This window comes from Apium graveolens, chromosome 11 (genome assembly GCF_009905375.1).
Source record: "Apium graveolens cultivar Ventura chromosome 11, ASM990537v1, whole genome shotgun sequence".
Classification (NCBI taxonomy): Eukaryota; Viridiplantae; Streptophyta; class Magnoliopsida; order Apiales; family Apiaceae; genus Apium; species Apium graveolens.
In genome coordinates, this window is record NC_133657.1 from 153,444,855 (window position 1) to 153,516,943 (window position 72,089).

Here is a 72,089-nt window from a genome sequence, read left to right on the forward strand (position 1 = left end):
CTAGAAGATGCATTACCAATTATGAACTCAAAAGGGTGATCTTTAGTCCATTTTCTCTATTGTGGTAGATTAGCTCTAGATGAAGAGGCCTCATTGTTGTCTTGATGATTAGTAGATTTTTGATGATCCGAAACTCCCCTAGAGTTTATGGATCTTTGATTTGAAGAAGGAGTTCTTTCTATAAGTGATCTGTTTTGACTCTCAACTTCTCTCATTGTTCCGATGGATGATGCACTTTGTATCTCGACAGTTGAAGCTGATTGTCTACCAACGGATGTTGCATTATGTAACTCGACTGATGCTAAATTTTGCGCATCATTGGAGATAGCCTTTTCTGTATTATCCTTAGCCATTGTTTCTTGATCACTATCATCATCACGGTCTTCACAAATCATCTCCACATTGTCAAATTTGAGGCTCTCGTGGAAATCTCCATCTTGCAGTCCTTCAATCTTTTTATCATCAAACACAACATGTACAAATTACATAACAATGTTGGTTCTTAGATTGTAGACTCTATATGTTTTTACAACAGCATATCCAATAAAAATTCCTTCATCTTCTTTGGCATCAAACATTCCATGTTGATCAGTTTGATTCCTTAGGATATAGCATTTACAGCCAAAGACATGTCGAAAGTTTAGAGTTGGCTTCCTATTCTTGAACAATTGGTAGGGTGTCATGCATTTTTCTTGATTGACCAAAGAACTATTTTAAGTATAGCATGCAGTATTCACAGCTTCAGCCCAAAAATATGTTGGTAACTTTGATTCTTCTAGCATTGTTCTTGCAGCTTCAATAAGAGATCTATTTTTTCTTTCCACCACTCCATTTTGTTATGAAGTTCTTGCTGCAAAAAACTCATGCATAATTTCACTCTCTTCACAAAATAGTCTCATCACGGAATTCTTGAACTCAGTTCCATTGTCACTCCTGATTCTTTTTACTTTGAAGTCAGAATGATTGTTGACTTGCCTTATGTGATTGATGATGATTTCACTAGCTTCATCTTTGGATTTTAGAAATATGTCCAAGAGAACTTTGAGAAATCATCTAGAATTACTAGGCAATATCTTTTCCTGGGGATGGACAACATATTGACTGGTCCAAACAAATCCATGTGTAACAGTTGTAAAGGTTCTTCAATTGTTGAATCAAGCTTCTTTTTGAATGATGCTTTAATCTGCTTTCCTTTCTAGCAGGCATCACATAATCCATCCCTTATAAACTCCACTTGAGGAATACCTTTAACCAATTCTTTCTTGACTAGCTCATTCATGGTCTTAAAGTTTAGATGGGACAGCTTCTTGTGACATAGCCAACTTTCATCTTGACTTGCTTTACTGAGAAGACAAGTTATAGAATCTGCATTTGTTGAGTTGAAGTCAACCACATACACATTGCCTTTTCTCACTCCAGTGAGAATTACTTTGTTGCTCTTCTTGTTAGTCACAACACAGGCTTCTGAATTGAAAGTGACTGGGTTGCCCTTATCACAAAGCTGGCTGATACTCAACAGATTATGCTTGAGTCCATCCACTAGGGCAACCTCTTCTATGATGACGTTATCCTTTGAAATCAAGCCATATCCCACAATATAACCCTTGCTGTCATCTCTAAAAGTGATACTTGGGCCAGCTCTTTCCTAGAACTCAAAGAGCAGGGTAGAATCTCTAGTCATGTGTCTTGAGCAACCACTATCCAAATACCAAAGATTCTTTATGTTTCCCTACACACATCAAAATCAAATCAAGTTGATTTTGGTACCCAAGTTTCCTTGGGTCCTGCCTTGTTAGCCTTTTTCTTTGGTTTCTTAGGTTTGATCTCATTTGACTTGGGTATCTCAGATTCATCCTTTGTCATTTGAGTTGGACCTTTGAAACCATTCATTGAAGCAGAATTATCATGCACATTTTAATTAACATAAAAAGGCATGTTATGTGCAAACATGTTATGCCAATAAGGCATGCTAAATGGAATTTGAGGCATACTAAATGCAGTATAATAAGGATTATGTGCAAATAGCATGTTAGCATATTGTGCATGAATAACATTGACAGGAATTGTAGGCATGCTGGGATATGAAGGAGGTGTAGACATTGGAGTAGGCATAGGAAGTTTGTAATTAACAGACAGATGATTAATACTACCACACTTAACACAGATTTTTCTTGGAGCATATTTATCAGGTGTGTAGTTTTTATGTTTGTTAATTCATACCTTCCCATTTCTGTTGTTTTTCCTTTTTGATTCTATTTTAACCTCAATCTTATCTAATCTATCATTCAATTGCTTGATAACAGATGACCAACATTAACTCTCTTTTCTTTTCTCACTTGACTTGATTCTCCTGGAACAAAGTTTTTAGAAACTGATCCATATTTATCATTCAACTTAGCTAGCTTAGCTTTGCTGGCTTACTTACATTCGACGGATGTGGCTCATTATCTTTCGACGGATAATCCTTTTGATTATTCAACCAGATTAGAATCAAGCTTCTCCTTGTTTTTTTCTAGGCTACATCACAAAAAGGCTCTATACCTTGAACTTTAGTAATTTGAGCATGGACATCTCTAGATGACTTCCATGCCTTAATTACTTCACGTTCCCATTCAAGTTGCTTTCTTAAAATCTCTTCTTTCTTTAAAGATTCAATTAATTCATCCTTGGCAGTTTTACATTAAATTCTCAATTTTTCAAACTCAATGAATTGATACTCTAGCACATTATTCCTCTCACTTAAAAACAAATTGTTTTCTTTAATTTTAGCATTTTCCTTAGTGAGAGACTTAAGATTTACGCGCAAATGATACAGCTCAGTAGACATGTCATTGATGGCATCGTTGCACTCAGACTTAGTTAAATGTGCTAGGTTAGTGGTGATTACCTTATTACTAGATGAATTAACTTCTGTTTCATCTGATTTGGCCATTAGGGCTAGGTTGACATAGTTTGTTTCTTCCTCTTCATCCAATCCATCTGCAGCCTAGTCATTTTCTTGTGTAATTAAAGCCCTTTCTTTTTGCTTGAGCAACTTAAACTATTTTTTCTTGTAATCAACAGACTTAAACTTCTTTTTACCAGAATCAGGCTTCCTGCACTCACTTGCAAAACGACCTGCCAAGCCACACTTGAAACATTTGAATTTAGACTTATCAACCATGTTTCCGTTTGACTTGGCTGCTCCAAAATTCTTCTTGAATTTGAGCTTGGCAAATCTCCTAGATAGGAAAGCAAGATGCTCATCTATGTCATCCATGTCATCTTGGCTCAATTGTTCTTCATTTTCAGCTACCAGCCCTTTACCCTTACTTTCACAAACCCTTGAGTTTGATACAGATTCCACAACTTCAACCTTCATCTCTTTTTCCTTTTCTTGCTCAGCAACTAGTGCAATGGATCCTTATTTCTTCCTTCCTTTCTCCATCTTTTCATCTTGCTCTATTTCAAGCTTATAGGTTTTCAGAATTCCATACAGTCTTTCCAAGGTGAATTCCTTGTAATCTTGAGAATTTCTTAAAGAGATTGTCATGGGCTACCATTCCTTTGGTAGAGATCTCAGGAATTTAAGGTTTGAGTCTTTTGTTTGATAGACCCTTCCATGCAACTTGAGGGCATTCAGTAGCTTTTGAAATCTACTAAATATATCAGTGAGTGACTCACTTTCTTCACAGTGAAAATGCTCATATTGTTGAATCAAGAGCTGCATTTTGTTCTCTCTTACTTGCTCAATTCCATCACAAATAATTTGAATTATGTCCCAAACCTCCTTTGCTGTTTTGCAGTTTATGATGTTGTCAAACATATCACCATCAACACTATTAAACAGTATGTTCATGACCTTTTTATCTTTCCTGACTTGTTCATTTTCTGGATCAGACAATTCATGTTTGGGCTTTGGAACTGATGGCTCATTTCCTGTAGCAGCTCTCATAGGAACATGAGGAACTCTCTCAATGCAGTCCACATATGCTTCATCTTGAGAAAGAAGATGTAGGTGCATCTTCACCTTCCAATGGTGATAGTTGTCTTTTTCCAGAAATGGAATTTTCACTCCAACATCTTTTCTCATCATCTTGCAGATTGTGGTGATCTTTACACTCTTTGTACTTCAAGAGCTTGCTTTGATACCAATTATTATTCCCAAATAATGCAACAAGAATTACAGAAGGGGGTTGAATATAATTATGGTTTCTTTTTCTGATTTTGAGAATGTTCTTACTTAATATATAACTGTGTTTGATTTTGCTAGAAGTGCGGAATGAGAATAAAGTAGAAATCAAAACATAAAGAAGTAAAACACAAAGCTTTAAAACTTTCTGGTGGATTTAAACTTATCCACCATAGATATATATAAAGATGAGAACTTTGTGATGCTTGAATAACACACAGCTGCTTACAAGTGAACTTACAAAATTACAGAAAAATGCTTAACAGATACAACTTTATCTATCTCTCTGAAAATTATGCTTACTCGGTTAAGTTGTTCTACTTGCTACACTTGGTTTATATATCACCAAGTTACATGATAGTAAGACAAGAAAATAAGACAAACTGAATCTAGTCTAACTTCATGCTGCTACATTACTCTATCCAGCATCTTTGAATATCTTCATAATTGCATTGATATGGTAATGCTTCTTTGTTCTCTAAATCCTGCAATTAGGCTGTCACATTCCATTTGTAAACACCCGACACATGTAACTGTGTTGTCACTATTAACTGCTATTGTGGTGCCCTCCAAACCCGGGTCAGAAGTTTGGGGTCCACACACATACACACCTTATTTATAACTTGCTTATAATAATAAAGATAAAAAAATATGTTGTGACCCTACTTACCAACTACCACAGACCGCAACAGGTTAAAGTATGTACACAAGCCACACATACACTTTATAATACAAACGTCCAAATCCCAACTATTCAAACTCGGAACTGAATATTAAATATTATTACAAAATTTTACAAACTTAAACTATCTCAAAAGCTGTCAGCTAGCTTAACTCGATCAACCTGGACCCCTAGCTCTCGCACTGAATTGGGGATCCTCGCTACCAACTGGTTCCTTCTTAACTGAAAAAGAACATAAACAATATCGCACAAATGAGCTAACTAGCTCAGCAAGTCACAATGACAAGACTGAGAATAATGATCATCAAGTGAAAAGAGTTAAGGTATCAAGTGAACAATGATTAATTATTTAGAATTGGATATTATGTTTTCATTTTAAAAAAAATAAGGTTAGGTTGTTGATCAGTCACGCACTAACCTCGAGCAAGGCACACAACTCTGCTCTAATTACTGGATCCAAGGCACACATTGGCCTAACTTGACCACCAATCTGGTCTGACCATGAATCTGGTCCACAATTTTATAAAATATTCCAATTCTAACATAATAACAGAATAAACAATGTAAAGCAATAAACAAAATCATAAGCAACATTGGATGGTCAATAATGAAATGGTTTCAATCTTCACAAAGGATCAATATGGCAATTTCAAAGAATGGCTGTTAGGTAATGAAAGAATTGGATAACAAAGGAATCAAAGTTTAAAGGTTGCAAGGATTTGGTCTTTCAAAGCATAAGGTACAAAGGTTTGAATATGTAAGCAATTTGATTCAGTATTTGGCATTTAGTTTGTATGTATATGTGGAGTAGTATCGTATATATGTGGTTCGTATTCGGGTATACAACAATCAATGGTTTGGAAAGAATAAGGTTTATGGCTCAAAGATCAACAACTTCTATCTACCCTCCTACTCCTCGACTATGTATTTCCCTTTCCTATGCCTTGCCTCTTCTGCTCACATATCATAAACATCTATCAATACTCAACTTATACGATTTTATTTGATATACACTTCTATCTACCCTTCGTTTTACCCAAATCCGATTAACGGATTGAAAGTTATACTATAAACAAGTTAACACCGAACATATAGACCGACCGTCATTCAAACAAGTCACATATAGCACATAGAACGTCAAACAATCAATGACATTCCATTTATAGAGAAGTCTCGGGTCATAAACAGGCTTTCGGGTATTTAGTATGATTTTTAAAATATTTTTCGGAATTAAAACGGGTCGTTGGATCAATTTTAAAGCAATAAACAAGGTTCGGTTGGCCACATCTGGCTTCAAAATAATTTTCTAATAATTGTCGAGCCTTGAAAACAATTTAAAATAATATTTTAAAGCTCGATACTATTTTTCGGAATTTTTAAATCATTAATAAATAATTAAATCTAATTAAATAATTAATTAAAATTAATTGATAATTAATTACAGGTCACCAAACTGTCCAGAATTAAATTACAGGCTACCAGCAACTTGTATATGCAATCAAAACTCACAACCCTTCCCAGAATTGGCCAGAAAAAGCTCAAGAAACTCGCCGGTTTCCGGTTACCCGACGTAAACTTCAAAACACAACTCCGTTCAAACTATAAATCGTCTGTTAACGAGCTATACACCAATCAATTGCAAATTTCATGAGGAACAAAACCCACTATATTTCAACATCTAATAATCCCTAGAACAAAATGCCCTAAATTTCAATTAAGAACATTCATAGGGGTTATAAACCCTAATTTTAAAATTCGAAAATTAAACTCAATTTTGAACATGTTATTGAACTCCAAATCAGTCATATGACATATCAAAATAATCAAGAAAACAAGCTCTACAACATGCAAGCATTAAATCATTCAAACAATTATTCGAACAAAAATTCATATTTTTAATCAAAATAATTCAAAAATAAATAAAATTACAGAAAATAAACCTTTAATTCTGCAGTGAAACAAGTTCTGGAATCTGAAAGTACACTCCAAATCCTTCGTTTTGGTTACCAGAGCTTTCCAAACGGATTTCAATAACACCTTCAAACTGTAGTTTGATTCTCACAAGGTTTTATGAAATTAGGGTTTTTCTCTGGAAAATTCTATAATTACTGTTTGCAAATGATTTTCAGTACGAAATAAAATACGGTAAATGCTATTTATAATTACGGAAAATTAGTATCCCGTTGGATCATTCCGGATATATAATAGTACATTTATTTATAAAAACAGATCCAAACGGTACCGGTTTTCGGGATAATTATCCAAATCGATACAATTTGTACTGTGGTCTTGGTCTCAGCGTCTGGTTACAAGTATTACAAGGTGATAATTATAATAGTTTAATAAAAAGATCCCGTTTATCGAAAATACGAGTTTTATTGATTTACCGAAACGAATAATGTATCGAAAATATTGCGTTGGGACCCGCGCAGGACAAACAGTACGCCGGATCTAAAAAGTCAAAACTTGGAAAATGCTCGGAATATTGCAATTAGGTTAGGAAGGAGTTCTCGGAAGAGTTTCGGGTTATAAAAACGTAAAAACGGGTGACGTCGGTTGGTTCTCGATTATATAAAATAATTTATAAATACTAGGAAAAAGAATTTATAAAATCCATATATTTCATATAAAATCATAAATCAACATAAAAATAAATAGGAAGATATGATAATTATCTATATTTTATTTTGGACATATAAAAATTAAAATATTCAATTGATATTATTTTTAAACATCCTAACACATATACCACTTAACAAATACTTCATAGAATAAATACGGAACATGCATAATATTTATTTATTTGCAAAATAATTACACGATATATCCCAGATATCACAGCTATTTTGAATATTATCATCCGTCGGGACTCTGTTGATCATCCGCCAGGAGCCTTGTTGATTATCTGTCGGGAACCTTTGTAAATCATCCGTCGGGAGTCTTTTTGTCACTTGATTCTATTTCATTTATGCGGAATTACATGACATCTACTATTTACAATTAGCCAACCTATTATGCATATGAATCTAGTAGTCAACATGACTCAAAGAATCCTATAGTATCTACTCAACAAAAACATTGTTGTTTGCAAAAATGTGTTACATTACTTATTATTAGATAAGCTACACTCTCGATGGATGTTCAATTATCATCCGTCGGGACTATAAAGTTCATCCGTCGGGACTATATTAGAACATCCGTCGAGAGCTACAAAAACACTAAGTTAAATCTACTAAGATGTTTTGTTCAACTTATCATCAAGTTCACAATATATTCCTAACACTTTTGATGAACCACTGACTCCAACTAGCTCTTCTGCTCTTCTCCTTTCACTATCCTTCTGTCCCTCCTTATTACCTCCATCGGGATTTATTATGCTCTCATGGAAAATGCTAATGCTTAGGATGATAATGTTGAATTAAAGGTACCTTAGACTGTTCTTGCTTTTGATACTGATGATATATATGAATTAAGATTATTTCTTAAGACTCTGAATGTTAGTTATAGGGATCAAACCTTAGAAAATAATAGAATCAAGAGTGAAAACTCTGAGTTAAAGAAAAGGAATGATCACCTAGAAATTGAGTTACTTTCCATGCGAGAATACCTTGGTCTTCATTAGCAGCAGTTGTGACTTGTAAAGATTGTTCCATTGTTATAGTCACAGTAAATTCTTTAACTCTTCTTTTATTTCTCTTACTCTCTCCACCTTGTCTAGATTGAGATCTAGTGATTGCTTTTGATGAACCACTAACTCCAACTAGCTCTTCTCCTCTTCTCCTTTCACTATCCTTATGTCCCCCTTATTACCTCCATCAGGATTTCATCATCATTATTTGTCAGTGTCAACTATTTGCATTTAGATTTAACAATTTTCTCCCCCTTTTTGTCATCATCACCAAGTAGTAGCGAAAGAATCAACTCCATTGAATTCTGTACTTCTGTAAGTTGTTCATACATTTGACCTTATTTAGTTTTCAATCTAGCTTGACTCACTTCAATTGCATTATGTTTAACAATGATTGGTGCAATTTGTTTCTGAATTTCCTAATGAGTAGTCAGCTTTAAAGCAATCAATGATTCTTTGATTTGATTAATTTGAGAAGTGGTTGCTTCTTGAGCTGTATGTAAGGATCTAACAACCAAATTTAATACTTTCAGATGATTCAGCATATCAGGATTCTTAATCTTCTATTCTGCTATTTCCAGATGTGCAACAACTTTGTTCTGGAAATAAGATATGTATCATCTTTCCATTTAACATTCCAGAGATTATCAAAATAATCATATTCCTTCTTAGCATCTAACTCTTTCATTTCCTGTTGTCTCATATGTATAGGCATATCTTCAGGGAAGAAAAGATCATCCTCAGGATCTATAATAGCATTAGAAATATTAGCTTATTCACCATCATTAGATTCTTCAATAGCAACTGGATTTTGCACTAATTGCTCAACTTCATCATCAGCTTCATCATGTAGGATAGAATTAGAAATTGGTGCAGTATGTGATCTAGCAGCTTCAGAAGCTTCCATACCATCAGCAGTTAACTCCACATCTTCAAAAATTATAAATAAATGAACTGGAGCTTCAAAATTTACTTCCAGGACCTCAGTTCCTGTAGAATGCTAAGGTGACCCTGAAATGGATGAAACTTTATGAATGGACTGGTGTGCTACTTCATCTTCAGTAATAATAGGGATTTCTTCAGGTGATGGAATAGTAGAGTAAATGGACTATTTTTCAGCAAAAACAGGGATTGTCTCAAGTGGTGGAATAGTAGAATGTATGGACTGCAAGAAAGTATCAGTACTTAGACTTGCAGGGAGATTAACAACACTTGATACATCAGAGTTTATTTGAGGTTCAACAGACTGTTGTTCATCATCTATTTCTTTAGTACTCTGTGCACCTGCAAACATATAACAAGTAAAACTTAATATCTCTATTCTTTAAAAGTAGTCTCACTACTCCTCATATCACACGCCTCATGACTTTTAATAGTCAGAGCTTCCTCACAAGGATTACTAAATCCTATTTCTCATCTATCTCTCCTTTTTTCAGGAAGGATCCTGCCTCTCTATAATTCTATTTTTTTCTCTATCTTTTCACACATCTCACAGAAAAAGTTCAGAACGAGTGTCCTACATAAATAAGAAGTGGTTAAAGAAGGGTGATATGTTGTCATACAACTAGAGGTAGTCCTTAAATAAGGTCTAGAAATAATCATACCAACAGGATTTATATCATAAAAAATAAATGCTGAAAAGAACAAATCAGTATTTAGAATAAATATTGATAAAGTAATAACAGTATTTATACCTGGTGAATCTGAAGTCATAATTAAACTCACAGTTAATATTATGGTTATGACATTTGTTGTTCACCAATTATGGGAACCTCCATTTGAATTGGAGATATTTTGATCAGGTTACTGTCATGTACCATGATCTCAAACATTGTTCTTCTTGCAAAGAACTAACACTTGAATGTGTTTAATGAAAGCTTTCACAGAGTCTTCAGTAAAAACTGATGAAACCTCTATGTCTCTATTAGTATCATTAAGAGCTACCTCAGCAAGTAGTCTCTAACTAACTAAATGTTATTTCTGAGTGGTGAGCAAAATTCAAGAATTATGTCACTTGATTTTTACCAATATTTAAAAAATGGGTTCAAGTGTTTCAGTTATAAGAAAAAATTTAAGATCTATGATATTTGAGATTGAGTGTGAATAACTTTCTTGGTGAGAAAAAGAAAGTTTCAAGAATCTGAATCGAACATAACACTCAAAGATTATAATTCTCATTGGTTAAGAATTAAATCTTTCATAAATTTCTTCTTCAACATCAGTTAATTCATGTAGTGTGCTCAATCTGTACTGAAGTGAACATATGAACTTAAATAGATATTAGTTTTTCATATGCACTTTTAAAAATATCTGAAATTAAGCATGCAGTACTGATTTGAATATGAACAGTCAAAAATATTCAAGCATAAACAAGACAGTAAAGATTCATTCACTTAAAGAGTCAAATAAGGCAGAAATATTTTCATTTATAATTAAGAAGCAAAGTACAAGATTTTATAGAATTTTAAATATAAAACCCGAAAATAATCTAACTACTCGGATTTCGTCTGCCTCTTTGCAGCCTGCTCTTCCCTCATCACCCTGCGATGATTAATCATACTCATTGTCTCTGCAAGAGAAATGGTATTCTCTTGCAACTCAAGAGTTGCTTGCCGAAAACATTCCGCCAGTTCAGCACGAAGTTCTTCTTTAAGAAGAACTTCTCCGGTGAAGAAATGCAGTTCCAACTGATCATCCCAAGAGAGACGATCATATACTAAGTTTGGAACTTCAGTTGGGTGATAGATTTCACCACCAGTACGAAACCTAAGTCCGGATTGATCAAAGTACATATTTTCATTACTTCGATTGAATATTGGCATACAACATCCACCGTTGCAATTATAGAATTGGGGTTGAGCCATTTTTGATGAGTGTTTGTGAAGTTTTGGAAAAAATATTTGGGAAGATAAGGAGTTGTGTATGAAAATGCAGTGAGAGGTTTTGGAAGTGGAGGGTATGTATTTATAGCAGAGGAGATGGAAACTGAAAAGACTCTTTGATTTATCATGTAATAATTAATCATATACGTATACACGATTACGCGTATCTAGGTAAACAAAAAGTAATCTCTCTCTTCAGATTCCTATTCATAATGTAAGTACTCAAGTGTTATTAGATACTTACATCAGTAGCTAACCCATTTAAGCAGTTAAAAGATATTCCACTAACTCACTGTTAATTAAAAATATTGTGTAACCACTTATTTTGAATAGATTCAAAATAATCAATGAAATATCAGTTAGTCATGGTTTGTCTATTATCAATATTTTAATTACGACTATCAGGATTTATTAGTCAAAACTAGTTTGACCAATATCAGAATTTAACAACTACTGACAGAATCTATTAGTCAAAACAAGTTTAACTAATAACAGAACATGTACGCATAATCAGTAGTTCACCATGCAGTTTTCAGATAGGATTCACAGAAGATAATTACATGTTGTCATTATAATGCCCCCAAATCCGGGGTCAGAGGATTTGGTCGTCACTATAAAATCTCAATCCAAATTAACATGTTAAATCAATAAATAAATGCCAACAGTTGAATATTTAACATCTATGACCCCAAACTAATCCAAGATCTTTTAAGGTTACAGTTTTAGAAACAAGAATTCCAAATTCCATAAATAGTTTTTCACTTTCTTTTCAAACTCTTTTCACAAATTCCCAAACTCAAAACTTACCCCACTAGTATAACTTCGACAAAAAGTATACTAGACCAACGATTTGATAATATAACCAATACATATATATATATATACACAACTTTATACAACATACTTACTCTAGTTCCGCAAAGCCTGGACCAACCATCTTCCAAAAGCTTCTTCTTTGCTTTCTTGAATTATGCCGCTAAACAGTGCAAACTAATCCTCACTGGAGGTTAAATTTAAAAACAGGCAAGCATGAGCGAAAGAACTGCTCAGCAAGTTCATTATAACATATATATGGTCGTTTTGATATAAAACCGACATCTGCATTAGAGCAGTACATTTAAAATTATAATTGCTGAATCAGAAAATTTATTAAAATATCCAATAATTGTTGCTCACTATATTCAAAACCCTTTTGATAATTTTGAGTGAAATGCTTCAGTAATACTTTGAATCTTGACGAGAATAAAACTCGTAAAATAGTGTTTACGGAAATATCGTAAACAACAATAACGTGAAACAACGATTATGGACTGAATCATAAACTTTATTCAAAACCGAACTCTTGATATGAATACTCATTTTGTTGTCATATCAAATTAGATATCAATACGAACTTTGATGCTCACAACATCCCATACTGAAGTCAACATCAATCATCTATACCTTTGATATTTAACAACAACCTAAATATCCACATCAAGCAGAAACTGAATCAAAACTGCATTTCACCTTTTATTCAAAACCAAAACACTTGTTAAATCACTCCTTATAAGATTATTAAAAGCAATATAATAATTTAGATTGGAATCCTCGAACAACGGTGTGTTGCCGCCGGTGATCAGCCGCGGAGCAACATCGATATGCCAAAGCATATCCAACTAAACAAATGGGGTACCCAAGGAACATATCGGCCTAAAGGTATCATATCCTGTATAATACCTAAATCTCCGCTGGACCACCGCCATGGCCTCTTACGCAATTTATGATCATCCAATCTTAAAACATTTTATTGAGAGGGGTCATAATACTCGACACCCTTATAAATTTTATTCGCCCATTTACTTGGGCTGAAAACCCAAAACAACGTCATCTTTCTCAAAATCCAAAAACTTTATAAATACGATAATTGGATAAGTAAAACACTTGACTATTCTGAACATAGAATAGCAGATAAGTACTTGCATAAACGGAATCATTTATTTCAGCGATATGCAAAACATTTATCTATTCAGAACTGAGAATAGGGAAAGCAATACTTGCATAATAGGATTCATAATATATATCACTTGAATAATAATTGATGATAGGGATACTTGCCTTTGGTGTTTAACAGTTAGTCACACTCGCAGTAACATAAACATCTCAATCTGATATCTCAAAACATCACCGTCTTTCTATTTCAACAATTCACTGACATACTGCTCCTGCGATTGCTAAAAGCTTGATAACCCTCACCATTCAATTTCACTCTTTATCTAACATCTTGTCCTGATCAACTCGAATGATCCGCATCTATAATTAAAAAATATAACTTTAATCATCCAAACGATAATTGCTCGATAAATTGCGCGTCAAAACCCTATCGTCTACCCATACGATAGCCCACGCATAAAGAAGACAGTCAAATACAAGACTCTTAACTCACATACGCACGTAATTCACATAACATATAAACACATAATCCATATATCACATAATTAATATAACACATGCCTCGGTTTGTTAAAAGGTTCGACTCGGTAAGTTTAAAACTGAAATCGGGTCAAAAATATGATTTATCGATCAATAATCGACTCAGAATGACTCGTAAAACAAGTGACCTTTCCAAAACAAATTGGGGTCTCGAAAGTAGTTTTAATGAAAGAAAAATATTTTTCTGAGGGTAGATGCTTTCGCTTCGTATTAAATAGATAAATGGTCTATTTATTACGAATCAAATAAGAATAAATCAAAACAAATTATAAATAATTGAATAAAATTATGATTTTCGAAAAAAATAAAAGATAATAATTTGAAATTGAAATAAATATTTTAGAAAAACTTTCGAAATAACGTCTTTGTAAAACGGACTTTTCCCGGGGTCATACCCCTCAAAATCAATCCCAAACAACACAATCCAACTGTACTCTAATAAAATAAATAAATTTAAAACACACAATAATTTATATTTGCACATATAAACACGCCAGAAATGAAAAAATACGGCCAAAAGCGACTTCTACAACAACTTCTGAAATTTATGAAATAAATATATAAACACTAACATGCTATTATATACACAAGTACGAAGGCGGAATTTCGGAATCGTTACTCAAAATAAATTTTGATCACCCCGAAGAGAATATCTGATGTTCGGAAAATATCTCCAAAAAAATCCGAAATTAATAGCCATAGACATATACACGCTGAGATGCCATGTGAAGTAATCAACATCGTCAAACTCCTTTTCTATGCCCGAATATAAATTAATACGGGAATATGCTACGTAAATTATCTCCTCAAAACCTTGCAACATATGTACCTTTGCGTAGGTATCGAAGTGCTGATCGTTTATATAAATAACAACTGAAATTTGGACGGACAGTTTAGAAGATATGAATTTTTAAAAATTAAAAGAAATAAAACAGGGAGAGACAGAAGGGAGAGAGGAGTATTCTAAGGGAAGAAAGGAAAACAAATAAGGGGAAAAGGGGGTAGGTCGTGGGTGGGGAGGGGTGTAGGAGGGGGGGGGGGTTTACGTGGCAGGGGCATGTGACACGTTTTTTTGTTTTTGTTTTTTGTTTGTTTTTTTAACTAAAACTGATACAACAGAATTAATATTAGCCTAAAATTAATAAATAGTGGAGAATAATATTTAATCTAAAAAATATAAACTTTATATCAAAATTCCTTAAAAACTATGAATATTCTAAAAATATAAAAATATAATATATTTGAAAGTCCTACGGTTTTATAAAAATCATACAATTTTTGTGGGGTTTGACGTCCCAGTAGGGGCCTGGTTCGATAATTTTTATGAAACCGAAATATTTCTAAAATTCTCGAAATATTTAAAAAACTAATAAAATAAAATTTTCATAATTTTTAAAACATTTATAAATCGCGCATCATATCCGTATTTTACGATTTAACGAACAAACGTGCAGATAAATATAATCCAAAAATTTTCCGAAATAATTTGAAAATTCTCAAAATATTCAAAACTTAAGAAAATGTAAATTTCATGATTTTTGAAACATTCTAGAATTTAGTACGGAATTTATACTTATATATCGGATCCAAAAATAGATTACTTAGCCGCTAAGTAACTATAAAAATGATACAATTTAATACCAGATTTTGATAATGATCAAAACCGAGCTTCTTATAAAACACCCTATGAGAAAATATGTAAAAAATATCCCATTTATCGAGAATACGGATTTTATTGATCTACCGAAATGATTATCGTATCGAAAATTTTGCGTCGGGACTCGTATAGGTCAAACATACTCCGGAACGAAAAAGTCAAAACACAGAAAATGCTCAGAATAATCAAATTAGGTTAGGAAGGTGTTTTACAAAGAGTTCCGGGTTGTAAAAACGCCAAAACGGTTGAAGTTGGATGATTCCCTACTTTATAAAATAATTTTATAATTACTCAGAAAATAATTATTAAATCTATAAATACTTATAAAATCATATAACAATCCAAAAATTACCAGAAAAATACCATAATTATCTATACTTTATTATGGACATATAAAAATCAAAATACTGACACTTTATCACATATAAATACCCAAATATAAATATCAATCATCAGATAATTCACCAAAATCCATATACTACTCACATAATAATTATTTATTGATAAAAATAATTACACAATATTTCCTGGATATTACAAAACAATTTCAATTTATAGATATCATTAAGATCGTCTTTCAAATAACTTTTGAAAATAATACATTTAAATAAATATTTTTTGAAATTAATAAGGATCGATACAACGCTTAACAATTAGCACATAACCATTTAATAACAACAACTCGTTAAACATGAATAAAATATTCACCATTTTATTCCTTCTAAATTATAAAAGCACACACGCATATATATATGTATTCAAATAATAATTATAATAATTCTAAAAATACGGGATATTACAATCATGGCATCAATATTTAGCACAGTAATCAGTATCTAACAAGTACTGACACATAATAAGATACCATGCTTCAAATATCAGCAGTCTTATTTATCATAGTTTGAGAATTGTCCTGATATCATTCCCAATTCATTCACCAATCTTGTGAAAGTAGCTTCATAGAGAGGGTTGGTGAATATATCTACTACTTGCTGATCTGTTGGAATAAAGACCAATTCCACTATACCTGCTTCCACATGTTCCCTTATGAAATGGTACCTGATGCTAATGTGTTTAGTCATTGGATGCTACACTGGATTTCCTGTCATTTCAATAGCACTTTGATTATCACAATATATAGGAATACTAGAATAATCTAACCCATAATCCAGTAACTGATTCTCCATTCATAGAATCTGAGCACAATAGCTTCCTACAGCAATATATTCTGCTTCTGCAGTTGATGTGGAAATTGACCTTTGTTTCTTGCTATACCAAGAAACCAATCTGCCACCAAGAAATTGGCAGCTTCCAGAAGTGGTTTTCCTGTCTATTTTGCATCCTACAAAATTAGCATCTGAATATCCAATTAGCTTAAAACCTGAATTTCCAGGATACCATAATCCCAAATTCATGGTGCCTTTGAGATACTTAAAAATTCTTTTCACAGCTAATAGATGAGGTTCTCTAGGATCAGATTGGAACCTTGCACGGAGACATGTAGCATACATGATATCAGGTCTACTAGCAGTCACATATAGGAGTGATCCAATCATACCTCTTTGGTTAGTTATATTTACTGAAGAACCAGTATTTAAAACTAACTTGGTTGCAGTGGCCATGGGAGTTGATACAGTTGAGCAGTCTTACATTCCAAATCTTTTGAGTAAATTTCTAGTGAATTTGGTATGATTTATGAAGATCCCTTCATCAGTATGTTAAACCTGTAACCCTAGAAAGTAACTTAATTCTCCCATCATACTCATTTGATACTAGGACTGCATTAGCTTTGCAAATCTCTCACAGAGTTTATCATTAGTAGATCCAAAAATGATATCATCAGCATATATATGTACTAATAACAAGTCATTACCATGGTATTTATAAAAGTGGGTTTTGTCAATTGTAACTCTTGTGAAACCACTTTCTAGCAGAAATAGAGCAAGTGTTTCATGCCAGGCCATTGGAGCTTGCTTCAGTCTATAGAGTGCTTTATCCAGTAAGTAGACATGATCTGGATATTTTGGATCAATGAACCCTGGAGGTTGTTCAACATAAACTTCCTCTTCAAGTTCTCCATTTAGAAATACACTATTTACATTCATTTGGAACACCTTAAACTTCTTGTGAGCAGCACAGGCAAGAAAGATTCTAATTGCCTCAAGCCTTGCAACTGGAGCAAATTTCTCATCATAATCAATGCATTCTTGTTGTGAATAACCCTTTACAACCAGTCTTGCTTTATTCCTTGTGATAATGCCCTCACTATCAGTTTTGTTTCTGAACACCCACTTTATGCCAACTACAGATCTGTTCTTTGGTCTTGGCACAAGAGTCCAGACTTTGTTCCTTTCAAATTGTTGTAACCCAGTCAGCATCTTGCAGAGCTTCTTCAACCTTCTTGGGTTCAGTTTGAGATAGAGAAGAATGGTAGAGACATTCATTCTGAGTGGCTTTTCTAGTTCTTACACCACTGTCAGGGTTTCAAATGATTAAGTCAGGTGTGTATGACTTAGACCATTTTCTTGCAGATGGAAGTTGACTCCTTGAAGACGAACCTCCCCTTGATTTATGAACTCTCTATTAATTATTTGATTAGTACCAATGTTATTTCCTGATGCTCCCCCTGAATCAGTGTTCCCGTTGTTATTAGCATTTGACTCATTAGAGTTTGAGGAATATGAGTCTGATGATCATTCTACTGATTTTTATTTAGTTGAATCACTTGTAATAGTCTATGTATTTGAATCATGTTTCTCCCCTTCAACATATGCTTCAGTGTTAGAAGAATTTCCACTGTTATGTGGAAAATCAGAGCTTTGAGTGATATCAAGATTTACTGTATCAGGATCAGGATTCAAAAGTTCTGCATAAGGTACTTAATTTTTAAATCTCAATTTATCATGTTCATATGAATCTTCTAGACCTGTTATCTTCTTGTCATTAAAAGATACATGTATAGATTCCATGACTGTTCTTGTTCTCAGATTATAAACTCTGAAGGCTTTTGTGGACAATGGATATCCCATAAAAATTCCTTCATCAGTTTTTAGATCAAACTTGGTCAGCTGCTCTGGATGAGTTTTGAGAACAAAACACTTACAACCAAAAATGTGAAAGTACTTCAAATTTGGCTTATTTCCCTTCACCATCTTAAATGGTGTTTTTCCATGCCTGTTGATCAATGTTGAATTTTTTGTAAAGCAAACAGTTTGCACAGCCTCAGCCCAGAATTAGGTAAGCAATCTTGCTTCTTCTAGCATGGTTCTTGCAGCTTCTATAAGAGTTCTATTCTTTCTTTCAACAACTCCATTTTATTATGGATTTCCAGGAGCAAAAAACTCTTGTTTTATCCCCTTGAGTTTGCAGAACTCTTCCATAGAGCTATTCTTGAATTCAGTTCCATTATCACTTCTGATGATGTTCACTTTGTATGTTGATCCTTTTTCTAGCTCCCTCACATGATCAAGAAAAATGGATGGAGATTTATCCTTGGTGTGCAGAAAATACACCCACGTATATCTTGTATATTCATCAACAGTTATGAGTGCATACCTCTTCATGGAAATTGACATAACATTCACTGGATCAAAAAGATCAATATGAAGTAGATGATAAGGAGGATTCAGTTTTACTATTGAAAGATGTTTTCTTTTGCTTGACTTTCTGGCATGAGTCACATAAGCCATCAGGAGTAAACACTGCATTGGGCATCAGGTGAGAAAGTCTTTTATGCCAGTTCCAGCTGTCTTCCACAGATGCTCTACTTAGTAGACAAACTTCTGATTCATCAGTACTTATGGAGACCCTGGATTCATATAAACTATCATGTCTTACACCATTCATTGCAATCTTGTCATCAGACTTATTGACAACTTCACAATGCTCCTCATAGAAGTTGACATAGTAACCTATGTCATAGATTTGACTCACAATGATCAGATTATGCTTAAGTCCTGCAATTAGAGCTACATTTTTAATGATGACATTTCTAATTTTGATTTTTCCATATCCCAAGATTTTTCCTAAGTTGTCATCTCCACTTGGGCCAGCTTTCTCCTCAAATTCTGATAGCAGGGATTTATAACCTTTCATGTGTCTAGAGCATCCATTGTCCAAGACTAGAGTGTTCCTCTTGTTACCCTACAATCAGTATTTGGAATCCGTTAGTGTTTTTAAGGACCCAGACTTGCTTGGATTCTTTGGCCTTTTTAAGTTTGTTAACATATGCAACAGAAGACTTTTTATCAGGGTTTATGTTAACATCCTTACTATCAGTATTTATACACGCAGAAACAAATTTTGCTTTAATTAAAGAGGGTTTAGTTTAATAGTCATAATACAAACTGTTATACCCTTTACATGTATAAATAGAGTGATAAACACTACCACAGTGAAAAAAAGGACTCTGTGGTTTATATATAACTGTTCTATTCCAAAACTCTGATTTAGAAGGAATACTATTTATCTCTTTATTCTTCCTGTAAGAATAATAAGATGATTAGTGCTACCACAGTTCAAACAGGCCTTTCTAGGTGCATTAGGAGGAGTTACATAATTTACATTCTTATTAACACCTACCTTGTCATTTCTATTTTTCCTAGGCCTTCTCTTCTTGTCTTTTGTGTGTAAATCCTTCAGCTTTTGCTTATGCTGTTTCTGAGTCATTGAACCAATATTTACTAATTTTATGTGAACCTGTTCACTCTTATCAGTAATTAAGTTTGATCTAGGTGCTTAGATTGTATCTTCTTCATGGATTGACTTGATAGTTTTAGCACTGAGATTAAACTTAATGGTCTTTATTTGAACCTTGTTCAGTTTGACCTTGCTATCAGTTTTTATTGGTTATGTTTTCTCAGTTTCTTTTCCAATTTTCTTATCAGAATTAGATCTAGCAGAATATCCTAATCTTGATCCTCAACAACCATTCTCTAAAATTTTCTGAGTTGTTTTTCCTGAGTTAGTCCAAAGTTTAATAACTTCTTATTCTTTAGCTAACTCCTTTTCTAGATAAGCTTGTTTTTTCTAACAATTTTTCTTTAACATAAACAGCAGTATCTCCTTCTTTTTGAATTTCTAGCATGGAAAGCAACTCAATTTCTAGGTGATCATTCCTTTTCTTTAACTCAGAGTTTTCACTCTTGATTCTATTATTTTCTAAGGTTTGATCCATATAACTAACATGCAGAGTCTTAAGAAATAATCTTAATTCATAGATATCATCAGTATCAAAAGCAAGAACAGTCTGAGGTACCTTTAATTCAGCCTTATCAGCCTCAACATCAGCATTTTCCATGAGAGCATAATTGACTCCATCATCTGAATCTGATGAATCATCTCAGTTTCTCTTCTTTGAGATCAAGGCTTGCTTCTTCTCAGCTTTGGGTATTCTACAGTCAGCTGCAAAGTGTCCAATTCCATCACAGTTGAAACGTCTCTCTTTTGAATTGTCAAGTTTTCCAAAACTTGATTCCTTCCAATCAGTATTTTTTCTGTTGTTTGTCTTATCAGAGTTTGAAGAACTGGAACCTTTTCTGGAAAATCTTCTCCCTTTCTTGAAGTTCTTGTAGACCATCTTCTTGAAGCTTTTAACCGATAGGGCAACCATTTAATCCATGTCTTCATTGTTGTTATGATCACTGTCAGTATCTGATTCATTATTAGTATTTGAGTCATCATCAGAATTTGATGATTCAGTATTTGACTTTGTAATCATGGCTTTTCCTTTGGGGTAGATTTTTCTTCTAGCTTTCTCCTTTGGCTTCTCTTCAACTTTGAGTGCTACTGGTCTTGATTTAGATCCTTTCCTCTTGCTTCTTTGTTCCATCTCTAGTTCATGAGTTTTCAGAACTCCATAGATCTCATCTAGAGGTGTGTTATCAAGTTGATAGTTATCCCTTATTAATGTGACTTTAAAGTCCCACTTTTCAGGGAGAGCAAGTGAGAACTTCAAGTTTGAGTCCTCCTAATCATATTCTTTGTTTACAAGGGATAAGTCATCAGCAGCTTCTGAAATCTGTCATAGATCTCAGTTAAGGACTCATTGTCTCTTGAGTTAAAGTGCTCATATTCTTGAGTAAGTACCGTCCTCATGTTCTTCTTGATAGCAGTTGTACCTTGACACTTTACCTCTAAAGCATCCCATATCTCTTTTTCTATCTTACATCCAATAACTCTATTGGACATAACACTATCAAGACTATTGTGCAAGATGCGTCTGACCTTATTATCCTTCATAATAGATGAGAGATCTTCAGGAGTATAGTCCTTCCTGTCTTTGTCTATCATCTTCTCTGGTTCTCCTGCAACAGAAACAACTACCTTCATTGGTTTATGAGGACCATCATAAATCCTATTTAGATATTCAGGATCTGTTACTTCCAAACACATGGCCATTCTGAATTTCCAGATTGGATATTCATGTATCTTCAGGATTGGCACCTTGATTGCTTCATACCTACTCATGTTGCTGCTAATCTGTGATGTGGCTGGGGTTGGTGGTTTTGGATTCCGTGATTCTTCTTCTTTGTCTGACATTGTAGATTGATTTACAGATCTTAAACTATTTATATATTAACAGCAAGCTCTCATACCAATTGTTAGGCCCATAATCAACTATAGAGGGGGGGTGAATACAGTTAATGCAATCAATTCGACAAAGCTTCAACAAAATCAATAGTTTTTATATTGATAGATAAAAATTGATTACAAACGTACTCTATCGAAAGGATGAACAATTATCCTTAAGAGCTTCTAGGTTATACGAATGATATAATAATGTTCGCAATGCATATAGCATCAACCTAATCTGTGCTTTATATAGAGCACAGCTACACAATATATATATATAGAATCCTATTCAATTAACAACTAGGAAACCAAATACAATGTTTCTGAGATAAAGTCCTTTACCGCCTTGAATTCCTGTTTTCCTTCTTCTCTTCAAATATCTACTGAAGTGACAAGTTCTAATGACATCTTGTGCTGATCATCAAATACTGATATAAGTACTGATGATGTCACACTTTAGTAAATGCTGGTATAAGTCCTGATATGAACTTCTGATAGTTTTTGCTGATATAGTCAATTATATCTAACAAAATTTATACCTCGAACATTTCTTATGTATGCCACATATATGGCAGGAGAGCTTCCCTGCCTCGATCCTTCATATAGAACGTAACTTACCATCCTTAATGCCAATGAACATTCAAAAGGGGAGCTTGAACCTTGCTATCAAGGTGCCTTCGAGTCTTTAGTTCCTCCTCAGAATTTGCATGAACCTCCTTGCGCCCAATTTCCGGGGTACTCACATGTACCTGAACCTGTGATGAGGTTCCACCAACGAATTTTCCAAGAGAAGGCTTCCTTCCTGATCTGGTAAAAAATTTGAATTAACGGCCTTTAGAGGTTCGCAAATGTCCGTGAACAATAACCTCATTCATTTTCCTATTTTTTTGGAGGTGAGGTTCCTTCAAAAACCTTTATAAGTGAAGTTGTTAACGACATGTCCTCGGGGGCAACTACCTCTTGAATAACGGTAACACCTTCAAAAATGAGGTGAACACGTTCCTCTGGATTTTCTTCCATTGACTCAGCATACGTGAATTAAAATTCATTACATCTAAGGTTTCATTATTAGCCTCCTCGTCTCCTTCATAGCTGCCAGTGCAAGACATGTTTTTGTAATCCTTTGGTTCAGGTGACCATCCATCGTCGAACCTCCATATATGATAACCTCATTCAATGATTTTAGTAGATGAAGCTTCTTGACCTTGGGGTTCTTTTCCATGAACCTTGGGGTTTTTAGGTCCTTTTGTGCCTTATTTCCCATGAGGTTCTCCTTTTCACATGAACCTCTTTGCTAGCATTCAAGTTTACATGCTACTAATTAACCATGAGGTTCATATCCTCGACTTCAGCTACGTTCGCCAATTGAAAATTTCACATCCCCTTATTTTCTAGGTCCTCATGTGTCTCAAAACCTAGAAGATTCAAATCCCTGACTTCAACTGCATTTACCAATCAGGGGGTTCGCACCTTCAACTTCAGCTTTTTACTCCCCATATGAACTAAAGCATTGTCCAAGTCAGAAAATTGTTCCACATTTCCACTATAAGTACTTTTGTAGTCCTTAAACTTTTATTAGTTGAAAATTGAAGATGAGGTTCTCCCTTGGGCTTCGAGAACCTTCTGTTATGGGGTACCCTTCAGATTGAGGTTCTTCTTGTCACGGGCTCTTGCACCTCTCTCTTGGAAACTCTCCAAATGGCCTTTATTTTATCAGCAACTGAGGGTAAGGCTTTGCACCTGAAGCCCCTATTGACCAATCTAGAGGTATTTACATCCATCAGTAGGTGAGGGTATGGATTCGCACCTGAGACCCATATTGACCTATCTATATGGCATTTTCTTCCCCCAGCAGGTGATGGTGAGGCTTCGCAGCTAAATCCCAAATTGACCTATCAAGATGGTCTCCACATTCATCAGCATGTGAGGGTACGGCTTTGCACCTGAACCCCATATTGACCTATCCATATGGCATTTTCTTCCCTTTGCAAGTGAGGGTACGTCTTCGCACCTGAAGTCCATATTGACCTCTTTTCTGGATGTTTCAGGTCAAAATCAACATAAACAACCCTCCTTTCCGGCCATTTTCCTTAGTTCTTTTTCAACAAGACTGTAATTCATGCACACCGAAGTTATATCTTCACTTTTATACCTTTTTAACTATTTTTCCGATGAGCCATGATATCTCCTTCATTTCATCACTTTTCTGGACATACTTTCTTGAGAGATTGATTCTCCTTCCAATATACCGGCTCAATTTACAAAATCCTTATTTGAAACATCATTTTTGGGCTCATTTTCAAGATTACCACAATTTTTCTTTGATGTACGACCATCATCGGGCCTCTCTAAAGATGATGATGATCCCCTTATTTTAGCGCCAAAAATGTGGTGATAGAAATTTGGTTACAATACCCCATGAATATCATGCTGAAATAACTGAATAGACCTTCGTTCTCGGGTCAGAAATTGCTGCTACAACGGTGACTGTGACGGTGCAGCTACGGTAGTGTAGCTGAAAGTGTATTATTTTTTGGAGCTAAATTAGAAAATATATTATGTACTAATGACTAAGAAATTCCTTTCAATCCGACCAAATATACTCGAAAAATGATGATTGTGGTTACACGTGCCAATTCTCGTATAGTGAAAATCCGAACCACTTGCCAACTGCCTACATACCTTATATATAGAAATCAAGCTCGATGTAGTTCTTTCAGGATTGGAGTCCTATCCTTGAGCAACAAGCCATTTTCTTGATAAGCCAATACCAGATTCCATTATCGATCCAATTGCTTTACAGATTGGCTTCTTGTGTCCGTACGCAATAGAATTCCTCAAATCTGAATAATCCATTAATTATAATCATTATCGATGATTCCATGTATTTATTCAGTAAATATAAATAATTATTACTATGAGAGGAATATGGTTACAACAACTCGTGATTGTCATGCCAGAATTACTGAATAGCCCTTGGTTCTCGGGCTTAGAGCTACTGCCACAACCGTGACTGCGATGGTGCGGCTGCGGTAGCGTGGCTGGGAATGCAAAGTATTTGAGCTAAATTAGCAAAGGTAAGACATACAAAGGGCTGAGAAAGTGTTATCAGGATGGCCAGTTGTAATTGGAAAAGTGTTTACTTTTATTACACGTGTTGCCCGCGTCGACAGTAAAAATATGAATCCTTTGCCAACTGCCTACATACCTTTTATATAGAGATCAAGCCCAATGTATTTCTCTATGGTTGGAGTCATGTCCTTGAGCAACAAGACACATTATTGATAAGCTAAAGAAGTGTTTGTATTGATCCCATTGTGTCCCAGGTGGGCTTCCAGTGTCCATACGTAGCAAGACTCATGAGATTGGAGAAATCCATAATTTATGATAATTATTCATGAATTGACGTGTTTATCATGTAATTGTATATTATTATTACGGTTAGGGTGATATAATTTGATTAGGAAGTCATTCTTTGATTTCCAATCCGTTCTCCTAAATTGGAGGAGGTACAGTCCATATCCAACACTAACACCGTGACAAGACTACGCAAGAGCACATGTACCTGTACTTGATCAGTATAGTTAATTATAAAGGTACTTCCAGCCCCCCCCCATGCAAGCCAAGGGCTTCTTCTGGTGTGTAGCTGAACCCATCGTGACCATATTTGTTGTTAACTGGACCCCCAAAGGGGAGCTCCAGTTCTATGTAAGCATCGCGAGGTTCGTAAAGTCAGCAGAACCCCGGTTAAAGGACCCTAGGTTCGTACCGGAACCTGAGCATATTCCAACTACCCATTTTCATGAGCCCAATTTGTACCAAAATTATTTCCAATCGATGCTAAACAAGCCCAAACTCCCTATGGGCCTTAAATTGAGCCCATGTGAGATTTTGGGCACAACAACTGCCCCCGATTCCTTGTTACATATAATGCAAGAGGAACCAAAGGATCCATGTAGCCTATCAAAACCTCACTCCAAATATTGAGAGCTCTAGCTTCACATGTGAACCCCTACACCCACTCCGGGGTGAGGTTCAACCATCTTATGTAGACATTTTTCCTAGGAGTAAGGTCCAACTTTCTTGAAAACATATTTTTCTTCCCTTATCCTTCCCAGAGAAAGTCATAACTTTCACATCATGCTTCCAAGATTACTTGAGCTAACCTGATGTAAAAAACAGAAAACACAATGCTTCCAATGTTTTGAAGATATCTCTCTCCAAAACCCTAACTACCAAAATAACTAGAAGACGTGATTAGAAATATGAGGTAAGTAGCTCACACAATATAATAAGTGTAGATTAAACATATTTAATGTGTAGATAAAAGAATTAATATGCAAATAATTTTGCGTGTATGTATACATATTAAACACCATTTCCGCGTTAATAATCAAGTTAAATCTTGGCGAACACACTCTTCAATATGTAATTCCACAACTGAGAAATTTCTAACTATCCATCCGATGGACCTCTAAAGATGTTACATAAATTTTTTTAGATTTTTTAAATGATGCCCATAGACCATGGATTTACCAAACCATGCCCATATATTATGGGGCTTTTTCAAACTGTGCTCGTATCTCATGGGGTTTTTTCAAACCGTTCTCATACATCAAGGGGATTTTTCAAGCCGTGCCCATATATCATGGGGATTTTTCAAATTTGCAAGAGAGACCATATGAAAGTTATGACCTTCTGAAGTTGCTAATATGCCTTTTCGAGTGGTCACATTTATGGGGCATATAGCGTGTCTAGGTACCTACTAACAGCTTCAGGCAGCAAGTTTGAAAATATATCTTTAGAACTCATGCATAAGATAAGTAAAAATTTATGATATAATGATTTCTTGTATGGAAATCCATGTAAGTTTTATTCCTTGAAATCATATGATATGCACATTTAGATAAATATGAGTGCATATAAGGTAAAAGATAATAAACCATTTGAAAAGGCATGGTTCGCACTGAGAACCCCTTATAAAAATAATATAAAATTTTAAAATATATATATTAAACATGTATAATAATAAATATATGAAATGTGAGAACATAACTTATCTCTATTTTACTACATTACTTTATGTTGAGGTTCAGGTAGATCACCGAACCTCCATGTTAGAAGCTCCTTTTGCGGAAGCTGATGCATTATATTACGTCTAATGTACTTATGTACCTGTTTATCCCTATTTTTCTTTAGGATTAATGCTCTTGTTTGAACCTGTCATGTTAGTGGTCATTACACGTAGCTAATTCCATAGGTTGGGTAGCTCGGCAAATAGTAAAACATATAACATGCTTAATAACCGAGCAAATGATAGTATACCATATTCCATAAATATCATGTTAGATATCACAAATTCACATTCATAAACAATCACCTAGTATAAATAGATCACATTGTAGCTATAATATTGAAATATGCACATATAAGTCACTATCACACATATAGACATGTTTGACATTTAATTTATAGGAGACTTTAAAAAATCATATTTTAAGGGAAAAATCTAATTCTCGTCATAAAGCAATTTAAGTCATTCTATCCAGTCTATAATCCACTTGACATGTATAACCTTTTTTTAACTAATGCCTTGGAACATATTTAAATCTGTACTTCTAGTTACCTTAGCATACCTGAACCCTTGGGTTCCTGAGCGTACCCGAACCTGTGATACCCGCTCTTAAACTATTCTTCATAATTTTCACTCTGTATTTTATCCTCTACCTTAAGAATTTTTAATTACTTAACTATTATTTTCTTACAAACCTATATCCTTAAACTTCATCAATTAACATCACTCTCGTGGTACGTCATCTGTAACCCCAAAGTGACTTTAATACTTATTTATTTTAGGTTTTACTCTCAGTCACCTTATATGCATCTAGAAAACTAAATCTCATCTTTGAGCCTAACTTATAGATTTATCACTATTCATTTTTAACATACATGCTCAAGAACTTTCCCCGTGCAATTAATTTTAACATTCATTAATTTTTTAACTCTCATATCCATAATTTTTATGTTTCACAATTTTTATCATTCATTAATTTTAACATTCATAACTTTTATCTTTCTTACTTAACAATTTTTAATCAATCTTACTAAGGCGTAAACGATACTCTCTTATACTATATCTTAATCATGTTATGGCTTTCTCTTAATGATTGTTTGAGCACAACACGTTCTTTAGGTACCTCAACTCTAAGTTAAATTTCCCATATGGGGTACTAGCTTAAGCCCATAACCCTAGCAGTTAACACAAAGTATCTTATTATAATATGAAACCTAAGCCATCTTACTCATCATCACTTGAAAAGGCTATTTATTTTTATCTATCAATATTAATTATCATAATTTAAAATATAAGTTATTTTTACACATACCTAACATGCAAGCAAGAAAAATCCAAAAAATAGACAAGTTATAAAGGTACATATACACTTGTAGCTTGCCTTTATAAACTTATTCATTCCTACCGGTTAGTCCCATGACCCACATCCGAACTCGAATCTACATCCCTATAGATTTGTGTTTTAGGGTTCGCTCTAGAACTCGAGCCTATGTTCCCATAAGTTCAGTATTTATGGGTGCGCTCCAAACACAGGGCTCGCTCCGAAATATGAACCTATGTCTTTTTAGGTTCTATATGTAGGGTTACGCCCCGGACCCAGGGTTCACCTTACTATACTATATAAGTAAGGATGCGTAGTAGCGTTCAAAGATCGCTCTCTCCGGAACCTGAACCTATGTCTCTGTAGGTTTAATATGTAGGGGTACGCTCCAGACCCAATGTTCGCTCCGAAACCCAAATATATATCTCTTGAGGTTCAATATGTACTTATGAAAGATTTTTTAGGAACTACTCTCACTCAGATTTCCCTGAGGTCGACATACACTTGTGAAAGAAAAGAGATCCACACTTTCATGTGGACCCAGCTAAGAGGGTTCATATGAGTACACGAACCTATATGAAGAGTAGTATGTTCATGCAGACTCAATTAAATTATTGATAGAATTTCTTGCATAAGTTATACCTTACCACCAAAATTTAATCACATAGATTAAATAAGAGCCTCGCCATCGTTGAAGGTTTATATGGGCTAAATGAGAGCATTACTACCGTTGAGTATTTAGGTGGGCAGAATGAGAACCTCACCACCGTAGAGGGTTTATGTGGGCAGAATCTCAAATTCATGTACAGTCTATTCATGTGTATATCTATGTAATCCATATGCAATTTGTATGAACTTCATGACATCTCATTTGTGTAACATCTTCTGGGGTACGGTTATCCATGCGTACCTCCAGAAAGTTAAGTTATTTTAAGGTACATGTTCATACTCACCCTTTATATTCAATCATAAATATATATTTCCTTAATTCATTATCAATTTTCCAAGTTCCATATACTCACTACCCCCTTGTTCTTTATCATTAACACATTATGGTGAAGAACTAAAGTAGTACCTCATATGCAAATAAATTCATACATTCATACATTTCCAAGTCAAAACCAAGCCAAATATAAAACTAAGCATGTGAAGTAAACATTTTATTTATTCCAAATAAAAAATCATATCGGTGGGGGTGTGCGTTCACTACCCCCCGAGTCTACGAACATACTAGCTACGCATAAGAACCTGAACATATCATGGCAATCACGGGTAATAATCTAATCTTCTCATTACTAAGATTTCCTTGAATGAACAAAAATCAATATAGTAAATAGTATGTGAAAGCATGAAAGTGTGACTTATCTTTGCTTTTATCGTGATAGTTAAGGTTCATGTTCTGCTATTGAGATCCCAAGGCTGAAGCTCTCTCTTTTTTGAGCTTCAGATGAGGACCTTCTTCCCATGACTCAAACTCCTCAATGACCGAGTATTAGGAAACCAAGTTGCCCTCCGAGCCATTCGACTTTCCTTTGATGGAATGCGTAAACCTCCTTCACCCTAAACCTTAAGCGTAATAAGAAGCCTAAATATTGTTGACTGTCAGCTTCAGGTTCATCTTTAGCTAATCATCAATGAACCTACAAACTTGAAGCTGGAAGACACTTAAGAATATAGATGAACCTGGGGGATATTATCTCCATATAAATAGCCATGAACCTGCAATTTTTGAGTTACATGCAAGTAATATGAAACTATTTCAATAAATATAACCATGAAACCTGTTAGCATTAGGTTATCGGGGTACTTGCAAGATGTTAGTTATAGATATATATTATGGATCAAGTGTTGAGGTGGATGAATCTGCATTCATCAATATACGTTATTGAACTTGTTAAGCGCATGTGAGCTCTTGTCAAACATGTGAAGCTTAGGTGAGCTTCAGCTATACATCTGTGAAGTTCAGGTGCTCTTCGGCTGAAACTTTTTCTATAGAATACCTCATAGAGTAAACGTAAAGCACCATAATCAAAGCATTTGGTTCATGAATAGCCCAATTATAAAAAAATCAAAGCATGACCGTTCATTTCAATTTCAACTAAATTCCAAATTTTCTTCAAAATTTATCCATTTCTAAGGTATAAGTCTCGTGATATGTACACCTATTACACCCCCCCCCCCCGAGTTCTTTAATATAGTTTAAACTTATAGTAGAGAACTAGGCTCAAGCGCACAACCGTACCCCAGTATGTAAAACATCCTACATGTTTAACCTTAACCATATAGAGTATAGCACGTAGTAGATTATTCAAATCAGTTTTAAGCATCTTATCATTGTGAAGCCTAATTAAATGCTATGAGCATATTAAATATTTATAAGCATGCAAGTATTTCAACCTGTTAAATGCACCACCAAATCATCCAACATATTTCTTATGTAAATAAAATTATTGGAATAGATTAGAGAATAGAATCTTACATACATGTACCATATTAAGGTGATGGGTGAGTTCAAGAATAAATATCCATACCTAGAACCTTGCTTATTATGCCATGAATATGGAAGAAGAGCTTCTCTGCCTTGTCCTTTCACGTAGCACGGAACCTGCCAACCTTAATGCCAATGAACATTTAAATGGGAACCTTAAACCTTGTTATTGATGTACTTTCGAGTCAAATGTTCCTCCTCATAATTGCATGGACCTATTGGTGCCCAATTTTCAGGGTACTAGTATGTACTTGAACCTGTGATGAGGTTCCACTAGTGAACATTCCGACAGTAGGCTTCCTCCCTAATCTGGTAAAGGAATTTGAACTTCATGACCTTTATAGGTGAAGTTGTTAACAACAGCTTCTCGGGGAAAGCTACCCCTTTAATACTCCTCCGAGGTTACGTATGAGACCCTCACATACCTATTGCTTCACATCCAGATTAACTACCAATGTACTTATAGCATTTGTTTCCCCTTTAGGGCTTCCATAACCATATTCACTACCAAATAGACCCTTACCAAGGAGCTCCAGCTTCGTGTAAGTACCCCGAGGTTCACACGGCCATTGAAACCCCACTTTATGGATCTCGGGTTCTTAACAGACCCTAAACATGTGCCAATTACATATTCTTATAAGCCCAAACCATACCAGAACCTTAACCTCATTCAATGTTTATAATGGATGAAGCTTTTTGACCTTTGGGTTCTTCTCCATGAACCTTAACCTCCGAGAGGTCCATACCCTTATGTGTTTCTAGCTCCTTCAATGCCTCATTTTCTAGGAGGTTCGCCCCTTCTTATAAATTAGGAGGTTCACATTCTCGACCTCAGCTGCGTTTACCAATCAGGGGGTTCATATTCCCTTATTTTCTAGGTCATTATATGCTTCATCATGTAGGAGGTTTATCTCTGCGCCTGAAGCTCATATGGACCTATCCAGATGGCCAATTCTTTCATCAGCTATTTGGGGTTCAGCTTCGCGCCTGCAGCTTAGACTTGATGAATACCTCCATCAGCAGCTTGAGGTTCAGATTCATGCATGAAGCTCATATGAACCTATCGTGATGACCTTTACCTCCATCAGTAGGTGAGGGTACGGCTGCGCACCTGAAGCCCCTATTAACTTATCCAAATGGTCTTTACATCCATCAGCAGGAGAGGGTATAACTTCTCACTTGAAGCCCATATATGGACCTATTATTCGGCTATTTCAGGTTGAAATCAACATAAACAATCCTCCTTTCTGGCCATTTTGCTTAGTCCTTTTTCACCAAGACCGTAACCCATGCTCACCGAAGCCATATCTTCACTTTTAAATTTTTTTACCTATTTTTCGGATGAGCCATGATATCTCCTTTGGTTTATCACTTTTCTGGGCATACTATCTCGAGAGATTGATTCTCCTTCTCGTATACTGGCTTGATTCACAAAATTCTTGTTTGAGACATCATTTTTGGGCTCATTTCAAAGATCACCATAATTGTTCTTTGAGTTAAGACCATCACCGAACATCCTTTATCTCTAAAGATGATGATGATCCCCTCCTTCTAGCGTCAAAATATTTTAAGAGAAATTTAGTTACAACACTTGTGATTGTCGTGCTGGAATAACTGAATAGCCCCTTGTTTTTCGGGCTTAGAGCTGCTACCACAACCGCGACTGCGATGGTGCGGCTGCGGTAGCTTGGCTGAGAATTTAAAGTGTTTGAACTGAATTAGCAAAGGTAAGACATACAGAAAGCTGAGAAAATGTTCTTGATCCAGCCAGTTGTACTCGGAAAAATGTTCACTGTGATTACATGTGCTTCCCATGTCAAGAGTGAAAATCTGAACCCTTTGCCAACTGTCTACATACCCTTTACATAGGGATCAAGTACAATATAATTCTCTAGGCTTGGACTACTGTCCTTGAGCAACAAGCCACGTTATTGATAAGACAAAGAAGTGTTTGTATTGATACCAACTGTGTCCCGGGTGGGCTTCTAGTGTCCATGCATAACATGATTTCTATGATTGGAAAAATCTATAATTTATGATAATTATCCATGAATTGATGTATTTATCACGCAATTGTATTTATCACGTTTAGAGTGATAGAATTTGATTAGGATGTCATTCCTTGATTGTCAATCCATTCTCCTAAATTGTAGGAGGTATAATCCATGTCCAACACTGACACCGTGATAGGGGTCCGCAAGAGCACATGCACCTGTACTTTATCCGCATGGTTGATTATAAAGGTACTTATAGCACCCCTCATTCCAGCCAAGGGATTCTTCTTGTGCGTAGCTGTACCCATTATAACCATATTTATTGTTAGCTGGACCCCTAAAGGGGAGCTCCGGTTCTATGTAAGTATCGCGAGGTTCGTACAATCAGCAGAACGCCCCTTTAAGGACCCAGGTTCGCCCCGGGACCTGAGCATGTTCCAACTATCCATTTCATGAGCCAAAGTTATACCAAAAGCATTGCCAATGGATGCCAAAGAAGCCCAAACTCCCTATGAGCCTTAAATCGAGCCCATGTAAGATTTTAGGCACAACAATTATCACGTTTCGAGTGATAGATTTCCATTTATAAGTCATTCCTTGAAGATAAGATAAAATGTTCCTTATTTTAGGAGATACCGTCCATGTCCAACACTGATATTGTTGGGTTTAAACCCAATATGTGATATGAACTTGGTGATACAAGACATAATTAGATTGAGTAATAATTGTATGTGTTGACAATTATTATCATAACGGGGTAGACAATTATTATTATAATCAGATTATGTATCTCTTGTCGGATAAGTTTGTCATGACTATATATACATAGTCATGTTATTGTTTTGATGTATGCTTAAGAGATATAGTGGTCTTAGGTATCGTGCGGGAGATGCTCAAGTATCAGTTTGAAACACCATTGAGGAGTTATGTATTGATGTATTATTGATAATTATTTTGATTAATAATACAAGTTGGGACATGGGTTTTACACGTTAAATATATTGTTGTGTTTTTGTGTGCCTACTCTATATTGGTAGACTTGAATCTCGAATATGTGTGTATTTCCTCCTAACAAGTGGTATCAAGAGCCAAGATTCGAGGTTTGTGATGAATTGGGTTGAAGGAACATTCGAGGTTCAATTGGTATGGTGGAGTACATTGATGGATTTGCTGACAAAGTTAAGTACGGTATGGCGGTTGACTTGCACCGTGGATCAATTCGTTCGGACTCGAGGTGGAAGATGGACATGATTATTGCAATAGTTTCAACGGTTTGATGGTTGATCGACCAGGTGAAAATTTTTGGTTGATGTTGTTGTTCTTCTTCAAAAGAGGTCGAGGGATTGTTAAAGCAAGGATCGGGTGACTCAATGATGAAAGAAGGCACTCGTGTTTGATGCACGTGATTTTATAGATTGGTACACTGTTATGATGAAGAACGGTAGTTTGGAATTATTGGAGGTCACTATACGGGTCTTAGTGATTCTCAAAAGTTGGAAGAAGGAGATGAAGAGATTCTTGTTAGAGGGGAGGCATTGGCGAACGGACGTTGATGGCTTGAAGATGACCGTTAATTCGGTTGTAAAAATTTATTGGGTTGAAGGGGAGGATTGTTGGGTTTAAACCCAATATATGATATGAACTTGGTGATACAAGACATAATTGGATTGGGTAATAATTGTATGTGTTGACAATTATTATCATAATGGGATTGTATAATAATTGTATGTGTTGACAATTATTATCATAATGGGATTGAGTAATAATTATATATGTTGACAATTATTATCATAATGGGGTATACAATTATTATTGTAATCAGATTAGGTATGTCTTGTCGGCTAAGTTTGTGATGACTATATATACATAGTCATGTTATTATTTTGATGTATGCTTAAGAGATGTAGTCGTCTTAAGTATCGTGCATAAGATGTTTGAGTATTAGTTGGCTCAAGTATCAGTTTGAAACACCATTGAGGTGTTATGTATTGATGTATTATTGATAATTATTTTGATTAGTAATACAAGCTGGACGTGGGTTTTACATGTCAAATATATTGTTGTGTGTTTGTGTGCGTACTCTGTATTGGTAGAATTGAATCTCGAATATGTGTGTGTGTTTCCTCCTAACAGAACCCGTGATAAGGGTTACGCAAGTACTCCTAGACTTGCACCCCTCCATCCTGATTGATTATAGAGATAATTTCAGCAACTCTCCTGCCCTTCTAGGGCGTCTCATGACGCACAAATGCACATATCATTAACATATCCATTTATCCATATCAGCTGAACCTCTACCGAGGAGTTCAACTTCATACAAGTACCCTGAGATTCATACAACCAGTATAACCCCATCTTACAGTTTCTAGATTCATATCAGAATTAGATTATGTTTCAATTATTCATTTTTACGGGCCCACGTCATATCAAAATTATTCTCAATTGATGTCAAATAAGCCCAAACTCCCTATGAATTTTAAATCGAGCTTATGTGAGCTTTTGAGGACTACACTTACTATACATGCTAAATTAACTTAAAGACATAAAATCGAATTCAAAACATAAGACGGATGTTTAGAGGAATGAGACATATATAAAGTTCGATCTCTGTCATTCTTTAGTCAAAACATGGTTTAATTAAGTCCTAAAACATCCCATGTATAAAGTTCTTTTATCTACACCATTCTTTAGTTTAAAAAAAATATAAAGTATAGAGAACAATGCATGTTGTTGTAGGATGTATACTTTTGTCTAATTTCGTCAACAGATTGTGAACCTAAATTTCACAAATTCTAATTTACTTCACGGTCTTCGCCTCATTTATCCCTTTTTCCCTTTTTTTACCCTTAGTTTACATTACAAACATAGTCAATCATTTACTTTGAGAAATTATTAAAAATATTATTTTTCTAAATTATTTTATGAATTTATTATCTTCTGGTTTTTTTACAAAAATACGGAATCAACAAAAATCAAGTAAAAATGAAATTAGTTGAATCATTTTTTTTGATTATATTTGAAGTTGTACGAGGTTGTATCATAGGGTTGCAGAAAGTTGTATCCAATTGAATCAAATTGTAGAAAACGCATTTTTGTAAAACAAAATTTTAAATAGTATATTTGAAAAATATACCCCCTCTGTTCCAGTAGTATACATTTGCATATGGGACAGCAGAAATAGTATTTTTGTAAAATTATTTTTGGCCTTTGTATGTTTCAAAAAGGTTCTTTATTCTAATTTATAGTTTGGTTTACCCATGATTTTAGTTATCCTTATTCAAAATAATATAATATTATATAAATAATATTAATATATTAATAAATGAATAATAATAATATGTAGATTAAGTATAGCTAAAACCAACGCCACTTCCTTGGCAGAAATTAGACAGGTCACGACTCTATCAAGCTCTCTGCAATTCATTCTACACAAACTCTCTTTAGCCTTCCATCCACACCACTCAGGTAAGGTTGATTTATGTGATTAGGTCAAATTTTAAGGCCAATTGATGTTATGTAATTAGTAGTCATGTGATATGTATGTATTTTGTGTGATTAAATTCCTGTATAATGTGGTATGTGTGTAAATAGGATTTCAAATAACAGATACTGCCTATTATACCTTTTGCACAGAAGGTATGATAATTAGATTCATGAAAATTATTTTTTGGTTTATTTCTGCATCCCCCGTATATTGAGGTTAATTCATCTTTTTCTTGAAACGTTAACCACTATAGTCAGTAGCCATAAGGAATTAGTAGTAGGGTGCTCCAAACTAGACTTTATTGCAGGTGAAAATTATACCTTTTTCTGATTCCCCAAAAGCAAGCAATCAAAGATAAGTAATATTCTCTAATTGTAAAGCAACTTATATATAACAAAATCAAATTAACATGGTACATGACTTGAACCTGCCTCATTCAGGGGAAGACATAAATAAAAGTTGTGTCTCAATTGCTATTATTTCTTGATTCACAAAAAGTCAAGATTTAAAAGCTTATACTACAAATGACAACAAATTTTGTAGGATTAGTTCATGTCGTGCCACTAGTTTATACTAAAAACTCACAGTTAGTTCTGTTATAGCTAATTTGCACTTACTATCTAACATTTTTTTAATCACTACTTTAATAATAAAAGTAAACTAATTTGATTAAGATATAAATGTTATTAGGAATACGTTAGTTTAGTTTTCCAAGAATCGTGCCAATAATCACTCAAACAAGAGTTTCCACATAGTATTAAACTTGAAGTTTATGGTTGGCGAAAGATCTGTGGGCTCAGCCTTTTTAATCTATGTCCCTTGACCAACTCTTATCCTTAAGGCTTTAACAAAATAGAATTAGGATCACTCAAACAAGAGTTACGACCAGTATAAACTTGAAGTTAAAATATAATAACTAGAATATGAACAATTTGGTCCAACCGTTATCCCTTTTTTAATTATTATAAAAAATAATATTATAAGCACTTTCTCAAGTCAATTATCTGAAGTAGCATTAGTTAAAAGTGACCCATCTTTAGTGTCTGCCTTGATATTAGATGTGGGAAAATAATTAGCTGACCACATTGTATCAGGAAAATAACTTTGTACTACTAAGCCAGGTTATGCTTGGTTGTAGTTACTATAGCTCGAAGTTTATTGTCTTTTATGAGTAGAAAATTCTGAAACAATTTTTACAGTGTTAATTTTACATTTGTTGCTTCTTTTTACATTATATCTTATGCATTATTACTCATGACTTTTTTACTAAATTTCTTCTTCATTGGGTAAATATTCATTCTTATAGACTTTACTGTTTGCATATTCAAGGAGCTTCGTGAAGCCAAGAGGAAAATGCTGCTCTACGGATGCAACAGTTTGTCGGGGAAGAGAAATATGATTTGATGGATTATCTTAGATCATTGTAGCCAGAAAAGTTTTATATTGCACTTAATCCTAATATTTATAAAATGAATGTTTAAGTTTTATTAGACTTCCGATTATTTAGGCAAGTAGTGTCATATTCAATGTATGTGTGCAGTCTGCTCACTATTTAAAGAGTTGATGCTAGGGTTTTATACATCATAAATTCTAATCAAATTGTGTTTTTATTAATTTATACTTTTTGCTTATATGAATAATTTTAGTACTCATGTTCTTCCTGTAATTTAAATGTGAGTGTGTTAAATTCATAAGAGAGGGTACGAAGAAACCATACAAGTAATTCTACTTTTTTTACTTGAAGAGCGTTCCTGAGCTGCCTAAGGAGTTTCTTGGAGCAGCAGTCGCTCTGACGCCCTCTGTCGAGCCCATTGCTGCTGCCAAGGCTTGTGAGGTTGGTTCCCCCATTGTTAATTATACTCAATAAAGAGTAAATGGTGGTGATTAGTTCAGAAGGATTGAGATTATTTCTTTATTAATAATGTAATAGATTTATATTTTCCTATTAACTTATTTAGTAGGGTCGCATATGTTAAAGATATAAAAAGTGGTGGACAGTTATGTCATCTTTTTTGTTACCATCATTAGAGTCCTCAACAGGATAATGACAAATCTTAGTTTATCTTTTCTCGCAAATAATTAGAGATATTATTAGAGTTGGATCATGAAATATAAAATTAGTAATAATAATCTAAATATATAAATAATAACAAGATTCTCAATCAATTGGTTAAATTTGAATATTATTATATTAATACTAAAATACAACTGAAATGAAAACTTGAAAATCGAGGATAAATTTGACGATAGGGATAATAATAACAATTGTTGCTTGGTTATTTTTTCTGTAGTATCTTTATTTATATTGTAATATACATGTGTCACATGTCAGGATCAACATCAACAAACTTAGCATTTCGAATTCTCCAATGATTGCATCACCATGGAAAGATGGGATCAACTCAATCAATTATCCCACCAAAATGGGTAAATTTTTTATTCTGTGTTCTTTAATGATAATGATAAATATGAGTGTATACGAGTGACTGACTTAATTATTATTGCAGAGCGGAAGTGACATGCAGTTGGAATGCTCTTCGAGGAAGGAAATTAGTGAAGGACAACACTCTTTTGATAAGGTACATATATCTCTTTATCGTGAAATATTTTAGCAGCCTAAAAAATTAGGTAAGGTGGAAATGACTTAATGTTAGACTTAGCTAGATCAAAAACTACAATTAGTGCTTGAGCTCTCACCTTATCATTAAAATCTAATAGTCACTCTTCGACATCAATTGCTTAGTTTATAAGATAATATAGTTATAAAGTAAATTTGAAATTGCAGAAAGACACTAACAAATTATGTATTGCTTACTATGATTCTTTCATTGGGATGAGTCATGTAGAAAGATGTGGCACTAAAAAACACGGATTCCAACTCCAGAAGATTAATCCGAAAATTTATTCAGAAACTCTACAAAAACATGATGTTTTTCTAGGCAACAGGGCATCCAGGAAGAGAAAAAAGTCTTTCAATTATATTAAATGGCTTTTATTTGGACATCTGCTTTGTCAGTGTGCAAATACTTTATATTGATATGATATTTGATAGCTTAAACACCATCTAAGAGAATTCTAAGGTTCATAATTATATATTACTCCCTCCAAATGTTGGTGAATAAACGAAAATTACAAAAAAAAAAGTGTACAAGCACCTCTTCCATGTGTCTTAAAGTACAAGAAAAAGCAAAGAGGTCATGTAATGAAGACAGAGGGAGTACGTATTTTAGTTTCAGTAGATCAACACAAAGTTTACTATGTAGTTATAAATTATTTATTTAACTATATGGGCAGAAAGAATTACAAATCATTAATTCATAAGTTAAGTTTGGGATGATAGCAAGCAGCATTTGATGAACATATCAGAAAGTTCCAAAGATGATTTCTAGGTAAAATTATCTAAGGTCTCCCAACGGTATTTCTATCTGATATACAAGATGTAAAATCCCACAAACAAAAGGTCGTAGTTCTTCACTCCAACTATGAATGGCAGCAACAGCAAGCTTAAAAGTAGGAGATGTGTCCTGAATAGAGAAGATAACAGGAAAATATGACAACTAGAATGCAAAAAAAGGTTTCAGACTGTCATGTGGTGGTAGTGGTACAAGCAATAGAATACTTTCTCTTGGGGAAGCAATGCTTCAAACTCCAAAAACTGACCAGCTTCCCTATTTCAAAGCACTCCTAAGACACATCATACCAAAAAAAATAAGTGACCACAACAAAATGGCCATTTAAATGCACAAAAAGACGACGGTCGTACAACTTTATCAGCTGGTAATTTCTTTTTCTTTTTATGAATAATTAATTTTTTGCATGTACATTTTTTTCAGGATATAACCTCAATATATCCAGTTGACAAATGTAGAGTAAAGCTTAATATTTATCATGTTATATATGTTGATTTTATTAAGAAATATATATAACAAGGAAGCACTTCATAGTACTTTTGTTTAGTTTATTGAAATTTATTTTGCGTTCCAAGCACACCCGTATGGTTTCAGCTGCAATTGATTAAATCCTTGGATATGTTATAATTGTCTCATATCTGTCACATTTTCTTATTTTTTAATTATTGTGATCGTTCAGGTAGGAGAAGCTTGGGCATTGCTGGTTTTCGTGGGAAAAAACTCATTCAATGCTCACGAAGTCGAATTAACTCCTGTGTTGCGCAATCCTTTCTCGCCTATATAATCCAGAGAGTGTTCAAAGAATGCAACAAACATGATGGAAGACTTGAACCGAAAATGTAATGAGACAGTAAAAAAGTAATTCCAGGTAACACTATGTTGTTTACTCCTCCCTCCAAGACGGTTGTTGCTGCAGCTGAAGAAGAGAACATGACTCCGAAGAAAATTCATATACCCTTTAAACCTTCAACACCGTTAATTCCAGTGAAAACAGGCATGACTCCAACTCCACATCCAGTTGCTTATATTGCTACTACTCTTAATAAAAAGGTTTCTGGAGAGATTGAATTTTCTTTTGAGTAACGAAAAGCAGGGTGGGTTTGTGCTTCCTGGAACACATCCCAAAATTTAGTTCTTAAACTATTATCATTATAATATTTTCTGAATTGTCTCTATGAGTATGGTTAAAAGTCAATTTTAAATTGGCTTATTATATATTACATGCAAGTACCTTAAATATTGACCGGATATTTAAGTAATGTAAATACTGCATGAATACACTTCAAAAGGAAGTGATTTGGGATTTTTTTATATATAAAAATTAGTAGTTTTAAAATCTCAAAGACATTCTACAAAAAAATGTAAAGAAATTGTTTAGTTTAGTAGTAAACATTTGCCTCAACAAAGTAAGTAATTGAGCAAATGTACTTTTTAAACTAACAATTAAAAAAATAAACTATCACTTCAAATTAAAATTAATATTATATAAAAATTTAATATATGTATAATTACAATATATGCTAGCCCGTGTTTTGCACGAGTTATAGGCTAGTACGTGATAATATCGAAATATATCTTTATTAAACTATATTTTTATTTATTTATTTGTGTTATAATCAAACCACTTAGTGAAAATATTCTTATAACAAATAAAATCTAGTGATACTAGTTATGCCACATATACTACAAATTCTTGATACCATTGAAACTCTATTATACTGAGGGAATAACAAAAAAAATGCAATTAATATTGAAGGAGAGAAGAAGATTGAAAATAAATCAATGAACATAAATTTGACATGATAAATATGAAAATTATTAAAATCCAACTAAAACTCTACAGCTGTTACATTTCATCTCAATAATATTTATGGCAACCATCATGTACTCTCCGACGGGCTGTGTGGCGCCCTCCAAACCCGGGTCAAAAGTTTGGGGTCCACACACACACCATATTTATAACCTGCTTATAACAATAATAAAGATAATAATAATATGCAGTGACCCTACTTGTGGCGCCCCAAAACCCGGGGTCAGGAGTCTCGGAAGCCACGCCATCTAAACTCACACAACTCACACTACAATATGTAAATACTCACACTTCATGACCCCACACTTATCACACACAAACTTACAGGTTATTGTCTTGGAAACGAACCATCATAACTAGAGTAATTGTTAACCATCAAGTGATATTTATTACAACCCAAAAGGAATTAATCTTACCGGGGAGTGACCTTTAGGTAAGGCTAGTCCGCCGGCCAAATATACGTTTCTTGTTTCTTACCTTACATAAGTCATACTTATAAATAAGCCGAACTATAAACAACTGAAAAATAATCCAGCTTATTATGACTACCTGTGGTACAACACCAAACATTCTACGGAACAGCTGGCCATTTCCTACCTGTTTCCTGGCTGTGGTTCTCATGGCAGGCATCTTGATTTACTGTTGTGTTGTGTCAATTTAAGAAAACAAGTGTGAGCTATAATGCCCAGCATAATAATGTACAGTATAGAAATGACTGTATGATAACATCATATATGATAATTATGTTTTATTCGAAAATAATTTTCCTTGGTGTTACACACCTTCTTATGAAAATTATTCTTTAAGGGATGTTAATATCCCGTAAATACCTTAATAGTAATCCCAACACCTAGGTTTGGGTTACGGTATTGGATCACAATTCCAATTGGAAGAATTAGGACATTCGTTGGAGCCACCGCATATGATGATCAGTCGTACTGCGATAAAAGTAACCTTTTCTACTAGTAGAAGGACGATTTCCTTTTTATTATCGGTTATCACCCTGGCCGTATTCGGGCCTTTTCTATGTCCAGCCCTCTCAGGTACACACTTCGTAGATCCATAGGTACATATTGTACCGTCTCCTACAGAATTAGTAGTCTATACAATACACGAAGTACTTGGATCCTACCCCTCCCTTGTCCTTTAGGAAATCCTATCGTATCTCGAGAACTCGAACCACATCGAAGTTTCTCCAATCGTTTTGCTTGTTGATAGCTTTACTGCATATATATATATATACTTCCGAAAGTTTCGGAGGAAGTACTAAGGATGTGAGTTCACCATTGTCAATAGATAATCAATAAGGGGGAAAAGTTTATCCTTGAAACTATATACAAAATACAAATAAGTCGGGATAATATTCACCGATGATCTGAAATTATTCGAATGATATTCCGAAATCAGAAAGTATGTTTTAAATCAGGATCTATGATTTTTAAATCAATAATAAACCCTTTAATAAATAATTAAATGATAATCGATAATAATCAAGCCTCGAATGAGTTTACTCTCTAAAAGATTTATTTAAAATAATATTCATCAACTAGTTTGTGTCTACATAATTAATAATCTATAATGATTAATCGGGTTTGAAATAAATCAATGTTGGAGTATACTACTCCCATAATAAAGGAATAACTATATAATATTTATTATCCAAACAATAAAATATAGTTGAGGGAATATGATCGTTGGGAGATCGTTTTAATAAAAGTTCGAGGTGTTTTAATGTTTCGTAAGTGGACAATGAGTCCCTTTTAAACCGTACTACTATGGACTTATAACCGTCCTATAATACCTCCGGAATGATTCCCGGGTTTTATTTTAAATCCCGACCGACTCTCGGTCTTATATAATATATCGCGCTTAAAACGGAATAAACATTTCATGATATATACTATATCGTACAACATCGTTATATTATGCGAAAATTCAACGACTACGTATCATGGCAAACATGGTATTTATGCGATGATAATAAAACAATCCTTTCACAACACAACAGTAAAAATGGAGTTGGGTTCGTAAACTTGCCTGGGTATCTCGAGGTGGAGGATGCTCTAGGTTCCGCTCGGAAATCTATAACCATAAACACGTTTCATTTCGTTAGGTTCCGTTCTAATTTACGACAACTCGCACACATGCGCTACTTATTATGCACCCTCTCAACTCATACTACCCTTAACATTCCTTTAAGTCCTATTCATATTATGGTCACTTCATTTTTCTAAGTATCGTGGGTTCATTCTCATTATCGTCGTTGGCTCCGCTTATGGATTCTTACGGATTCTACTCGCGCGGTCTCGGCTCCGACATTTTTATAAAATTGAAAAATAATTATTTTCACTTGAAATTTTTATGGCAATTAGGAAACTCAATATTTTACTCTCTGTAAATATTTCATGATTTATTAACACATTTAATTCTATCCTTTATATTTTCAAAGTTCGTAATTCGTAGCAGTTTTTGTCGCGTAAATCACTTTTACTAAAGCGACCATAACTTTTGATCCGTAAATTGGAATCAAGAGATTCAAGCGCCTAAACGATCCTTATAACATTTTCTATCCTAAAAAGGTTATTTTTCAAGAATCTACAGTTTACAACTTCGGGACTTTCTGCAGAAACTTAAAGTTACGATTTGTTGGTTTTAACGAAGTTACGTTTACGATCGGGGTTTCGTTTACGCCCTAACTATTAACACAACCACCAACAATCATCATATCATCATCAACACACAAACTCCTCTCAAGAACATCATGTTCTCGAGGCAACAACAACCAACCTTAAATCTACTTAACTTAATCATCAAGATTTCATCAATAACACACATTACACTAGGTTTACTACCACATACTAAATGGATCTTAAAAATGAATCTTAAATAAAGTTGGGCCAAATATTTTTACCTTTCTTGAAAGCTTGAGATGTTTTCTTGAGGATGGTGGAGGCTTGGAAGTGCTTGGTATGATTTTTAGAACCTAAAATCACCATTGAAATCAAGAAACCAAAGAGAGGTTACTATTCACACTATTCACTAGTGAGTTTCTTGAATTTATTCCACCTATCAAACCTTGATAAAAAGAGATGAAAGAATTTTCTTACCTTAGTTTAGTTGCTAGGAGGCTTGAGAATTAATTGGGTGATTTTACAAGAGCTAGAACTTGGAGATTTGAATTTGATTTCTTCCCCTTTTCCATTAGGGCCGAATGGAGCTTCCAAGGGGGGTATTTATACTCCTCTTGGTTGCTTCTCTTTGATGCTTTGATAGGTTGCTTCTAGGAAGGTGAGGTGATATCTTGCACTTGATTTTATTCTTCCTATTATAGCATTCTAGGTTTATTCTTTGTAGCAAATCTTGGGGACAAATCTTTGTAGCTTGCTAGCTTACAAGCTAAACTACAAGGTTAGCTTCCTTAGCACACTATTTTGCTAGCTAGCTTGTTCATCATATGGTTAGATCATTATTTGATGAAGTAACCATGGTTACTTCCTTACCATGGTTTAGTTAATGTGTTAAGTTTATTTAATCATTTACGCGTTCGCTCGGTTACTTAAACGTTCTTGGTAATACGTACTCGTAAATGGTTCACGATGTAATTCCTTTCATATTTATTCCTTATATTTTTATTTATCCTACTTGGATATAAATCCGTAGGATTTTAATCTCGTAATTATATTATGATTCTTGTAATCCTCGATAAGTCGTAAATACGGTCGTTTTTCAAAGTTCGTTTTCTTCGAAAACTAATAGCGTTTACATACACTTATTTGGTACGTATAGTCGTAATATCAATTCTGAAACTCATTTTCTCATGCACTACATAGTGTGGGCTCAAAAGTTTTTCCCGTCTGTCAGGTTACTATTCATTAAACATTTTACAAAGTCTCAAAAATTTGAGTTATTACACTACTTACCAACTACCACGGACCGCAACAAGTTAAAGTATGCACACAAGCCACACACACACACTTATATTACAAATGCCCAAATCCCAACTATTCAAACTTACAACTGTATATTAAACATCATTACAAACTTTACAAACTTAAACTAGCTCAAAAGATGTCAGCTAGCTTAACTCGATCAACCTGAACCCCTAGCTCTCGCACTGGATTGGGGATCCTCGCTACCAACAGGTTCCTTCTTAACTGGAAAAGAACATAAACAACATCGCACAAATAAGCTAACTAGCTCAGCAAGTCACATTGATAATACTGATAATAAAAAAATGATCAAGTGAAATGAGTTACGGTATCAAGGGAACAATGATTAATGATTTAGAACTGGATATTATATTTTCATTTTTTAAAAAACCAAGGTTAGGTTGTTGATCAGTCACGAACTAACCCCGAGCGAGGCACACAGCTCTGCTCTAATTAATGGATCCAAGGCACACATTGGCCTAACTTGACCACCAATCTGGTCTGACCACGAATCTGGTCCACAATTTTATAAAACAATCCAATTCTATCACAATAACAAAATGAACAATATAAAACAATAAACAGAATCATAAACAATATTGGATCTCCAATCATGAGATGGTTTCAATCTTCATAAGGAAACAATATGGCAATTTCAAAGAATGGCTATCATGTGATGAAATAATTGGATAACAAAAGAATCAAAGTTTCAAGGTTATAAGGATTTGGTCTTTCAAAGTATAAGGTATAATGGTTTGAATATGTAAGCAATCTTGATTCAGTGTTCGGTAATTTGTTTGTTTGTATTTGTGGAGTAGTATCGTATATCTGTGGTTCATATTCGGGGATTCAATAATCAGTGGTTCAGAAAGAATAAGGTTTACGGCTCAAAGATAAATAACTGGAATCAAGGTTTAGGGTTTAATGCCTCAAAGCACTTGCAATATAAAATAGAACTATCAACTATTCACAATATAAATCTCGAGAAAGTTCAGAACACTTGCCTTATATTAGACCGCTATACTTTACTAACTCCCAATCACAATCTCTTACTCCTCGACTACTTGCTTTCCTTTCCTACGCCTAGCCTCTTATGTTCATATATCATAAGTATCGATCAATACTCAACTCATATGTTTCTATTCGATATAAGCTTCTATCTACCCTTCGTTTTACACAAATCCGATTTACGGATTAAAAGATACAATCAAAACAGTCATATAACATACATATACGCATTTAACACATATTCCATGCACATATAACACATAACACGTAAGGTATTTGATGGAAAATACTTTTCAAAGAAGGTTTGATGATAAAAGGATTTTTCAGATATTTACTATGAATTTTAAAAAAAAATTCGGAATTTAAACGGGCCGTTGAACCATTTTTTGAAACAATAAACAGGGTTCGGTTGGCCGAATCTGGCTTCAATATAATTTTATAATAATTATCGAGGCTTGAAAATAATTTAGAATATATTTTAAAGCTCAAAACTATTTTTTGAAATTTTTAAATCAATAATAAATAATTAAATCTAATTAAATAATTAATTAAAATCAATTAATAATTAATTAAATCAATTAATCAATTAATTTTCATATTAATTGACCAATTAAATAATTAATTATTAACTAAAATTAATTAACTAATTAGTTCAGATTTATTTTTGGAGTAGAAATAATTTTTGGAATTAAAATAATAATTTTTGAAATTTTTAATAATTAAAAACGAATTTTATAATTAAATTACATAGAAAATATGATTTTTAAATAATTTATAAACAGGAATCCTAAATTTGAAACTTCTGGAAACCTCAGCGTCCTTACTGTTTCGTTTTCAATAATATAGGGACCAAACTGCAATTTTTACCACCCCTCGCCAGAAAACGATCGGGGTTCGCCGGAGAACTCGTCTCCGGCATCCTCACACCACCACCACCTCCAGATCATATCTACAACTCACAAGGAACACAACCCAATAATTAATTCATCCTAGTAACCCCAAAACTGGCCGGAAAATGGCCGAGAAGTTCGCCGGTTTCCGATGAACTTGTTTGCTTCGATTTGAGCAAACCACGAGTCGTCAGTTGTTGTAATATACATGAATCGATTGCAAATTCAACAAGGAACACGATACAATCAACAAAAACATCTAATAACCCGTAGAACAGAAACCCATAAATTTCAATTAAGAACATTCATACGGGTTATAAACCCTAATTTTAAAATTTGAAAATTAAACTCAATTTTGAACATGTTATTGAACTCCAAATCAGTCATATAATATATCAAAATCATCAGGAAGAAAAGTTCTACAACATGCAATCATTAAATCATCCAAACAATCATCCGAACAAAAATTCATGGTTTTAATCAAAATAATTCGAAAATAAATAAAAATATAGAAATTAAACTTTGATTTTTGCAGTAAAACGAGTTCTGGAATCTGAAAGTACACTCCAACTCCTTCGTTTTGGTTACCCCAACTTTCCCAGCCGATTTCAATAACGCCTTAAAACTGTAGTTTGATTCTCAGAAGGTTCTATGAAATTAGGGTTTTTCTCTGGAAAATTCTATAATTACTGTTTGCAAATGATTTTCAGTACGAAATGAATACGGTAAAGGCTATTTATATTTATGGAAAATTAGTATCCCGCTGCATCATTCTGGATATAAAAAAGTACGTTTATTTATAAAAAACAGATTCAAGCGGTACCGGTTTTCGAGATAATTATCCAAATTTATACAATTTGTACTACGTTTTTGGTCTCAGCGCCTGGTTACACGTATTACGAGGTGATAATTATAATAGTTTAATAAAAAGATCCTGTTTATCAAAAATACGAGTTTTATTGATTTACCGAAACGAATCTTGTATCGAAAATATTGCGCTGGGACCCGTACGGGAGAAACCGTACGCCGGATCGAAAAAGTCAAAACATAGAAAATGCTCGGAATATTGTAATTAGGTTAGAAAGGAGTTCTCGGAAGAGTTTTGGGTTATAAAAATGTAAAAACGGGTGAAGTCGGATGGTTCCCGATTATATAAAATAGTTTATAAATACTCGGAAAAAAAATTTATAAAATCCATAAATTTCCTATAAAATATTAAATAAACATAAAAATAAATAGGAAGATATGACAATTATCTATATTTTATTTTGGACATATAAAAATTAAAATACTCAATTTATATTATTTTTAAACACCCAAACACATATACCACTTAACAAATAATTCACAGAATAAATACTGAATATGCATAATATTTATTTATTAGCAAAAATAATTACACGATATATCCCAGATATTACATCTTCCCCTCCTTAAAAGGATTCTGTCCTCAGAATCTCCTAAGTAAACAAATGAGGGTACTTTTCTCTCATATAACTTTCTAACTCCCAGGTTAATTCTTCAACCTTTGGGTTTCTCCACAGTACTCTTACTAACTTTATCACTTTATTTCTTAACACTTTCTCTCTTTCTTCTAGAATCTCTATCGGACTCTCTACATACGACAAATCTGCTTGAAGTTCTATTGGTTCGTATTCAATTACATGCCTGGAGTCTGGATTATACTTCTTTAGCATTGATACGTGAAAAACATTATGAATGTGCTACATGTGCGGGGGTAACGCCAACTCGTAAGCTATTTTGCCAACATGTTTTAAAATCTCAAAAGGTCTGACATATCTAGGGCTCAGTTTTGCTCTCTTCCCAAATCTTGTCAATCCCTTCCACGGCGATACTTTCAGCAATACTAGATTTCCTTCTTTGAATTCCATATATTTCCTTGATTGATCTGTATACTTCCTCTGACGGTCTTGTGCTGCTATTAATCTCTTCTGGATCACTTCAACAACTTCCTTCGTCTATTGCACTAATTCAGGTCCAAGTATTTTGCGTTCTCCTACTTCATCCCAATATATTGGAGATCGACATTTACGTCCGTAAAGAGCTTCATAGGGTGGCATCCCAATGCTGGCATGATAATTATTGCTGTAAGCAAATTCTACCAAGGGTAAATGCTCATCCCAACTTCCTTTGAAGTCAATAGCACAAACACGTAACATGTCTTTGATTGTCTGGATTGTTAGTTCACTTTGGCCGTCCGTTTGTGGATGGTAAGCCGTACTTATATTCAGTCTCGTTCCCAAACATTCTTGAAAACTTTTCCAAAATCTCGAATTAAATCTCGGATCTCGATCGGATACGATAAACACAGGAACTCCATGATGAACTACGATTTCTTCCAGGTACATATAGACTAACTTGTCCAGTGAAAATCTTTCATTTTTAGGCAGAAAATGAGCTGGCTTGGTAAGTCTGTCCACTATAACCCAAATGGCATCATGATTGGCTTTTGTCCTTGGTAATCCGACTATGAAATCCATGGCAATGTGTTCCCATTTCCACTCTGGAATCTCTAATGGCTGCAACAATCCACTTGGTCTCTGGTGCTTTGTTTTAACTCTCTGACATGTATAACATCTGCTAACCCATTCTGCAATCTCCCTCTTCATATCTGGCCACCAATAATTTTCCTTTAAATCTCTGTACATCTTAGTACTCCCTGGATGGATGGAATACCTTGAATTATGAGCTTCTTGTAAAATTTCATTCTTCAACTCCGTTACTGGTGGAATCTAAATTCTAGAAGAAAACCTAAGAATACCTTGATCGTCCTTTTGCGTGCACAATTCCTCACCTACCAAACAAATAATGTGCTGATCCATTACCTCCTCTTGACACTTCCTTATCTTCTCTAACAACTTCGGCTGGAAAGTCATACTATACACTTTCGCTTCATCATGCTTGCAAACTCTGATTTCAAATTCCAGTTTCTGAAATTCCTTATATATTTCTTCGGGTACTGATAACACATTCAACTTTTCTTTCTGACTTAACGCGTCCTCCACAACATATGCTTTACCGGGATAGTAGTTAATCGTATAGTCGTAATCCTTAATCAACTCTAACCATCTTCTCTGTCTCATATTAAGCTCCTTTTGTGTGAATATGTACTTCAAGTTTTTGTGATCCGTATAAATCTCGCATTTTTCTCCATATAGATAATGTCTCAAAATCTTCAAAGCGAATACTATGGCTGCTAGCTCCAAATCATGAGTAGGATACTTTTCTTTATGTGGCTTCAATTGCCTTGACGCATACGCAATAACCTTATCGTGTTGCATCAGAACACATCCTAGTCCTTTTTGAGAAGCATCTCTATAGATTACGAAATTCCCCTTGTCATCTGGAAGTGACAAAACAGGTGTCGTGATTAATCTTCGCTTCAATTCCTGAAAACTTTCTTCATATTTATCGTTCCATATAAACTTTTCATTCTTCCGTCTAAGCTTTGTCAATGGTGTTGCAATCCTTGAGAAATTTTGACCAAATCGGCGATAATATCCCGCTAATCCCAAGAAACTTCTTACCTCTGTCGGTGTTTTCGGCCTTTCCCAATTTGTAATTGCTTCAATCTTCGCTGGGTCCACTTTGATCCCTTCATTACTGACTATATGTCCTAAGAACTGAACTTCATGTAGCCAAAACTCACACTTCGAGAATTTAGCATATAACTTCTTCTTCCTTAAAATCTCCAAAGCTGCCCTTAAATGTTCTGCATGATCCTCTTCTGTCTTTGAATAAATCAAAATATCATCTATAAACACAATAACAAACTTGTCCAAGTATTCCTTGAAAATTATGTTCATTAGGTCCATGAATGCTGCCGGGGCCTTAGTTAATCCAAAAGACATCACTAAAAATTCGATTTGAACTTGTTTGCTTCGATTTGAGCAAACCACGAATCATCAGTTGTTGTAATATACATGAATCAATTACAAATTCAACAAGGAACATGATGCAATCAACAAAAACATCTAATAATCCGAAGAACAGAAACCCATAAATTTCAATTAAGAACATTCATACGAGTTATAAACCCTAATTTTAAAATTTGAAAATTAAACTCAATTTTAAACATGTTATTGAACTCCAAATTAGTCATATAATATATCAAAATCATCAGGAAGAAAAGTTCTACAACATGCAATCATCAAATCATCCAAACAATCATCCGAACAAAAATTCAAAGTTTTAATCAAAATAATTCGAAAATAAATAAAAATATAGAAATTAAACCTTGATTTATGCAGTAAAACGAGTTCTGGAATCTGAAAGTACACTCCAAATCCTTCGTTTTGGTTACCCCAACTTTCCCAGCCGATTTCAATAACGCCTAAAAACTGTAGTTTGATTCTCAGAAGGTTATATGAAATTAGGGTTTTTCTCTGGAAAATTCTATAATTACTGTTTGCAAATGATTTTCAGTACGAAATGAAATACGGTAAAGGCTATTTATATTTATGGAAAATTAGTATCCCGTTGCATCATTCTGGATATAAAAAAGTACGTTTATTTATAAAAACAGATTCAAGCGGTACCGGTTTTCGAGATAATTATCCAAATTTATACAATTTGTACTACGTTCTTGGTCTCAGCGCCTGGTTACACGTATTACGAGGTGAGAATTATAATAGTTTAATAAAAAGATCCCGTTTATCGAAAATACGAGTTTTATTGATTTACCGAAACAAATCTTGTATCGAAAATATTGCGCCGGGACCCGTACGGGAGAAACCGTACACCGGATAGAAAAAGTCAAAACATGGAAAAAGCTCGAAATATTGTAATTAGGTTAGAAAGGAGTTCTCGGAAGAGTTTTGGGTTATAAAAATGTAAAAACGGGTGAAGTCGGATGGTTCTCGATTATATAAAATAGTTTATAAATACTCGGAAAAAGAATTTATAAAATTCATAAATTTCCTATAAAATATTAAATCAACATAAAAATAAATAGGAAGATATGACAATTATCTATATTTTATTTTGGACATATAAAAATTAAAATACTCAATTTATATTATTTTTAAACACCCAAACACATATACCACTTAACAAATAATTCACAGAATAAATACTGAATATGCATAATATTTATTTATTAGCAAAAATAATTACACGATATGTCCCAGATATTACATCTTCCCCTCCTTAAAAGGATTCTGTCCTCAGAATCTCCTAAGTAAACAAATGAGGGTACTTTTCTCTCATATCACTTTATAACTCCCAGGTTGATTCTTCAACCTTTGGGTTTCTCCACAGTACTCTTACTAACTTTATCACTTTATTTCTTAACACTTTCTCTCTTTCTTCTAGAATCTCTATCGGACTCTCTACATGCGACAAATTTGCTTGAAGTTCTATTGGCTCGTATTCAATTACATGCCTGGAGTCTGGATTATACTTCTTAAGCATTGATACGTGAAAAACATTGTGAATGAGCTACATGTGCAGGGGTAACGCCAACTCGTAAGCTACTTTGCCAACATGTTTTAAAATCTCAAAAGGTCTGACATAATTAGGGCTCAGTTTTCCTCTCTTCCCAAATCTTGTCAATCCCTTCCAAGGCGATACTTTTAGCAATACTAGATTTCCTTCTTCGAATTCCATATATTTCCTTGATTGATCTGTATACTTCCTCTGACGGTCTTGTGCTGCTATTAATCTCTTCTGGATCACTTCAACAACTTCCTTCATCTATTGTACTAATTCAGGTCCAAGTATTTTGCGTTCTCCTACTTCATCCCAATATATTGGAGATCGACATTTACGTCCGTAAAGAGCTTCATAGGGTAGCATCCCAATGCTGGCATGATAATTATTGCTGTAAGCAAATTCTACCAAGGGTAAATGCTCATCCTAACTTCCTTTGAAGTCAATAGCACAAACACGTAACATGTCTTTGATTGTCTGGATTGTTAGTTCACTTTGGCCGTCCGTTTATGGATGGTAAGCCGTACTTATATTCAGTCTCGTTCCCAAACATTCTTGAAAACTTTTCCAAAATCTCGAATTAAATCTCGGATCTCGATCGGATACGATAAACACAGGAACTCCATGACGAACTACGATTTCTTCCAGGTACATATGGACTAACTTGTCTAGTGAAAATCTTTCATTTTTAGGCAGAAAATGAGCTGACTTGGTAAGTCTGTCCACTATTACCCAAATGGCATCATTATTGGCTTTTGTCCTTGGTAATCCGACTATGAAATCCATGGCAATGTGTTCCCATTTCCACTCTGGAATCTCTAATGGCTGCAACAATCCACTTGGTCTCTGGTGCTTTGCTTTAACTCTCTGACATGTATAACATCTGCTAACCCATTCTGCAATCTCCCTCTTCATATCTGGCCACCAATAATTTTCCTTTAAATCTCTGTACATCTTAGTACTCCCTGGATGGATGGAATACCTTGAATTATGAGCTTCTTGTAAAATTTCATTCTTCAACTCCGTTACTGGTGGAATCTAAATTCTAGAAGAAAACCTAAGAATACCTTGATCGTCCTTTTGCGTGCACAATTCCTCACCTACCAAATAAATAATGTGTTGATCCATTACCTCATCTTGACACTTCCTTATCTTCTCTAACAACTTCGGCTGGAAAGTCATACTATACACTTTCGCTTCATCATGCTTGCAAACTCTGATTTCAAATTCCAGTTTCTGAAATTCCTTGTATATTTCTTCGGGTACTGATAACACATTCAACTTTTCTTTCCGACTTAACGCGTCCGCCACAACATATGCTTTACCGGGATGGTAGTTAATCGTATAGTCGTAATCCTTAATCAACTCTAACCATCTTCTCTGTCTCATATTAAGCTCCTTTTGTGTGAATATGTACTTCAAGTTTTTATGATCCGTATAAATCTCGCATTTTTCTCCATATAGATAATGTCTCAAAATCTTCAAAGCGAATACTATGGCTGCTAGCTCCAAATCATGAGTAGGATACTTTTGTTCGTGTGGTTTCAATTGCCTTGACGCATACGCAATAACCTTATCGTGTTACATCAGAACACATCCTAGTCTTTTTAGAGAAGCATCGCTATAGATTACGAAATTCCCTTTGTCATCTGGAAGTGACAAAACTGGTGTCGTGATTAATCTTCGCTTCAATTCCTGAAAACTTTCTTCACATTTATCATTCCATATAAACTTTTCATTCTTCCATGTAAGCTTTGTCAATGGTGTTGCAATCCTTGAGAAATTTTGAACAAATCGGCGATAATATCCCGCTAATCCCAAGAAACTTCTTACCTTTGTCGGTGTTTTCGGCCTTTCCCAATTTGTGATTGCTACAAGCTTCGCTGGGTCCACTTTGATCCCTTCATTATTGACTATGTGTCCTAAGAACTGAACTTCATGTAGCCAAAACTCACACTTTGAGAATTTTGCATATAACTTCTTCTTCCTTAAAATCTCCAAGGATGTCCTTAAATGTACTACATGATCCTCTTTTGTCTTTGAATAAATCAAAATATCATCTATAAACACAATAACAAACGTGTCCAAGTATTCCTTCAAAATTATGTTCATTAGGTCCATGAATGCTGCCGGGGCATTAGTTAATCCAAAAGACATCACTAAAAATTCATAATGTCCAAACCTTGTTCTGAAAGCTGTCGTTGGTATATCCTCTGGCTTGATCTTTAGCTAGTGATATCCCGATCTCAAATCAATCTTGGAAAAGTACTTGGCTCCTTTTAATTGGCCGAACAAATCATCAATTCAAGGTAATAGATACTTGTTCTTGATTGTAAGCTTGTTGAGCTCCCAATAATCGATGCACAGTCTCATGCTTCCATCTTTCTTCTTGAAAAATAGCACCGGTGCACCCCACGGGGATATACTGGGTCTGATTACACCTCTCTCTAACAACTCTTGTAATTGCTTTGCTAGTTCCTTCATCTCAATGGGCGTCATTCTGTACGGGGCCTTGGATACTGGTTCCGTTCCAGGTGCTAAGTCGATCGCAAACTCAATTTCTCTATCTGGAGGAAGTCCTGGTAACTCATCGGGAAACACGTCTGGAAATTCATTGACTACTGGAATATCTTCAAGATTTGCTGGCTCCTGACTTCTATCAATCACATATGCAACAAAATGCTCGCATCCTTGTCGTAGTAACTTTTTAGCTTGGATCATCATTAAGAACTTCTTTGCTTGCTTCTGGCCCTTAAACGTTACTATCCTTTCGTCTGGCATTTTCACCATTACCTTCTTATTTTGACAATCTATCTGGGCGTCGTGCTTAGATAATCAATCCATTCTTAAGATAACGTCAAACTCTCCTAGCTTAAATGGTATCAAATCCACACAGAACTTATTATCAGAAATCTCAATCTCACAATTCAGGGGAACTTGATTAACAAATACACGTTCTTGATTTGCTAATTCCACAGTCATTATTTCATTTAAATACTCAACTGGACAGTTTAACTTACTAACAAAATCTTGAGAAATAAATGATCGAGTTGCTCCCGAATCTATTAATACTTTGGCACATAAAGAATTCATATTAAGCGTACCTGCCACGACATCGGTATCCTGGATAGCGTCATTTACCGACATATCAAAAACTCTAGCCCTTAGAGTCTCATTCACTGCTGGAGTAGATCCCATAATTCTCAATGCATTACTGACTGGAGCTGGTGTCTTGCAATCCCTGGCTATATGTCCTGGCTTTCCACATTTAAAGCATGTAAATCCAATAGCTGGAACCTTAATTGCTGGATTCTGGGTAAGCTGATCCTTGTTCACTGGCTCTCTTACTGGCCGATTGTGGCACTCCCTCGAATAGTGCCCTTTCTGATTACACTTGAAACAAACCACGTTCAACGTATTACAAACTCCTCCGTGTTTCTTCCCACATACTTGACAATCTGGAAAAGTTAGCCTCAACTGATTCGGCTGATTCACATTCGTTGGACGGTTGCTTTGACCTCCGCCGCCTGCATTTTGCTTCTTGAAATTAAAATTTCTCACTGGCTGGAAATTTCCCTTCTTAAAATTTGGAAACTTCCCTGGTTGTGACTGTCCTTCATTCCCTTCAAACTTTCTCTTCTTACTTTCTTTTTCTTTCTGTGACATCTCACTCTCAATTTCTGCAATCATGGCCTTCTATACAACTCCTGCATAGGTATCTAATTCAAATATGGCAACCTTCTCTCTGATCCATGGCTTCAAACCTTGCTGGAATCTCTTGGCCTTCTTCCTGTCAGTGTCCACATATGATGGTACATACCTTGACAATTCTTCAAACTTACTTTCATAATCAGCTACCAACATATTTCCTTGCTTTAACTCTAAAAACTTCAGCTCCATTTGATCCTAAACAAACTGGGGAAAATATTTTTCTAGAAACAATTCTTGAACCTCTCCCAAGTAATAACATTTGTACCTTCCAATGTCTTCACAGTTTCCCATTAATAGGTGGCCTCATTCTTCAAATAATAACTTGCAAACCCAACCTTTGGTTCTTCCTTCACTTTAACTAAAGCAAACGACTTCTCTATTTCCTTTAATCAAACATTCGCTTCAATTGGATCTAAGGAACCCTTGAATTCTGGTGGGTTCACTGCCTGGAAAGTTTTGAAAGTTACTTGGGGGTTGGTCTGTCTTTGTTGTTGTTGAGTCAGGTGAACTGTTTGTTGAGCCAAGATTTGAAGAATCTGGGCTACTGCTGGGTCTATGGGTCCTGGGTTTGCATTCTGGTTGGTATCATCTTGGTTGTTGTTGTTGTTGGTTTCTTCATTCTGGGTGTTGGTGCGGGTATTTCTTCTGGGAGGCATTTTCTGTAAAGAATCAAACAACTTATTTAGCTTTTAAATCAAATCCTTTGCATAAAAGAAAAGTTTTGTAAAACAGAAATATCTCTTTTCGAAAATAGTTGTAACAGTTGAACTAAGTAAATTGCATGCTTCTTTACATAATATAAACAGTTAAAGGGGTAGGGTACATGGTATCACAGGTGGTATAACTGGTGCAATAAATAAGGTAAAGTAAAACAGGTGCAATATTGTAAATGATAATGCTGGAAAGGAAAAAGGTATTGATATATATAAATCAAAAGTTTTAGGTAGTACAAGCGTAAAGACGCTTCAAAAGTAAAAGCAAAAGGGTACAATAAACCTACTCACTAGTCAGCAGATCTAGTCTATGAATACAACCCAAGAGTCTACTGATACAAACTACACACTACTGTGCATACTAAACAACCACAACAGCACTGCTCAGCATCTCTATCTCTGTGCCTCTAGCTCTAACTCCAAGGAAACCTTGGTCCGCCTAGCCTCTCGAGATCCTCCATCACCTCACTAGCCCATCCCATAAATGCATCAGGGCCAGCTAATGTAGCTCCATATAGCCTGGCCTCAAGAATCCTGCGTGTCACATGGATCTCCTCTCGGAGCTCCATCACACTACGATCAACATCGGTAGTCCTGATGATATGCTGCAGCTCTCGGATCAGTGCCAACAAGGAATCACGCTCCAGTAGAAGAGCCTCATACCGGTAATAAGGAAAAGGATACAATATAGACTGGAATAGGGCACCCATAACTGAATGCCTAGTGGAATCTATATCAGCTGGTGGGGGTCCTCTGATAGGTGGCCTCATGCTTGGGGGTGGAATAGCCTGTAGCGCTACGAGCTGCAACATAGGTGGAGGTAAAATAGCCAACACTAGCGGAACAACAGGACGTGGATCTGAAGATAGTCCTCCAACTGAGGGCTCTGAGTGATCATCTGATACGGGGAAGAAAGAGTCGGCCATCGCTGCTATCTGAAATCATATCGCAAAATAAGAATCTCGAACCACAACGCGAATTATACTAATACCTGCTATACCGTTGCACTCAACCTCTCGACGTTCTATCTTTCTATTTCCTTACTTCTAATCCTAACCCTCTACCCATTCCCGTCAATCTAGGCTTGTGTCAGTGACTTATAACCTGTAGCTCTGATACCAAACCTGTGGCGCCCTCCAAACCCGGGTCAGAAGTTTGGGGTCCACACATACACACCATATTTATAACCTGCTTATAACAATAATAAAGATAATAATAATATACATTGACTCTACTTACCAACTACCACGGACCGCAACAGGTTAAAGTATGCATACAAGTCACACACACACTTATATTACAAACGCCCAAATCCCAACTATTCAAACTTACAACTAAATATTAAACATCATTACAAACTTTACAAACTTAAACTAGCTCAAAAGCTGTCAGCTAGCTTAACTCAATCAACCTGAATCCCTAGCTCTCGCACTGGATTGGGGATCCTCGCTACCAACAGGTTCCTTCTTAACTGGAAAAGAACATAAAGAACATCGAACAAATGAGCTAACTAGCTTAGCAAGTCACATTGACAATACTGAGAATAAAAAAATGATCAAGTGAAATGAGTTACGGTATCAAGGGAATAATGATTAATGATGTAGAATTGGATATTATATTTTCATTTATTTTAAAAACCAAGGTTAGGCAGCTGATCAGTCATGCACTAACCCCGAGCAAGGCACACAGCTCTACTCTATATAATGGATCCAAGGCACACATTGGCCTAACTTGACCACCAATCTGGTCTGACCACGAATCTGGTCCATAATTTTATAAAACAATCCAATTCTATCACAATAACAAAATAAACAATGTAAAGAAATAAACAGAATCATAAACAATATTGGATTTCCAATCATGAGATGGTTTCAATCTTCACAAGAAAACAATATGGCAATTTTAAAGAATGGCTATCAAGTGGTGAAAAAATTGGATAACAAAAGAATCAAAGTTTCAAGGTTATAAGGATTTGGTATTTCAAAGCATAAGGTATAATGGTTTGAATATGTAAGCAATCTTGATTCTGTGTTCGGTATTTAGTTTGTTTATATTTGTGGAGTAGTATCATATATCTGTGGTTCGTATTCGGGGATTCAATAATCAATGGTTCAGAAAGAATAAGGTTTACGGCTCAAAGATCAATAACTGGAATCAAGGTTTAGGGTTCAGTGCCTCAAAGCACTTGTAATATAAAACAGAACTATCAACTATTTACAATATATATCTCGAGAAAGTTCAGAACACTTGCCTTATATTAGACCGCTATACTTTACTAACTCCCAATCACAATCTCTTACTCCTCGACTACTTGCTTTCCTTTCCTACGCCTGGCCTCTTCTATTCCTATATCATAAGTATCTATCAATACTCAACTCATATGTTTCTATTCGATATAAGCTTCTATCTACACTTCGTTTTATCCAAATCCGATTTACGGATTAAAAGATACAATCAAAACAGTCATATAACATACACATACGCATTTAACACATTATTCCATGCACAAATAACACATAACACGTAAGATATTTGATTGGAAATACTTTTCAAAGAAGGTTTGATGATAAAAGGATTTTTCAGATATTTACTATGAATTTTAAAACATTTTTCCGAATTTAAATGGGCCGTTAAACCATTTTTTGAAATAATAAACAGGGTTCGGTTGGCCGAATTTGTCTTCAAAATAATTTTATAATAATTATCGAGCCTAGAAAATAATTTAGAATAATATTTTAAAACTCGAAACTATTTTTCAAAATTTTTAAATCAATAATAAATAATTAAATCTAATTAAATAATTAAGTAAAATCAATTAATAATTAATTAAATCAATTAATCAATTAATTTTTGAATTAATTGACCAATTAACTAATTAATTATTAACTAAAATTAATTAACTAATTAATTCAGATTTATTTTTGAAGTAGAAATAATTTTTTGAATTAAAATAATAATTTTTGGAATTTTTAATAATTAAAAATGAATTTTTATAATTAAATTACATAGAAAATATGATTTTTAAATAATTTATAAACAGGAATCCTAAATTTGAAACTTCTGGAGACCTCAGAGTCCTTACTGTTTGTTTTCAATAATACAGGGACCAAACTGCAATTTTTACCACCCCTCGCCGGAAAACGATTGGGGTTCGCCGGAGAACTCGTCTCCGGCATCCTCACACCACCACCACCTCCAGATCATATCTACAACTCACAAGGAACACAACCCAATAATTAATTCATCGTAATAACCCCAAAACTGGCCGGAAAATGGCCGAGAAGTTCGCCGGTTTCCGGTGAACTTGTTTGTTTCGATTTGAGCAAACCACGAATCGTCAGTTGTTGTAATATACATGAATCAATTGCAAATTCAACAAGGAACACGATGCAATCAACAAAAACATCTAATAATCCGTAGAACAGAAACCCATAAATTTCAATTAAGAACATTCATACGGGTTATAAACCCTAACTTTAAAATTTGAAAATTAAACTCAATTTTGAACATGTTATTGAACTCCAAATCAGTCATATAATATATCAAAATCATCAGGAAGAAAAGTTCTACAACATGCAATCATCAAATCATCCAAACAAACATCCGAACAAAAATTCATAGTTTTAATCAAAATAATTCGAAAATAAATAAAACTATATAAATTAAACCTTGATTTCTGTAGTAAAACGAGTTCTGAAATCCGAAAGTACACTCCAAATCCTTCGTTTTGGTTACCCCAACTTTCCCACCCGATATCAATAACGCCTTAAAACTGTAGTTTGATTCTCGTAAGGTTCTATGAAATTAGGGTTTTTCTCTGGAAAATTCTAAAATTACTGTTTGCAAATGATTTTCGGTAAGAAATAAAATACGGTAAAGGCTATTTATATTTATGGAAAATTAGTATCCCGTTGCATCATTCTGGATATAAAATAGTACGTTTATTTATAAAAACATATCCAAACGGTACTGGTTTTCGAGATAATTATCCAAATTTGTACAATTTGTACTACGGTCTTGGTCTCAGCGCCTGGTTACACGTATTACAAGGTGATAATTATAATAGTTTAATAAAAAGATACAGTTTATCGAAAATACGAGTTTTATTGATTTACCAAAACGAATCTTGTATCGAAAATATTGCGCCGGGACCCGTACGGGAGAAACCGTACGCCGGATCGAAAAAGTCAAAACATGGAAAATGCTCGGAATATTGCAATTAGATTAGGAAGGAGTTCTCGGAAGAGTTTCGGGTTATAAAAACGTAAAAACGGGTGAAGTCGGCTGGTTCCCGATTATATAAAATAGTTTATAAATACTCCGAAAAAGAATTTATAAAATCCATAAATTTCCTATAAAATAATAAATCATCATAAAAATAAATAGGAAGATATGATAATTATCTATATTTTATTTTGGACATATAAAAATTAAAATACTCAATTTATATTATTTTTAAACACCCAAACACATATACCACTTAACAAATAATTCACATAATAAATACTGAATATGCATAATATTTATTTATTAGCAAAAATAATTACACGATATATCTCAGATATTACAGGCTGGGCTGGGTTTGGTTTCAATTCTAAGTTTTAAATTTTAATGCAGCAACTTGTGTTTTCTAACCTTGTTCATGACAACGAGGTACAAGATTTCTCATGCGGGTTAGGAATTCGGAGATATTACCCCAGAAAGGGGCCTCCATCAAGGAGACCCACTTTCTTCATATCTATTTCTTATTTGTATGGAAGGTCTCTTAGCCCTTATCAAGAATTATGAAAGCAGGGGTCTAATCAAAGGCATAAAAGTGGCATGAGGCGCCCATATAGTGTCCCACATGTTCTTCGCGGATGACAGTTATATTTACTGTCGTGCCAACAAGGAGGAAGCTAGCCATGTTATGAGTATATTGAAAACATTTGAAGCTGCTTCAGGTCAGAAAATAAACGTAGATAAGTCCAGTGTGTTCTTCAGCCATAATGTCGAAATAGATACGAAAGAAGGGATCCTGGAGATATTGGGGTTTCATGAAGTAGACGAAAACAAACAGTATTTGGGCTTACCGAACTGTATAGGTAGAAAAAAATCAGCGATCCTTGGTTACTTGAAGGAGAGAGTTCGAACAAAAATTCAGAGCTGGGATGGTAAGTTGTTGAATCAAGGCGGAAAGGAGGTTCTGTCGAAGACAGTAGCGCATGCAATCCCAAACTATGCAATGAGTGTCTTCCTTATTTCGATTAAAATGTGTAGAGACATGGAGAAAATGATGTGTAAGTTCTGGTGGAACTCAAACCCGAGGAAAAGCAAAAGTATCCATTGGATGAATTGGGAGAGAATGAGTAAATCGAAGATGTATGGAGGGCTTGGTTTTAGATAGCTTCATGAGTTCAACATTGCATTATTGGAAAAACAAGGGTGGTGTCTAATATCTAATCCAGAAAGCCTGGTGGCTAGGATTTATAAAGCTCGTATTACCCACAGGGTAACTTTCTAAGTGCAAAAAATAGGAGAAAGCCCAAGTTTCATTTGGAGAAGTATAATGGCTGCTCAGGACACCCTCAAATAGGGAACGAGGTGCAGAGTCGATAACGGATCTACGGTGAGTATTTTGAGAGACCCCTGGCTCCCTGATATTGAGAACCCTTATATCATAACAGAAAATGCAATTTTAATGGGGCAAATGGTGTCTTCTCTAATGTTAAATGAAGAGCAAAGTTGGGATACAGATTTGATCCAGGACATATTCGATGACCGAGATGCCAACCTTATTGTTGCAACGCTAATAAATGGTAACGAAGCTGATAGATGGTTCTGGCGGAAGGAGAAACTAGGAATATACTCTGTTAAATCAGCATACACTCTCATTCAGGATAAGAAGCCTGTTAGTTCTTATGGGGACGCCAGATTTTTGAAAAGACTCTAGAACCTAAAAGTCCCCCCAAAGGTCAAGAATTTTATCTGGAGAGCCATTACTGACTGTATTCCTAAAAAATATCTACTGAGATCCAAGCAAGTAGAAGTGGATGGGTACTGCCCGTTGTGTAATGTAGAGCAGGAGAGCATAATGCACATTCTGATAAATTACTCTTTTGCCCAATCGTGTTGGGCTAATTTTGTTGTCAATACAAATGCTAATATGCTGAGCTCGTTCTTTTAATGGATGGTAGATATCTTTGACAGCTGGAAAACTGAAAAGAGGAGAATGTGTATAATGATTTGTTGGTCAATATGGAAATGCAGGAACGATTTAGTGTAGAATCAAAAGGGGATGAAGCCAAGTGAAGTCGAAATAGTGGGTAAAACGGTCCTTAGTCAGTGGCAATCTGCTCAAGATAAAACATTCATGGGGTTGTTAAATTCTGATGATGGTGATGAGCATTGAACACTTCCAACGATTAACAGGACTAAGGTAAATACCGACGCTGCGATATTCCAAGCTTCTAACTGTTATTCATTTGCATTTGCGGCTAGAAATCAAAGAGGAGAACTAGTGGAGGCTAGATTAAGCTGTAAGCAAGGTCAGATTCAACCAGAGAGTGCAGAAGTAATGGGTATTCGGGAAGCATTGAGTTGGATAAAAGCAGGCAATTAACATGAGTGATAGTGGAAACAGACTGTCTCGTAGCAATGCAAGCTATCAGAGGCACGAAACAAATGTTGTTTTATTTTGGAAGAATCATCCAACAATGCAGAGACTTGATATCGGAGTTGAAGAACAAAGGGGTAACCCTTAGATATGTAAAACGATCTGAGAATAGCTTAGCTTATAGCCTAGCGAGTTGTAGTTATTTCTTGGCTGATCGGGGACCGAATGAGATTGACTAGGTACTACTGAATATAATGGAGAATGATTTAAAGACGTTATGATAAGTTATCTCTTTTTTGGCCAAAAAAACAACTAGTTTATAGTTTCCTGGCCCATCGCATGAAGTAGATATTTATAAAATAGTGACTATTTAAATTATAGTGAAGTAAAATATTATTTTATTTTAATGAGATCATTAATATTCATTATCTATATTCTAATTTATGATACACTAACTTAACATATAATATATACGTCTTACACATTTCTTTAAGGTTAGTATGGTCGGAGGATATTATATATCTTTTTTCTTTATTTATAACTACTAATACGGGTCCAAATCTTGTACTGTGATATTATTATATTCCCCGTAAGAGTGTTCGCCTTATTAATAAAGTGTATTAACATAATTATATAGTTGTACAGGTTCGAAACCTTTGAAACTAATTAAATTAAATTATTTAATGATAATAAAAATATGATATTTTAGTTGTACCGTATTAGTGTGTTATAAGGAAAAATTGTTTACTTATTAGTTAGAGTATAACTATTAAATAGGTAGAGTAAAGAATCAAAATAATATAATTTTCGAGAATTGAGTTTTAAAGTTGGATGAAAATATTAGAAATATCACTTTTGTAATTTTTATGCGATTTTATCATATTCAAAAAATATTGCAAAAATTATATTTTGCAACAAAAATCAACTTAATACAATTCTTTTTTTTATTTTCAGAAAAATAACTAAAAATATGTTTTTTATTGCAACTTGTTTAGCAACGTATTATGGATTCAAATATTAATTTTATTACTAATTTTTGAAGTTGTAATTGTTGCTGATTTTGATTTATTTCAGTTGCAAATATAGTTACAAAATTGTGAAATGTATTTTTGCAATATAATTTAGAAAGTGAATGTATTTGTTGCAAAACGAAATTTTTACTTGAGTGTTTTTAATAAAAGTAATAATATAATAAACAAATTATTATTTAATTATGCAATAATAAAGAATTAAAGATTGTGAAACTAAAAAATAAAAAAAAAATTAAAATTATGTTTAAGAAGAGATTGAAAATTGGTGACATAAGATAAATTAAATTATATAAAACTGTGTTTCACAGAAATATTATTTGTCTTATTAATAAAATAAATAAATATAATTACGTAATTTTGATGTACGATCCCAATGAAAAAATTAAATTAAATTATTCATTGATAAACAAATTTTGATATTTTAATATTTTATTACTATTATATTTCACCAGAAGAGTGATTATATTATTAGTTAAATATTTAAAATTCAAATATGTTGTTATAAGGATTTGAACCAAGATAAAATTAAAGAGCTCAAATAAATAAATAAGTTTTATATAATTCTATTGTTGCCTGTAATCGAACCCAAATTTAAATGATAAACAAAAATTTGCAATAAGTTCTATATTAGATTTGTTAATGTTCACAGGTTTGTGTTTTTATATAGTTTATAGTCGACATTTTTTTTAATATTTTTTTATATATGTATAAATTTCTATATTGCAAAAATATAAATTTATACGTATGAATGTAGAAATTATAAGGTACATTTATTTTATTAAATATAATAATATATAAAAAATTTACATTTAAAGAGAAACAATTTTTCTATTCAATTTTTTAGTTTTTTTCTATTTTTGTATTTGCAAAATATATGAAACTATTGTAAAATGGTGAAATCGAAAATTGGTGAACCAAAATATTACTTAAAACAAAATTTCGTTTATTAATAAAAATTATATTAATGTGGCGTATTGTATTGCATGAGTTTGAAGAACTTACTCGTTTAGGTTTTGGTTTTCTCACACATAAAATGTTACATAATTTTTAGATCTAAGGAAATTGTGGTTGACGTTGGTGCTTTGGGAAAAAAATTCATTTATGTGGCAAAAATTTAGTTGAGAATAATGAGAATAATAAATCAACAATGCACAAAATTATTTTGATTTTAAATAATATAAATTGAGAGTAAAACACACATACATAAAATATATTATTAAAAAGCCTTATATAAATTTTTACTTTTTACATCCGTAAATAAAAATATGCTAATTATTAAATATAATAAAGAACTTAATCCTTTCACACCATGTTTCAAAAATTCATTACATTGTACTTTCATTTATTAGAAAATAGAGTTTGAGAGCATTAATTTTTTATCTTCTTGATATTAATTCCGTATTTTAACTATCGTAAAGTGTTCTTTCTTATGTGAATTTAAATTTTTATATATGGATCTAAGTAATTTTCTTAGTGAAATTCATATAGAGATAAAGTTAAATTTTTATGGGAACACGCGCTCCCCTTCCCCGCCCCGCCATGCTACGCCACGACATGACACGATTCGGGTCGGGTCGGGTCGAAGGGCGATTTGGGCAAATGTCTCGGCGTCTCGCGTACACGAACCGACTTAGGCGATAATTTTATTTATTTAATTTATTTTTTATTTAGAATTAATTTATCAGATGGGCTGGGTTATTATTTATATTTGGATCAATTGGGTTGGGTTACGGTTTCGGTTGGGCTGGGTCACTTTGTAAGTGGGTTGAGTCAGTTTCATTGAACCTAGACATGTAACTGATAATATATTCAAAATTAAAATATTATAACTGACAGATGTATGGATTAAATATACAAAGGTTGTTACATTTTTATTTAATTCAAAATCATCAGTTTTGATTTTTTTATTAAATATAAATGAGCAATTAAATTTATAATATTAATGCACGGTGGTATCTGTTACACTTAGTCTCTAGTATAAATAGAGACCTAAGTTGTTGATTTAGATACACCACACCTTACTTTCTCTTCTCCTCCTCTCTATTTTCTCTGTCTTCCAAAAATTAGTTAGTGGTTTCTCCGTCGAGTGAGATACCAGTCGTCGTTGAGCTTTGAAGGTGTTGTGAACTGATAGCTCGTAGCTGTTTTATCCTGGAGGAGGTGTTGCAAGCATCCCAACACAGTAGGTGGGGTAAATTACCTCTTCAAGAGTAGTCAGGACTTTGAGGAAGGCGTGGCGACTCAGCTGTTACTATTTCTTGTTTATTTGTACCCGTTGATAACTATGGCCTGTGCTTCTCTATTTGTTTATAAGTCTGCTAAAGTTATGCTTGCTGGTACAACTTCTAAATTTTCTTTGTTATTACAGTTACTAATATGCATGCTTTTTATCTTCATGTTCTATTTCGTTAACTATTCCCTTGGCCTTGACTTGTTAAATATTTTATATAACTGCCTCTATGTTACTATAATAGTAAATATTTCCAACATCATTATCCAAAACACATCACCAATATCATATTTCAATAATATTATAAATTAGTAATTATAATATTGTATAAAAGTAATTGGATTTCGTGATAATACGCATAAATTTCAATACATTTAACCGGTATATGCATATCTAAAAAGTACGCATATTATACACATGTTATGTTGTTAGGACGAAAATACGCGTTAATATTCACGCAAGTATACGCGATCACAAGTAATATAAAATTATTTCTAGTTCATTCCCACAGAGATTGGTTTAGGTTAATTTCAATCAATGTACTTATGCAATAATGTTATGGTTATTATTCAATGCTAAGACGAATTATAATCGAGATTGTTTATAACTAAGAATTAACTAAGATATTATACTAAAGAACATTAACTAAGAGATTAAAAAGGATTGTTTTACTATATGACACAAACATGGGATTCTAACTTCATTAGTACTTCATTCAATAGTCTTTTTGTTCTTAACCTTAGCATGCAATGGTACACTAATCTGATAACACGAAACTAGTAAACACCAACTTTCATTATACGAATACACTACTACCAGACATCCAAAAAATATATAGAAGCTGAATAGACACCGATTATATTGAGACCCTATATGTGTATAGAATTTGACAACATAACGGTTTAATGCGCAAGTTATCTATCATGATTACATAGGACAAGTAAGATGGTTAAAATTACCTACGAATCATGCATATCAAATACATGAACCTATGCTAGGATAGCAAGTTATAAACCCCTAAATTCACTTTCGCTTCATTAGAGATTAACACGTTATCTTATAAGTTCGCGACGCTCATAAGACGAATAAGCACAACCAATACTAGGATATCATACAATCACCACACACTAAGGCATCGAAACAATTTAACTAAAGAAATCCATAAGTAAATCCGCTAGAACCCCACGATAACGATTAGCCTATAATCGGACTCATTATCAATGTAGGTTCTAATGAAAGCATGGTATAATAAATGTAGTCTTTATACTGAATAAATAATAAAACTAAGTACGTTACACAAGAGTATAGGTACACAAATAAGAAAACTAGCATCCAAGATTACAACTTAAAATAAAGAATCACAAGAATAAACTAGATCCTCTTCGCCTTGGTTGAATTGCGCTATATGGTCTTCTTACGCCTTTTCCTTAAGCTCTAGTACATCTTGTTATGAAAAACGATTATAAGTTATCGATTATAGCAGTGTATGCAGATTAGAAGTCCAACAGATCAAAATTGTAATAGAATCAAGATTATTAAAACCCGACCTGGCGCGGCTGCGCGCTTCACCAGTGCGCGCTGCAAATCTGCATCCCGGTGCGGGCGCGCGCTACTACAGCGTGACCTTCTGGAAAAAATACTGATTTTTATTTTCTTGCATGGTTTGAGATGGCGATCTATGAGCAAACTCTCGAGACATCTTCCTAACACCAATTTAGCACCAAAATAATGCTAAATCTCCTAATTCTTTTATTTTGGCCTGAAATGCACAAACACTACAAAAACACATCAAATACAGAAATAACTCGAGTACAAAACAGCAATTCAAGACTTTATAGAGCATTCTATGTGGACATAAATGCCACTTAATACACCCCCAAACTTAAACTGATGCTTGTCCTCAAGCATAACAGACTCAAAGAACAAGAAATAAAAATATATGAATGCAAGCTATATGAATGCAACGATCCCCTCAGATTAACTAAACCAACCAATGAGCAACATCTCAACAAATGCAGCTATTCGCACAAAGATCAATCAAACCCCACAAATAAACTAACAAGTTAGAAACATGCGTGTGTGCAAATGCTTACAGATATACTATCGCAACTAGATCAATAATCATGACTCACTACTCATCAAGGCAATCACAAGGTTATAAATAGAATAAAAGTTGAACTCAAAATGACTTACAACACTTCAATTCATATATCGGAGTTATACATGGATTCATGCTTTTATTCACAACACATAAACAACACAAATATGCTTATTTAACCGTGCAATGAGTGAGGTCCACAAAAGAGTTATACAATAATACCCATGTAGCGAGCGTTAGGTTAGTGGATCCCAGACTATACAAGCCTTAGGTCACTAGGCACAAAGTCCCCTAAGAACTTAATAACTCGAGTACTAAAGAGCCCACTCGTGATCAATGATGCATAACACATATTTTTATTCTTTTTTTTTCTTTTTTTCTTATTTTTTCTATTTTTCATATGAATTCTGAACGAGTGTGCTCCATCTCGTCCAACCCTAGACTACTCATATAAAATGAGCCGGCTACTAGCCATTTGACACCTAGCCATAACAACTAGCAATGAAATCCAAACTTTTCTCCAATTTTTAAATATCCATGTTATTTTATCATTAAGAGAATATCCTAAATTCTAAATATAAACATGTGATTAAACCTCGACAAACAAAAAAACCATGATCATGGTCTAGCCCTTAAGCAACCTATAAAATTTAGTGAAATTACAATCGCCTGTAGCATGCAAATCAACTCGATAGGACTTAACATCACTAAACACGACATCACTACACTAGTATCAATATCACAATTTTAATCGGAAAAGCAAACTTAAGGGATCATATTATAATGCAAATACATGAACTATATGCAACAAACTATCATACAAAATAAAAAACTACTACATGACAAATATGCAACTATATGAACTAAACTAGCATGAATATGCAAACTATATGCGACTCACACATAACATATAATCCCTAACTACTACTACCCCCAAACTTAGAATATTTACTGTCCTCGGTGAAGGTAATAGTAAGGAATCAGGCATACCTACTCAGAATCAGGGTCATCACCCTCAACGGGTGGTCTGTCAGGAGTATCTGGAGGTGGATACATGGAATCCTCACCAAATACTGGTCACTGGATGTCAACTCCCGTGGCTCTGAATGCAGTCCCCAACGCCTGGGTGTGCAAACCGACTATGGATGTCATACATCGCATCCATCCTCCTCATCAAGCGCCTATACTGTGCTGAACTCATCCCAGCATTGCCATGTGCTTCCTCCTGATGCTGCTGCTGCGATGGACCAGCCTCCTCACCCAACTCAGCTCTCCAAGCTGCTCTTCTCGCCTGAGTCGTGCCACCAGCATAAGCCTGATCAGCTGGCCTTCCACCTGGCAGATGGTCATAAGAATAACCAAGCCCCTTATGATCGGGCTTCCCATCATACCACTCCTGTATACTCAACAGCGTCGAACTATCAATCGGAGCACTCGGAAGATGCAACTGCTCGTGTACGGGCCAATGAACGCCAACCGCCACACAGAACTTTGTCACAATGGACGCATAGGGTATAGAACCCGTAGTACTCCCTCGCAAGAACCTCAGAATATCCTGATGAATCACCATCCTAAGATCCACATAATCTTCCTGAAGAATCCCCCACAACAACCGTGCACGCTCCACAGTAACATCATGCACGTGAAAAGATGGCATAATGTTGGCACAAATAAAAGAATTCCATGCACGTGTAAACCTATTCATGCACGAGGCAGGGAAAGTGGCATATCCGTTCGTGCCCTTCTTAAACTTCCAGTGAATCTCAGGCACATATAGGGTAGCAACAATCAAATCCAAGTTAAAATCATCCCCCGTCTTCTCATTCCAATTTTCCTGTTCTGGCCTCCTCTCGGGCTGCTCAATCGCCCTTCGAATCGCCTCAGCACTATAGTCCACCGTCATTCCCCTCACCACAGTGAAACCGTTCTTATCCACCTTTTCATTCGCGTAGAACCTGTGAACCACACTCATAGGCACCGCAATGGGTGCCTCACAAATAGCTATCAATCTCATTTCCACAATCATCTCCAATAACTTACCATCCCTCCCCGATGGCAGAAAACCTCGCTCCTTAGCTATAGGCTTCGAAAACAGCCTCATATACTCTGCCTCAGCCTCCGTAGTTCAAAACCTTGGCCTCACACCACCCACACTCGAAGAATCGGTAGTGCTGCCGCTAACTTGTGTTCGTTGTCTCTCGGGTGCCATTGAGATTGAATAAGAGAGAATAAGAGATGTGGGTATAAGAAAGATTTGTGTTTGAGAATTTGAGAAGTGATGGAGAAGTTTGTGTATAAGTGTACGTATATATGGGAGATTAGGAATAGAATTAGTTATGGAAAAAAGTGGGTATTGATTGTGGGAATAATGGGGTGATGGAAATTGATTTGGAGAGGAAAATATGGGATGTGGGAGAGTAAAATTCGGGTTTGAATTGATATATTAATGAAGTCCCCGGTTTTCTATTTATTCTGCTGACTTTTTTTTCCGACTACAAGGACTCAGCGCGGCCGCTCCGCCTGGCAGCGCGGGCGCGCCGTGCTTTCGAAAAACCAGCGCGGGCGTGCGCAGTTACTGACTTTTCAGCGCGGCCTCCCCGCTTCTCAGCATGGGTGTACCGTATTTCTGTAGTTGAACTCCAATTTTTTTCGTTTCTAATTTTTTTTTGTTTCTCTCCTTGTTTTCTTCTTCCTCTATCTACTATTGTACAACAAACTTGGGTTGCCTCCCAAGAAGCACTTGCTTTACGTCGTTAGCTAAGGTAGAAACTCGAGATCAAATAGACA